Raw genomic sequence first — 72,089 nt, forward strand, 5'->3', positions numbered from 1 at the left:
TAGACTACTTGGTTTGTCTCAACAGAATTATATTACCAAAGTTTTAAAGAGATTTGGTATGGAGAAGTGTGCAGCTGGAGAAGTTCCCATGTCCAAAGGAGATAAGTTAATCAAGAAGCAAAGTCCCAATAGTGATGTTGAAAAGGAAAATATGGAATCAAAGCCTTATGCCAAACTTGTAGGAAGTCTCATGTATGCACAAGACTGCACTAGGCCAGATTTGTCTTTTGCAGTAGGGATTTTGTCAAGATTCCAGTCTAATCCAGGCCATGAGCATTGGGTAGCTGGGAAGAAAGTGTTGAGATACCTGCAGAGAACTAAAAACCACATGCTAGTTTATAGGCAAGTGGAGGATCTGAAACTCATTGGATTCTCAGACTCGGATTTTGCAGGGAATTATCCAGACTCCAAGAAGTCGACTTGTGGATATGTGTTCATGCTTGTAGGAGGTGCTATTGCTTGGAAAACTATGAAGCAAACTCGATCTTGTTTCAACTTCTACTATGCAAGCCGAATTTATTGCAGTATATGAAATTGTGTGTGAAGGACTTTGGATTAGGAATTTTCTCATGTAGACCAAAGTATTGAGTCACATTGTGGCAGACACACTTGTGATTTATTGTGACAATGAGGCTACAGTTTTCGTTAGCAAGAACAATAAAAGGTCAAATAATTCCAAGCATATTGATCTAAAGTATTACAGTGTTAGAGAAAGAGTAAAGCATGGTGAAATAGCTGTTTTGAGTATTAACAAAAATTCACAGCTAGCACATCCTTTCACCAAGGCATTGTCAGTGGTTGCATTCCAGAAGCATACAGCAAGCATTGGAATTTTAGCTAATTTAGATGCTTAGGTTCAGTAGGGAGTTAGTCCAGTTGGAGCATTTAAAATTCCAAGGCTTTTTGAGTTCTTGTATTTTAGTTGTGATCTTTTATTGTTTGTTTATCACAACTTCTTTGTAATGACAGTTTTTATTATCAATAAAATTTTGAGGTATTTCCAGTTATGATTTTGCTGCAGCTTTATTGTTTTGTTTTGGAAATTATCATCTTGTTTTGAATATCATACTTGCTATCAGATGGCTTAAATCATGTATAGCATGATGTTGAGGTTCAAGCAATAATTTTAAGCCATCAGTGTTCAGTAAATTTGCTTGAGTTTCTGGTTTTAGAAACATAAAGTAGGACCTAATATATGTTTACTTGTTGATACACATTAACATATATTGTATCACTTCTGGTTTGACATATGTGGATTGCAGGAGCTTGTGTTTGTGGTTTTGAAACTCTGCATTTTTGTTAAAATGTATACTGTTTCTTGCTCTGCATAAGTAACTGTGATCTGACCATGTTGGAATGGATTTTCGATTTGAGTTTGTCATCTGGCGCGCACTTCAGTAAGTTAAGTAGGTTTTGATGTTCTCTGGTGCAAATCATCGAGTGTGATGTGTGTGAGTCCAAGGGGGAGATTGTTAGATCAAATATGGACTTAACACATATCATCATAAAGCAATTGATGATTAGCTAAATGTCAAACCTAGTTTAACATGGATACAAACTGTAAATCAATACTTGTAACTTAATGGAAGAGTGTATCTATTCATTAAGGTAAGTAATCCTATTGCTTAGTCTACAAGAAAGGCTACAAGATTGTGATACATTAGGAATCTAACAATGAAACCTAAACCAACAAGGAATGCTTTAATGGGAAGCTTCTTGAGGTTTAAGTCTCATATATATATATATATATATATATATATATATATATATATATATATATATATATATATATATATATATACACATACACACACACACAGAGATGAATTGGTCCCTGATTACTACCGAGGTTTTGCATATTGTTCTGTCCATTGAGAAGCAAGTTGGTAAGTAACAGAAGACCATATCCAGTGATCGTGTTTGCAGCTGCAGAGATGGAATCCATGCCTATGATTGCTGAAGGTAAGCCTTGATCCTTTTATGATTATTGTCTAGTTGATGTGCATATGTTGTGAGCATGTATATGGTTTTAACAACTCTTGGACGCATCCAATTTCTGGTTTCTCTATCTTTTTCTATAGTCTTTCCCAATCTCTTCTCAGTTAGGTTTAAAATTATCAAATTCTAGTCCTATTTCGTCTCTTTAACTCTTCGGTTTTGTTTTTTGATTCCAGATCTTTGAGATTGAAGCAGAGCACTGATGTCTGGGCGTGGAAATGGAGGCAAGGTTTTGGGTAAGGGAGGAGCAAAATGACATCGTAAGGTCTTCCGCGATAGCATCAAGGGCACCAAGCTGTCGACAGCGAGGAGAAGGAGATCGGAAAGCAGGGATTGAAGAAAAAACTCCTCAAGGAACGTGAAGGCTGGGATATACGCCGAAGTACGGTGACGAGCTTCACTATGTTTCTTTGTGCTTATTGATTCTCTTGGATTGAGATTGATTGCGATTATGTTTGAATTCAGTACATCACACCGGGAATTTGGTGGGCGGGACACAGTTTCATTCGAGCGGCGATAGGGGGACATGGATAAGTTCACTCAAACAAGGTGTTATATTATTCGGTATCGAATTGTTACTTATGCACACAAGGTGTTCGACAAAGTGATTCTAAATTGCTTTCTTTTGAGTTTAAGACTTGGGTTTAACCTACAGCAGGTTTTGGTCTTTTTGTCTTATGCCACTAGTGCTTGATCTTAATTACCAGTTACTGAAGTATTTGGGTAACTAGACATCACGGGAATGAGTGAGACTAGAGTGGTCAGCTAGTGACTTCCACCAAGGAGGTGCATATTACGTGTAAAGATGCGGTTGTTTCCGGTTTATCAGATGGGGACCAAAGAGGCTATTTCCGTTTACTAGAGGGAGTCATGAAAGGTACTGACTTGTGAGAATGGTCTAGATTGTGAAGTAGGATATTAAGTATTTAGATCTGGTTTGTATTGTAAAGGTTTCTGTAAATCTCTCATCCCAAAGGATAAGTGCAAATAGGAATTCAATAATTTTTTTGCTTGTATAATTACCGTATGGCTTCAAGTTAAGCAGAGAGCACATTGTTCTGTTTCGTTCAAGTTACCCAAAATATTATGTATGGCATACATGCCCTACTTTACATCTCTGAGGAAAATTATCTTCTCATCCCAAGGGACAGTGCAAATAGGCATACTTTTTTCACATTAGATCACGTAGAAAAGCAAAATGAACGGCAAAAAGAAAATAACTGGAGTTTACAAGAGCTCTATCAATGACTAGAACTTCAATTTCACACAATACAACATCAGAATCCCATTTTCTGCAACTCTCCTTGAAAGACAAAATACCGAGTATTTTGAATTGCAACTCCTACACTTAAAACACATTGGATCTTGATTGGCCTGTTACATATCTTAAACCCATAGCATGAGTTCACTTTATTGTACTATACAACTGACATTGTATCTATTTTTGAAAGGAATAAGATTGTTTTAACAAATAGTGTTTAAACTAAGACTTCTGCAAAAACAAATTCAGGAAGGGAGTGGGGTCTTCCAGCAATCAAGATATATATGCAAACTGCCACCTTTTAATCTCCAGCAGTCTTCTCCTTTCCCTGCACAAGTCCTCTGCATCTTTCCTGGAATATCCGAATATGTAACCATTTGAAAAACCAATGAGCAAAGAAAATGCTTGCACTATATTACTTGACGAGCAGTTAGCTTCTAATCTGTTTCTCACCTCTTTCTCCAATCTTTTTAAGTTGTCCTTCAGGTAGCATGAATACAACGTTTAAACTTTATCCATTGCCTGTAAAGAAACTAACAATCTATTCAAACAAAGATTAAAACATAAGGATGGAATAAAATATCAAGAAAAAGGTTTATTAAAAGCTCAATACTAGACGAGTAAAGTTACAGTTCTTCAAGAGACTGCCACAAATAGAGACCAAGAAACTGGAGATTTAACATATTGCCTAATAGTACTAGATATTGGGACACATTGCAATCCCCATATATTAGGACATAAATACGCATAAGAATAGGATTGATAATAATGATAGAAATATTTAAGTACATAAAAAAAAAAAAGTGTGATTAAAGATTTATCAAGCTCCAAATTACATAACTTAAAAACAAGTTATGTTGTTTCAGCATATGCAGACTACTCTAATGGGTCAAAGACCGTATTTTTAAGGGTATAAGTTCTGCACTAAAGAGGATTTAAATGATCAAAAGGCACCTATAGAGATCTAATATGTTTGACACCTTAACGTTCCTTTCAGCATGTAAAATACCCAATGCCTTAAGGATGCTGTTTAGAGGTAGGTAACACACAAATATTTAACTCAAAATTGTGTTTGGAATTGAAAACATGTGTATCTTTTCACAGATTCTAAAACATTTTCAACCATAATGCATGCCTAAAGCCTTGAACATTTTCCAAACAGAGGCTGCATGTCTGTTTTCCAGAGATGAGTGCAAACCATCACTAAATTCTATAGCAAGACGTTATTACATGGAAGCCAATTATACATTTACTATATACTAAAGGAGAGATACTGTTCATTTAACAGTGGTTTTGGCTCGAAATGGTTTGACGCTTTTGCCCTCGCTTCAGATTTTTTTGCAGCCTCTGCCACCGACCTGGATATATCGAGTCTTTCCCGTTGATTTCCTCTTTCTTCTACAGTCGTGTACTCATCTTTATCAAATCAAGAACGATCGAGAAATAGAGAGAGAGAGAGATCAAGAAGTCGGGTGCGTTTCTTTGCTTTGCACGAAGAGATAGAGAGGGAGATCGGGGGCAAATCTCTAAAGCACAGCGTCGTCGCCGAGTCAATCCAATTGGGTTCCAAAGTTTGAACCTTTAATCTGGTAATTCTCTCACTTAATTCTTCTCGGGTCTGATTGCATCCGAATCTGAATACTGTCTCCTTTGTGTTCTTCTGGGCTTGCTTATTCTGTATTTTGTTTAAAGTTGTGGTCTTTGGATGGAAATTGGGGGTTTCTGATTTGTGGGTTTCCCATTGTTTTGTTTTTTTTGGTGAAATTGGGTTTCGGGTTTGCTTTGTTTGATCGTTGATTGTGGAAATTGAGAATTAAGGGTTTGGTTTTTTGCTTCATTGTTCATGGTTTTGGTGATAAGGGTGTTTGTTTGTTTAATTATTTGTTTGTTTGATATGTCAACTTCTGACAAACCAACCAAGGATCTAACAAACAGATGTAATACATGAGTGATCCCCGCTTTGAATTATCAATAGTCTTTACATTTCCTGTGGAATTAATTAAGGCTTTCGTTTGAATATAAAGGACTTATTCTCTCACATGTGGTCTGGGCATCGAACTCCCTCATGGTTACCTATTTAAATATTTTCTAGAGAATCCCGTCGTAAATTGTGCTCCTTTTGTATATCAATCCTTTATTAACTACTAATACTTTGATTTCTCTCAATTGCAACAAGTCATGAGTTACTTTCTCATAGAAAAATTTTAAATGATGGAAGGGTAGGGAGTTTTCCTCTTTGATGGTTTCGTTAGAGAGACTATAATTGTAAATCTAAAATGTAATGTGGAATTTATATGTCAAGTTAATCTTATTTTTAACACTATGTAGTTGATTTTTGATTTTTATGAAAGTTAAGATGATTACATGTTTAAATACAGTGATGGCATCAAAAGGTATTTCGAGAGGAACAAAGAGAATATTAAGAGAGTATGATGTTGAAAGTCGTGATAGTCAAGAAAAGATTCAACAAATTTGTACTACTCAAAACTCTGCTGTGAGAAGAACTGAATCTGATCATTTATGTTTTGGTGGGAATGAGGATCGTCCAGTTAACTCAAAGAGGTGGAAAACATGTACGTGTATCTTATGTATTTAAAAATGTTAATTTATATAAATGGTTTTAGCAAAAATTGTTGTTCCTTCTGCAGATATACACTAATTGATATTGCTTAAATTTTTGTTATAGTGTTCCATGAACAAACTGCTGGTGTTGGAGTTAGTGCAGCATCAAATATTCATAATGTGGTTGCAGAAGGTAAATTTTATAGATACATAATTTTGACAATAGTTTTATCAGTTTTGGTTTTGAAATATTTACACAATAACAAGAAATGGTTCTACCTTACAGCAATGATAAGATACTGCAATTTAAAAGTTTATATCTGTTTCCATTCTTTATAGTTAGTACAGACTATTTATTCACGTGGATGTATATTTGAAAGTTTTATAAACCAAATTAACAGTGCTTTTATCTTAATTTAACCTTTGAGGTACAAGAATCTTTTCTTCAGCTACTGGTATTGTATCATATAAAATTCATCTTTATATATTCTAGCTACCTGTTTTCGACCTAAAGTTTGCTTTTGTTTTCAAGACAACGTATTAACAAATACAGAAGAAATTAAAGCTTTTTGTGGTTTAAACTATTTTGAACAGAGATTGTAAAAAAAAAAAACTCAAATTGTGGTTTGATTCAGACTCTTTTGATCAAACATTATGCCATAGGAATTTATGAATAATGTGACTAATTATATGCAAATTTTCCATATAGGTCAATATTCGCATTCATCTGGTCAAGCATCATATCAAAAGACAAAGCAAGGTTTCATGTTGCAGAATTTTTCCAATTGTTCTAGAAGGAATAATGTTCGGGCAAATTGTTTAACAAGAAATAACATTTTGATTGCAGGATTGATTGTAACATATCAAGATTTGGGTGACAATATTTATATATGCAATTATTGTAATGCATATTTTTGGTCTGAAGAATCTCTTAAACAACAATCTGCAAATGCACAGCCTATTTATACAAATTGTTGCGGAAAAGGAAAAGTCAAACTAGAACGAGCCAAACCTACTCCAAGTTTTCTCAAAAAATTATTGGATCCAAACAATGGTTTAGAGAGCAGATTATTTAGAGAAAATATTCGAGTATATAATTCAATGTTTTCATTTACATCAATGGAGCAACAATTGATCATAAAATAAATGCTGGATCAGGTCCTTATATTTTCAAAATTAGTGGCCAAGTACATCATTTGATGGGTTCTATATTACCTTCTGATGGAGATAGTCCTAAATATGCACAATTATATATATATGATACCAAAAATGAAGTTGTAAATCGTATTAATGCTATTGACCCTACTCATGTTAATGAAAATATTAGATCAGATATTGTTCGAGGACTTATTAAAATGTTCGACGAAATTAATGAATTGGTTAAAAAATTTCGAACCATGAGAGATAAATTTGAAAACCATTCTCTACCTTCATTTAATATGACCATACTTGATTGCTTATCTACATATGGTAAACAATATGAACTACCAATAAGCGAAGAAATCGGTGGTTTGGTTGTAGGTGACATTGGGGAACATAATTCAAATAAAGATATAATTATTGAATCAAATTGTGGACATATACAAAGAATTTCTAAAATACATCCAAAATATATGTCATTACAATATCCAATACTTTTTCCATATGGTGAAGATGGATATACACCAAATTTATCAGTCCAGCAAACCACAGAAAATTATGGACAAAAAAGAGAAAGAATATCAATGCGTAGTTATATTGCATATCAAATTCAAGATAGAAGTAATGAAACAAGTACTTTGTTAAAAGGTGGACGACTTTTTCAACAGTTTTTGGTTGATTCTTATGCAACTGTTGAAGAAGATCGTTTAGATTGGATAAGAAAAAATCAAAAAAATTTTAGAAGTGAAATTTTTAAAGATTTATGTACTGCAGCTTCAACAGGAATCAACAAAGGCTGTGATTTAGGGAAAAAAATCATATTACCAAGTTCTCACACTGGAAGTCCTAGAAATATGATTAATAACTATCAAGATGCTATGGCAATTTGCAGACAGTACGGTAATCCTGATCTATTTATTACTTTTACTTGCAATGTTAAATGGCCAGAAATATTAAGATATTTTAAAAATATACCAAAATATAGAGCTGATGATAGACCTGATATAATTACAAGAATGTTTAAAATGAAATTACAAGACATGATTAGTTATATTAAATCTGGAGAACCTTTCGGAGAAGTTGAAGCAGATGTACATACAATTGAATTTCAAAAAAGAGGACTACCACATGCTCATATGCTATTCTGGTTAAAAAAAGATTACAAATGTTATACAGCGGCAGATGTTGATTCTATTATTTCAGCAGAATTACCAGATAAAAATGTTCATCCAGAACTCTTTAAAATTGTTAGTGAATTTATGATTCATGGACCCTGTGGACAAATAAATCCCAAATCTCCTTGCATTCGAAATGGAAAATGTTCAAAATTTTTTCCAAAACCGTATAATGCAAACACTATATTTGAAACAAATATACCTCCAATATATAGACGTCGTGATGATCAAACAAAATTTGTCATGAAAAATGGAGTACATATAGGAAATAATTTTGTTGTCCCTTATAATTCAAATTTGCTATTAAGATATAATGCTCACATAAATGTTGAATCATGTTCCCAGTCTATGTTAATTAAATATTTATTTAAATATATTAATAAAGGTCCAGATCGAGCCAGAATTTTATTTCAACAAAATTTAAATGATGAAATTCAAACCTATCTCAATTGTCGTTATTTAACTCCACATGAATCCGTATGGAGATTATTTGAATACCCAATTCATTCTCGACATCCTGCTGTTCAACGCTTACAAATTCATTTACCTTCAGAACAAAATGTTGTGTTTCATGAATCCCAATCTCTTCAATCTATAATAAGACATAAAAGCACAGAAGATACTACACTTACTGCTTGGTTTAAAGCAAATGCAACTTATCCAGAAGCACGTGAATTAACTTATACAGAATTTCCAACTAAATTTGTTTGGAATGATCGTGACAATCATTGGACGCCAAGAAAACTAGGTAGAACTATTGGTCGAATAGTACATGTACATCCTACATTAGGCGAATTATATTTCATGAGAATGTTGTTAAATGTTCAAAAAGGCTGTCATAATTTTGATTCAATAAAAACAGTTAATGGCATAACGTATTCTTCTTATCAAGAAGCCTGTCGAGCATTAGGATTATTAGGTGATGATAGAGAATGGATGGAAGCATTAACAAATTCTTCACATGTTGCAACAGCATCTGAAATACGTCAACTTTTTGTTACAATAATTCTATTTTGCGATGTAGCAGATCCTCAAATGTTATTGGATTCATATTGGTTAAATATGTGTGATGATATTTTATATAAAATACGAGCTGAAATTGGAAATCCAAATTTGATTTTGCCTGATTCAGAATTAAAAAATAGATTATTATTTGAATTAGAACAAATATTTAATGCTTCATCAAGTTCATTAAAAAATTATCAATTGCCAATGCCGAATACAGATAGAATGTTGGAATTGAATAATAGATTATTAACAGAAGAATTAGATTATAATTGTGTTGAACTAAAACATCAACATGAAAATTTAGTGAGTCAATTAAATTCAGGTCAAAAGATTGTCTATAATGAAGTTATTAATGCAATTAAAAAAAAAACACATAATACTTTCTTTGTTCACGGACATGGAGGAACTGGTAAAACTTTTTTATGGCACACAATAATAAGCAAATTAAGATCCGAAGGAAAAATTGTTTTGGCTGTTGCTTCATCTGGAATTGCTTCACTATTACTTCCAAAAGGTAGAACTGCTCATTCTAGATTTAAAATACCTCTCATAGTAAATAATTTATCAATATGTCCAATTAAAAAAGGTAGCCATCTTGCAAAATTAATTGAAAATACAGAATTAATTATTTGGGATGAAGCTCCAATGTGTGACAAGCATTGTTTTGAATCATTAGATAAATCTTTACGTGACATTTTGTCATATCCAAATAATACAGAAAGTGACAAACCATTTGGTGGTAAACCTATTTTATTAGGTGGAGATTTTAGACAAATTTTACCTGTTATTACAGGAGGAACTAAAGAACAGATAATTCAAGCCTCATTAAATTATTCATATCTTTGGCAATCATTCAAAATATTTCATTTAACAGAAAATATGAGATTATTAAAAAAAAATTTAACTAATGAAGAGAAACGTGATATTTCAATTTTTGCAAATTGGTTATTAGAAATTGGAGAAGGTCGTACACATTCAATTGATTATGAAAATGATGAAGATACATCTTGGATTGAAATACCGAATGATATACTTATTAATGATTATAGAGACCCAATAGAAGCAATTTTTCTTGCAACTTATACAAATTTTATTAGTAATTACGATAATTTTAACTATCTAAAAGAACGCGCAATAGTTACGCCTCGAAATACTATAGTTAAAGATATAAATGATTATGCTATAAATTTATTGCCAGGTAATACGACCACTTATTTAAGTTCAGACACGATTGTACAAAATTTTGGAAATAATGAAAATATTGATCTTTTATATCCTACAGAATTTTTAAATAAACTAGAATTCACTGGATTACCATCACACAAATTAATTTTGAAAATTGGAATGCCTATCATATTATTAAGAAATTTAAATCAAAGATCTGGTTTATGCAATGGTACTAGATTGATAGTTACAAAATTATTTGATCGACTAATAGAAGCAAAAATACTAACAGGAAATAATATAGGTCACAAGTTCTTTATACCAAGAATTGTGCTTACTGCTGCTGAAAATAAATGGCCATTTATTTTTAAAAGACGTCAATTTCCAATCAGACCATGTTATGCTATGACGATTAACAAAAGTCAAGGTCAATCATTAAATCAAGTAGGTATATATTTACCTGAGCCTGTTTTTACTCATGGACAACTGTATGTTGCGCTATCAAGAGTCACATCAAAAAATAGTTTAAAAATATTAATAAATAACAGCAATGATATACCAAACAAATATACTAAGAACATAGTTTATAAAGATGTTTTACAAAATTTATAAATTAAAATATACATTACATTGATCAAATTACTTTCAAAAACATCCTTGCAATTACAAAAAAAATTCAAAACGTGATAATCCCTTAAAGTTCATTAATAAATTGCCAAGGACATAATTATATCAATAACAAAATGAAGATTGACTAAATCTAAAATGAACATTGACTAAGTACATATGGTATAAAAATTTAAGTAACACCATATACCAATATATATATATATATATATATATTTTTTTTTTTTTTTCCCTTATCACACCTTTCTCTTGCATATAGTTGATTAACATATGTATACTATGACTTCATCCACATGATACAAATTTATGTACATGCAGTCCACATGATGGTAACCATGTATACAATTTATGTACACGAAGTCCACACGCTGGTAACCATGTATACAATTTATGTACATGAAGTCCACATGTGATAATAACCATGTATACAATTACGTAACAACATCCACTTCCCCTCCTTTTTCAAAATCTTATGTCATACTTGGTCAAACTAAAAAGCAACGTTTTCAATTATGTTAAAAAAAAAAAAAACACGATATCAGATGGAACTGGACAAAACCAAGGTGTTGAGGGTGAGATTTCAATCCGTTTGATGTCATTGATAATATCCAAGGCTCTGATACTCACATTGAGATTGAGATTGAGAGCTGCAAGTCTAGGCATCAATTTCAAGATATTGAAAATTCAAACCATCTAGAATCAGCTTGAAGCTTTCCGATCACTTTGTCTTTACTGATTCGGGTCTTGATTACAGCTTTATCCATTTTTTCTGGCAATTTACAATGTTGCCATGTACCCTAAATATATAATCTCAAGAACCAACGCCTATTTTCGGGAAGCATCGGTGAAGACCGACCTCAGCTGCTGCACTGTTGCAACATCTCTGACATCGACATGAATCCAAACAGGTACTCGATCGCTCAAGTTTCACTTTCTATTTGATCAAATGTCATCAACTTCTTTTCGTTTTCCACTACCACTGATCTGATTCTCTCTTTCAAAATCAATCAATTTCAAACTACCCTTTTGTTATTTCCAGTGTTTGATTAATATTGATATGAAATTCACTGTCTCTTTTTCCTGTAATATACCAGTATTGCCTATATTCAATTGTTAAAAACCATTCATTTTCAGAAAATTGCTCTTAAATGCTTCTTTGATTTGCTATTTCGTTTGATTTATAATCCTATTTCATATTGACATTCCTATGCCTCAGTTTTTCATCAAGGCCAATCGAAATTTATGATCATAACTTGGTCTTCAATATATAATTGTGCATAGAGGCTGATGCTGAAGAAAGAAAAAGAAAAGGAAATCTTTTTGTGACAAAATCACAAAACAGTTTATTTTTACTCATTTTGAGATTTTCAAATAAACCTTTTCTTATTCATCGAATAAAGTTTCTACAATTGAAACCAAACAAAATAAAGTTATATGTAGTTTATGAAAACAATTTTTTAAAATTATTATCTAAATATAATATATGCTATTACTTGCAGCTGCCAGAACTACATGGATGTCTTCATTCATGAAATGGAACCTTACAAATCAGAATACAAGATCAGAGTTCGTATATCGAGAGTGTGGAGAGCTAAGAAATATAATACTGACAAGGATGATGGTCTCCACTCTGTCTTGATTGATGAAAAGGTAATTTTCTCACAAACAATTAATTATCAGTCCAATTATTTGCACACTTATACATATTTTTCTCCTATGTAATACAGGGTGACGCTATTCATGCAATTATCAATGAATCTGACTACCCTTTAGTTCACAAAAAAATCCAACAAGGCAAGGTGTATGACATTCACAAGTTCTTCACACGAAAAAACCAGGAAAACTTCAAGATTCTTGATCATCAGAGTCAAGTCCGTTTCAATGCAATGACTATCTTTGAAGCAGTTGAAGGAAATTGCCCAGAAATTCCAGAGCAACGATTCTATTTAGTAGAATTTGATCAACTCAAAGCACGCATGAATGATAATACAATTCTAACAGGTAAATGTACACATTGTAAATAAACAATGCTTCCTCATTATACTTTACCTTATAACTTTGATTAATCGCTTTTTTTTATTTTTTATTTTTGTTAAATGCAAGATCTGTACGGTTGTTTGAAGTCAATTGTACCACCACATGAGACAACTGTCAAGGATAAAGAATCAAAATGTGAAAGACAAGAGTCAAAATGTGAGATCCATTTGCAGAATTTAAGGTAAACTTTTTACACACTATTAAACATTAAGTACAGTATATGATCCAATTGAGATTTAAAACTAACTTCCTAAACATAAAATGCAGAAGAGAGGACTTGAGAATTACACTCTGGGGCAATACTGCTAGACAAGTTGACATGGAAACAATTAGAAAAACTTCTCCACCAGTGCTGATGGCATTAACCAGTTTAAAAATCAAAGAGTACCTGGGTAAGTGTCCTTCAAAAATTCATCAATTATTTCATCATGACTAACAACTATAACTAATTATTTTTGTAACTAGCAGACAAACCTGCTCCATCAAATACAAGCAACACCTGTATTTTCATCAATCCAAATATCCCAGAGACAAACAAGTACAGGCTTCAGTAAGTTCCTTCATTATTAGAAAACCATCATTTTACCAAAAAGGAAAGAAAAAAATATCAACAGTTTCATCACATACCTAAAAATTTGTAGGTTCTCAAAACTGGTTGATAGAGTGCAAATACTTCCAACCCCATTCAAACAGCCAACATCAGAAGAAATCCAGGAAACCGATATGAAAACAGTGACTGAATTGAACATATTGGATCCATTGTCATACAAGGTATAAAATCCAATTTTTGTTTCCAACTACACATTATAAAGTGTAAGTATTTGAAATTTAAATAATTTATTCTGTAAATTGTTTTACTTTGTAAATTATAGATTCATTATGTTACTTTGGCCCTAATTTATAAATAGTGACTCATTATGCTACGTTGTAAATGATTCATGCCCCTTTTTATTTTTCAATTCCAGGAACAAATGGTGTATTGCAATGCTTCAATTTCCAGATTTGCAACACATGACGGTTGGTGGTATAAAGGCTGTCCTCGCTGTTATCGAGAATTAAAAGAACAAGAGCATGACAATCAACTCGGCTGCTCACTTCATGGGAAACAAGAAATTCTTCCTTGGTAAACACTATAAAAAATTATATTTTGAGGACAAATTTTATATTATGTGAAAAAACAAAATAACAACACTAAAGTCTCTTCTTTATATACAGTTTCAGAGTCTACATGACTATCACAGATGATCAAAATGACGCAGAGGTTATCATAATGGGAAAACCAGCAGAGCAACTGTTTGGAAGTAGTTGCAAAGATTTGGTCAGCAAAAGATCATACCCAACAGAAGCAACATTACCAGAAGAGATAGAGAAAACAAGAGGCCAAAAGTTCCTTTTTCAGCTCAAGATAAAGGATGATGGTGAGCTAATAATCAAAGATATCTTCCCACATATGGAGTCCTCTGTAGCACCTTTTGAAAACGACCCAGCAACTATGACACCAGATCCTGTTCCTTTTCAAAAAAGGAGAGTTGCTGGGACAAGTAAAAAAAGATTATTCATATCTGAACCCAACAAGAAATCTAGAAGGTAAATAGTACTGATCTGAATATTTTCTCTCTTTTTAATTTTTTTTTATGTGGAAAATACCATTCTAATTTTTATCACATTCATTAATACATATACTATATAATTCATTTTAATGAATCGATTCTTATCAATATTTAAAACAGTACTATATTTTATTTACTCTACAGTGAAGGAGAAGCAGAGGAACATGAAACCACATCATCGTCATCAGCTGAAAACAAAAAAACTGTTTGATCCAGGATAACTATGGTGTACAGTTTTTTGATGAAGTAATCGATTTTGTGTAGCTGCAATGACAAGTACAGTTGGAACCACAGCTGTTTTTGAACAAGCTCCACAATCTTACAAAATTGCAGCAACGATCTTTTTGCAAAGCTACAACTCTAATAGCTAATCTAACTATGCAGCTACCTTTTTTGTAAAGCTGCATCTGAAATGCCTAACATTGTTGTGCAGCAAGCAATTTTTGGATGAATTTTGGTGTAACAAATGTGGAATAGACGTGTGCTCTTTTATCAAATGAATATAATGTAACAGTTCTTCCTCCATATGTCACTGTTTTCTTCATTACTATGCTTCATGGTTTTGATTAAAATTTTTGTCACAATTAACTTCCAATTCATAAAGATCTCAAACTTCTTTTCTATGTAAACAATTCACTAACAATCTTAACTCCCGCAGCAAAGCGCGGGCAATGATTCCTAGTATATCTAAAGCTCGGTTCACTGTTCATTCGAGCCCCAATTGAATGACGCTTTTACCCTCCTTTTTGTTTTTAATTACGGGTTGGAACCGACTTCTTTCTTTTCCAGAAATCTCTATTGAAGCAACATAGATAACCACAGTTGAAACCGACCTCATGTTTTTCTGGAAGTCTCTATCAAAATCCAGTCTTATAACCAACCGACCTCAGAGATAAAAATCAAAAACAGTGGTGCAAGATATTTTCTTTGCAATTTTCGATTTATAATTCCTTCTGCTATATATAAAGAAGGAAAGTGATCCATCCTTCTCAGGAAGCCTCTATCGAAATCGAGCTCCATAATCAACCGACCTCGGCGAGGGAATCGAAATCTAGAACAGTAAGAATTGGGTAAACCTCTATGAGTATTTATATTAAACTATTAATCATACACTGAAATTGATCTGTTTGTATTTGCAGTCTCTATCAAAGTTGAGCCAAAGAAGAATATAAAAGAAGACACGCCTCTTTGAATCTAAAAAGGTACAGAGTAGATGTATGTATAACTAGCTGGATCTGTTAATTAAGTGTTAATAGTTGTTTCTTCCACATTTTAATTGGATTATATGTGTAAATACAGAGATGGCAGCTAAGAATGCCAAGAGAGGGATAAAGAGGTTCTTAGAACAATCTACAGGTGATCGAGTTGATCAAGGAAAATCTGAATGTAGTCATGTCAGATCAAAGAGATTGAAAGCAAGTGAGTAGAGGTTTTATGCTTTCTTAAGCATTGACGTTTATACGTAGTGTGAAGAAAAAGAATTGTGTCTGCAAGTGTAAATATATTAAGTCATATTGTTTGAATTGTGTCTGCAAGTGTAAATATTGTTTCGTTGTTGGTTACAGTGCTTGATCCAGACAATGCTGGAGGATCTAATGAATGTCAGAATGAGATGCAATTGAGAGATAATGATGAAAATGCTGCTCAAGGTATAAATCAATTTCTGTTTATGGCTGGATATTTGGTTTATTTATTGTGGAAATTGGGTTTTGATTGCCATATTGAAATTTAAGTGAAGATGGAAACTTTTCGGGCAACTTTGTATGTGGGGTGGGTATTTGTTGCTGTGAATTTTTTGAGTTAGTATTGGTGAAGTTATTTGTTGAAATTGGATTGAGCTTAATGGCTGCCACAGAATAAAGTTTTGAAGATTAGCAATGGCGATTTGAAATTTCTATGTGGTTGGTCTTCGTTTTCTCTTCATCTATTAGAGTTTGAAGGCTTTGCTTGATTATTAGGGGCTGTTTGCTTGGTGGAACAAGGGTTCTAAAACCACTATGTATTGTGGTTCTTTAATTTAGAGCATATGTGTTGGTTTGTATTTGTTTCTGTGATGTTTGGTTTAGAAATTAGTGGAGGAAGTTACTTGAGAGTTATAAAATGTGTGAGTGCTGAAATATGAACGAGTTGATTGTGTTTATCTATGACAGGTATGTAATTTGGTGCCCTTATTAAATGTTTCTATTTCTTAGTATTAAACTGCAACCTAGACATGGAATGTTTCATGGTTGTTAAATGACAATGTGTGAGCTACAGAGATTGTTTGATAAAGCTGTTGACAATGGCTAGGTGTTAATGCTTTTTTTTTTTTTTTTTTTTAATTATTATTTTTTATTTCTTCTTTGTATTTCTGTTGTTCTTGGGACTCAAAAAGAGTACATGTGAGTCATTAATTGGCTTTTGTATTTTTGTGGTTTAGTTAGTAGCATAGCTGACATTGGCTTTCCAATCTTTTAAATTTTATAGTGTATCATTTCTGTTTTCTAATTTTCAGTTGATTCAGTGGAGTAAGAACCTGTAGGCCATTGTTTATGATTTTTGACTATCATTAAACTGTTTTGGTTTGTATTGCAGGAGAGTCGGAGCATTTCAAGGAAACCAATTCATGTAAATTTGTACAAACTGATACAGTCACAGGTTTATCTTTTGCAATTAACCATCAACTAAGAATAATGTAACTAATTTTTATGGATAATGTAACTGATTTTTGTGCAATTTTACGTTCAGGTCGATGCTCACATGCATATGGTCAGGCATCATATCAAAAGAATAGAGAAGGTATTTTGTGTTAAACTTCAGTTGTTGTTTTCAGAAAACAATAGTTATAATAATTGTTGATAAAAAATGGAATTATTGTTGCAGGATTGATTGTCCAGTATGAAGATTCAGGCGATAATATTCATGCATGTAATCATTGCAATGCATGTTTTTGGTTTGGAGAAGCCATTAAACAATCATCGTCCAATGCACCGCTTATCTATACAAGCTGTTGTAAAAAGGGACAAATCAAGCTTGAACAATCGAAACCAACGCCATATTTTCTGGAAAAATTATTAGATCCTAATAATGGTTCAGAAAGTAAACATTTTAGAGAGAATATTAGAGTTTACAATTCAATGTTCTCCTTTACATCTATGGGAGCAACAATTGATAAAAAAATCAATACTGGATCAGGTCCTTATGTTTTTAAAATAAGCGGTCAAATACATCATTTAATGGGTTCTATATTACCTTCTAACGGAGAATGTCCTAAATATGCTCAATTATATGTATATGACACAAAAAATGAGGTATCAAATCGTATAAAGGCTATTGATCCTACCCATGCTAATTCACATATTAAGGCAGATATTGTTGAAGGTCTTATTAAGATGTTTGATGAAAATAATGAGTTAGTAAAAGAATTTCGAACAATGAGAGATAAATATGAAAACGATTGTTTACCCTCATTAAGTATGAGCATACTTAATCGTCAACCTACTGATAGTAAACAATATGAACAGCCAATAAGTGATGAAATTAGTGGGTTAGTTGTTGGTGATATTGGAGAATTCAATTCAAATAAAGATGTAATTATCGAATCCAATAGTGGACAAATGCAACGTGTTTCAAGAATACATCCAAAATATATGTCATTACAGTATCCAATACTTTTTCCTTATGGTGAAGATGGTTATAAAATAAATTTATTATTGCAACAAAATGCAAGTGATTCTGAAAAAAAAAGAGAAAGAATGTCAATGCGAGCTTTTATTACTTATCAAATTCAAGATAGAAATAATGAAAATAGTACTTTATTAAAAGGTGGACGGTTATTTCAACAATATTTAGTTGACGCATATGCAACTGTCGAAGAAGATCGTTTAAATTGGATTAGAAAAAACCAAGAAAAATTTCGAACTGAAATATTTAAAGATATTTATACCGCAGCTTCAAAAGGAGTTAAGAGAGGTTATGATTTAGGACAAAGAATAATTTTACCAAGCTCTCATACTGGAAGTCCTAGACATATAATTAATAATTATCAAGATGCTATGGCAATTTGTAGACAATATGGTAATCCTGATTTATTTATAACATTTACTTGCAATGTCAAATGGCCTGAAATAGAAAGATACCTTAAAAAGATACCAAAGTATAAAGCTGAAGATAGACCTGATATAATTTCAAGAATATTTAGAATAAAATTACAAAATATGATCAATTACATCAAATCTGGAGAACCTTTTGGACAGATTGAAGCAGATGTTCATACTATAGAATTTCAAAAGAGAGGACTCCCTCATGCTCATATGCTATTTTGGTTACAAAAAGATTATAAATGTTATACAGCAGTTGATACAGACTCTATTATTTCAGCAGAATTACCAGATAAAAAGGTTAATCCAAGGCTTTTTGATATGGTTAGCGAATTTATGATTCACGGACCTTGCGGAGAAATAAATTCAAAATCTCCTTGCATGAGAAATGGAAAACGTTCAAAATTTTTTCCGAAGCCATATAATACAAATACTATATTTGAAACAAATGGATCCCCAATATATAGACGTCGTGATGATTGTACTAAATTTACAGTAAAAAATAATGTACGTGTTGGAAATAATTTTGTTGTACCTTATAATTCAAATTTATTATTGAGATATAATGCTCATATTAATGTTGAATTATGCTCTCAATCTATGCTAATTAAATATTTGTTTAAATATATCAATAAAGGTCCAGACCGAGCACGACTTCTATTATCTGAAAATGGAAATGATGAAATTGCAACTTATCTTAATTGTCGTTATCTAACTCCTCATGAATCTGTATGGAGATTATTTGAATATCCAATTCATTCTCGACATCCAGCTGTTCAACACTTGCATATTCATCTACCTTTAGAGCAAAAGATCGTTTTTAATGAATATCAATCTGTTCAATCAATTATCAAACAAAAAAGTACAGAAGATACTATGCTTACTGCGTGGTTCAAAGCAAATTCAATTTATCCAGATGCATCTAAATTAACTTATGCAGAATTTCCAAGTAAATTTGTTTGGGATGACCATAAAAAATGTTGGACACCAAGGAAACAATGTCAAACTATTGGTCGAATAGCATATGTACATCCTACATGCGGTGAATTATATTTTATGAGAATGTTATTAAATATACAAAAAGGTTGTCGTAGTTATGATTCAATAAAAACAATTAATGGTATTACATATACTTCTTATCAAGAAGCTTGCCAAGTTTTAGGTTTATTAGGTGATGACAAAGAATGGATTGAAGTATTAACGGACTCTTCACATACAGCTACAGCTTTTGAATTTCGTCAGCTTTTTAGTACAATAATATTGTTCTGCGATGTTGTAAACCCTGAAATATTATTAGATAAATATTGGTCATATATGTGTGATGATATTTTACACAAAGCTCGACTTGAAGTTGGAAATTTAAATCTTACTTTATCAGAATCAGAATTGAAAAATCAATTACTATTTGAATTAGAACAAATATTTAACAAATCATCAAGTTCACTAAAAGATCATCGATTACCAATGCCTGATACAGAAAAAATACTAGAGTTAAATAACAGATTGTTAAAAGAAGAACTCAATTATGATTGTTTTGAATTAAAACGTGAACATACTAATTTAATAGCTCAATTAAACACATGTCAAAAAATTGTTTATGATGAAGTTATCAAAGGAATAGAACAAAAAACATGTAATACATTTTTTGTTCATGGTTATGGAGGAACTGGTAAAACATTTTTATGGCATACGATAATTGCTAAATTAAGATCTGAAGGCAAAATTGTTTTAGCAGTCGCTTCATCTGGAATTGCTTCGTTATTACTTCCGAATGGTAGAACCGCTCATTCCCGATTCAAGATACCTTTGACAATTAATAATTTATCAATATGTCCAATAAAAAAGGGAACTCAACTCGCAAAATTAATTGATAAAACAGAATTAATCATTTGGGATGAAGAGCTCCAATGTGTAATAAATATTGCTTCGAAGCATTAGATAAATCTTTACGTGATATTCTATCAGATAATGCTAATATGAAATCAGAGAAACCATTTGGCGGCAAACCAATATTATTAGGTGGGGATTTTAGACAAATTTTACCAGTTGTTACAGGAGGCAGTAAAGAACAAGTAGTTGAAGTTTCATTGAATAGTTCATACATATGGTCTTCATTTAAAATATTTCATTTAACAGAGAATATGAGATTGTCAAAAAAAATATGACTGACGAAGAAAAGTTAAATATTTTAACATTTTCAAATTGGTTATTGCAAATTGGAGAAGGTAATATATGTTCAATTATCGATGAAAATGATATAGATGCATCTTGGATTGAAATTCCAAATGATTTGCTTATTCATACATATACAAATCCAATACAAGCAGTTTTTCTTGCTACTTATCCAAATTTTTATACTAATTATGATAATTTTAATTATTTACGAGAACGAGCAATTATTACACCACGAAATACCACAGTTCAAGAGATAAATAATTATGTTATAAATTTATTACCAGGTAATAAAAAACTTATTTAAGCGCTGATAGTATTATATTAAATTCTGGAAATAATGAGAACATTAATCCTTTATATCCAATAGAATTTTTGAATAAACTTGAATTCAATGGATTACCATCACATGAATTAATTTTGAAAATTGGAATGCCTATTATGTTGTTAAGAAATTTAAATCAAACATCTGGTTTGTGTAATGGTACAAGATTGATAATAACAAAATTATTTGATAGATTGATAGAAACAAAAATTTTAACAGGAAACAATGCTGGTCAAAAATTTTTTATACCGAGAATTGATCTTACTGCATCTGAAAACAGATGGCCATTTATTTTTAAGAGACGGCAATTTCCAATAAGACCATGTTATGCTATGACTATTAATAAAAGTCAGGGTCAATCATTGAATCAAGTTGGTGTATATCTGCCGGAACCAGTTTTTAGTCATGGACAATTATATGTAGCACTTTCAAGAGTAACATCAAGAAGTGGATTAAAAATTTTAATAAATAATAATAATGATATACCAAATCATTATACTAAAAATATAGTTTATAAAGATGTGCTACGAAATCTATAGACTAAAATATTATCAAACTTAGAAATACTAACAAATTTTTTTTAATTGTTTTATTATTATTGTAAAAAATTTCATAACATATTACACTACATTAATACAGTTTGCAATGCTTTTGTTACACTACGTTATTCACTATGTCTCAATTTACTGATAAGAACAAGAATAAATGTGCTCTGTTTAATGCTGCAATCACAAATGCACTCACCATTAATGTTAATGTTCTCTCAAAATCAATCAAGGTGATATCAGCAAAACAACCATCTGGAAAGACAATGAAAAGAAGATGAGGATTCCCGATATTTCTAGATTTTGCAGTCAGCCAAACAGTAATAAAGAGGGATCCAGTATGAGATTACCGTTTTGCCCTGCAGTCCGACCTATATAAGCAAAAAGGTCGGCATCTAATCAATTCCAGAACGCTCCATGGCTGTCAAAGATTGCTCATAACCGACCTCAGCCTTACGCATCGGAATGAATATCAGAAAAGTCTTGGTAAGGTTTAATCGTTCCTATATCGTTTGATTTCACTTTCAATTCCCTACAACAAACAAATCAATCATAGGTTATATCAAAATACATGGTATAGTTATGTATGAATTTCAGGAATAGGAACTTGATCATTGGCTATTGTAAAAGTATATCCGTGTGTGCGTGTGTTGTTTGAATATCAGAAAAATCTTGGTAAGGTTTAATCGTTCCTATATCATTTGATTTCACTTTCAATTTCCTACAACAAACACACACACGGACAGACTTTCATACGGCTACAAATGATTAAACGGCTAGACTTTCATGCGGCTACAAAATAATCTGCAAGAATTGATGTGGTTTGTAAGGAAATTCGTAAATTTATTTCCGAACTCTTTTTTATTTCAATTTGTATTATCATGAAGATAACTTCTAGCTTCTAATAACTCTTCAAACCAATAACTATCTCAGCAACATGCTTGAATTCAACTTATACAATATAATACCAATAAAAACATAATTTCATTCATAACTATAAATTACTCTTTAGATGGTGTAAGATTATTGCCTTACATGGGTTTCTTCTGTGTAGGTGGTAAAACTGCAATACTGATGGTTCTGTGTGTTGCATTTGGGTCTCCAGCTGAAAAGACTCAAAGAGGGTCTACACTGAAGGATTTTACAAAAAGGGGTTGCAGGTAGAACTCTCCTTTGATGCTCTTAGATATTCATTTAATATGGTAGCTTGCTTACAAGCCTTAGTAGGTTCTCAATCTGTTTTGTTTGACTGCTTACCTTAATCATTTATGTTTCACATAGGTGCAACTGGAAAATGCCAAAAAAAGTATGCGAAACCTGCAGATATAAAAGTAAAATATTTTAGAAAGAAGAATAGCTCATTGGACTATTGATTCTAAAGACGTGTCCAATCTGGGAATGTCGAAGAGGTTATTACTTGGATTTTTTGTAGTTAATGAAAAGTATAATGAGATTCACAAAAAGAAACCCATGTGGTGTGACTCGGATGGCAATCCAATGGGCCTCTTGAAGAAGCTAGCCTAAAATTTGCAAGGAAGGATCGCAGCGCAAGGAGAATGGAGGTGAGTTTTCTTCTGGTCTGATGTTTGGCTTACTTCAACTTGAACATTTGTCATAGTTTAGTTCTTTATAGTTACACAAAATTGATTTGTGACTGAAAAAATTTGGAAACATTGTTGTAACAAATAAAAATAGGAAACTCCACACATTCAATGAAGACTTCAGTTGCCCTCATCTTTTATTGCGTCGCTTAATGTTTTTCTACTTTAGCTTTTGTCTCACAAAAGACAAAAGCTTGACATATCTGTGCACCAATGTCATCTTGGCAAATTCGTGCACATAATCAGAGTATTGTGTGCCCAACTATTTAGTTTCATTCTCTTTCCTTCCATTACCACAACTTATGAAAATCCCGAACTTGAGAAATAAACTACATGGAAAAAACTTGATGTAGTCTTTTGTTTTTACATTCTAACCAACGTTTACAATTGCTTTGTTTTCTGATTTGTTTCCAATAATTCATCTGCCCAAATTCAGACCGTCACTCAATGCGGCTGTTGCCAAAAGCTGAAGAAGCATCAAGTATCATCAGCATCATCCTAAAAACACTCAAGCTACATGGTTTTCAAACAGTTCTCTTGCAAGCAAATTAAATGTTGTCAAACGGGTGTCTTCAGTTGTTTTCCCAGCAAGCATTTCAGCTGGAGCAGAGGTAATATCTGTCTCTCAAAGAGGTTTCAAATCCACAGAAGCAGAATCTGTTTATCAGTAGGTTGAACGTTTGTTGCGAGATCATTGATTCTATCGATCCAGCTAAGCAAGATCGTAAGCGTGAAACATTGATTGAGCTGCAGGTATTCTTTTTTTTTTTTTTTTCCTTTCTTTTTGTAGTCTATTGAATGTGACTTTTTAATCGTGTTCATACCAAGAGTTGACGATTGAGAAGGCGGTGCAGAATTGACTTGCATAGACTCACAAGCTAATTTACCCAATATCTCCTTTTGGTAGATTGAAATCTCAGATACCCTTTGATCTTTGTAGGTCGCACCATATAAGGGAAGGAAGGGCGAGTCAAATTGGGGTCTTAACACATCTAGAGAATTACAAGTACTCAATCGTATCTGGAATCTTGAAGAACAGCATGCATCTAACATATCATTGGTAAAAGCACCAAAACGGATCATTCTAAGGCTATAATTCAAGAGTTGGTGCATGAAAAGCAATGGGATAGGCAATAAATGGACGACCTGACAAAGCAAGTTTTAGACCAAAACCGACTCAAAACTGCTGTTCAGTTGGTCAGGGGATGAGTATAATTTTGAAATCTGGCCAAGTACAACATTGTATAATATAGTTTTACTGTATGTTATATATCTATAACGTAGGTTCGATGTAAATTCACCGATATCAATAGTATACCCGCAGCAACGCGCGGGCCTTTTGCCTAGTTCCCTCTAGTCTTGACACGTAGATAACATCTAAATTTATGACCCGAAGACACTACGGGAATATTTCAGGGAGGTTTTTTTTCTCTTAAATTTTAACACTGTTAATAGAGCAAAAAACGTATCTCCAAAGACAAACTTCAAAGGGAGACAGATGATTAAGTAACCAAAATAAAGGATGACCAATGCATTGATGTCTGGTCCAAGCAAAACATTATTCTCCGTGCTGATTTTGAGTCAATCTATTATATATACCAAATTATAGCAAAGGATAGATAGCCAAATCAGCAGTGACTTGTTACACTACTGGGTCAAATGGTCTGAACATTACAGTTGTATTTACAATGCTTCAATCTAAAAATCGAGCAATTAGAAAAAAAAGGATACGAAGAAGTATCAAATAACTAAAAAGAGAAGTTTGAGTTTATATAGCAAGTTGCAGAGAATGTGATAACATGAATGAATTTCATGGAACATGTGAGTTTGATTTTATATACAGAACCATATAATATGGAACGATGACAATTTACACATGTAGCAGTAAAAATTAAATTTGAGCTCAGACACCTATTTGTAAGCATATCAATATAACCTGGATACTTTTGATGATTAGCCTATCCATGTAAGCATTTTTTAATAGTATTGTGCAGAACACCAAAGAAGTGTCTCATTCCTATCCAGTTTAAAAGTGGGCAATATGGGCATGAAACGTTTGCAGGTACTTCGTGCTTCTTAATTACTATAAGCTCACCTTGTCAAAATCAGTTGCAGGGGGAGGTATCACACCTCCTGCACCTATGACAGGTTCGGCAATGAACGCAGCAATCTGAAGGTAATAAACTGTGTCAGGCACACAAAGTATTCTCTGCACTTGTAGAATGATTTTATCTGTGCAATCTTTAAGAGAATATTATGAATAACTTACAGTCTCTGGTCCTTCTTTGAGGATAAGATTCTCCAAATTATTGGCTAATCTGGTTGAGAATTCCTCCTCCGACTCACCTGTCATATCCATTAGCAAGATAAAGTTTGATAGAACTGGTCGAATATGAATCTGAAAGATTAAACCAGTGAAAAGTAAAAAGACCTGGCTGGTGATAGCGCCAATAATGGGGGCAATCAGTGTGCAATACAAATGGAGCAGGAAGATCAAATTTTTGATGCAGAGCTGGGAGGCTGTGAAAAGAAATTTACAGTTAATGAACTGAAGGGTGATCTTTTCCTGAAATTTCACTAGAATATGTATCATACCCAGAAAGGCTTGCTGCTATCAAAGTTGAACCATGGTACCTGTCATAATACAAAGATAACATCAAAGGACTTGTGTACAATGACCAGAGAAAATAAGGAGAAAACAAATTAATTGAGTAGTGAATATACGATTTATGTCGAGCTATGAATTTCTTTTTATCTGTTCGTCCAAGTGCATTATAATAATACCAAACTAGCTTCACCTACAAAAAAAAAAAAAAAAAAAAAATTCCAGTTATAGAGACATTATCTCAGGATTTTGACAAAGTACTTGAACATGAAAATAAATTAATAATCGACTGATTAGTGTCTCTATATCATCATCTTTGAGCTCTGATAAAACAGAGAATTTGAAGTTGTTAAATGTGGGTGATTTAGGTCGAAGGGTAACTGAGATATCTCCACAATCGTAGCTCACTAAATGAGCTCAACCCAAAATCAAATGCACACACTCAATTCGATTAAAACCTAACATGCAACCACAAAATTATTCTTGTATTCAAGGTTCTAAATATCATCAGTTCATGACAGCTTCAGAAAACCCAATCAGTTAATGCAATCAATAGACCCATTCAAAGAAGGAAGTTGTATGTCAAATCTTATTCACCTCTCAAGAAATCACCTGGATAAAATCAAATCGAATCAAATATAAACCCAAAAGCAAACGACTTACAGGGGAATTTGAGCTCCGTGGGCTGAATGCTAAGAAGAACTCCGGATTCGGTGTTGAATTGGCAACTAGGGTTTCGCAGAATGAAGAATAACCAGAAACGGAGGGACACCCATCTCAACCTAAGAAAAGAATTGGTCTTCGCCTCAGGAACCATCAAGAATTGGTGTTCTTCTAATTCTTCTTGTTTGGAGCGACCCTTCGGAAACTAGAACCGCTCTCTGTCTTCTCTCTTGTTGATCTTTCCTTTGTGTTCTGCATCAAGATCAGTGAACAGTCTCTGCTAGCTGCAATTTCCCCGCAAACAAAAATTGAAAGGTCGGGCATAACAAAGGCCGATCTCAACAACCACGTGCATGCCTGCCATGCCAACTGGTCGGGGTAAATTTTCTTTTTACTGCACTTTGGTTTTTTTGTTCTACGTTTCTGTTTTCTTCACTAACCAACGGATGGCAACGTCTGTTAACGCACGTGACTTGCACACTGCTGGTACAACTGACCCGACGGTGCATGGAATCCTCTCCGGTCTTAAAATGCTTAAAACAATGAATCCCGTATAGATGCCAATCAATCTCTGCCTACTGTAATAAATTCACTTCCTCTTCATTGTCTTCTATGATTATGTCATTTATTTCCTTCCAGATAAATCCATAGATATATAACAAGAATGATCTTCTTATTACCCATCACATAGTCTAAACTTCTATCCAGAATGCATGGTGCTCCAAACACTTGAAGCAACCCAATGTAGACGCCGAAAGTGAAAGGCAATGAAATGTTAGCAGCTTAACCACTGCAAGTGGTCTAGTGGTTCTTGCGTAGTTGGGTGTGCTCCCCAACCTAGGTTCGAATCCCGAAGCTGTCAAAGTGGCCAGGCACTGTGCTGTAATGCACAGTTGGAGCATTTCACATGCGCCGAAGGGGTTTATCTTGGGCCTAGGAAGCCTTTGGGTTCCCCTTGACAAAGTAAAAAAAAAAAAAAAAAATGTTAGCAGCTTGGTAGTTGTGTTGTGTTTTTTTTTATATATATTTTTTTATGATCAATAGTAATGGAGTCTATTACAAAAGGGGTTCAGTGGTGTAACAGACACTTTTGTCTTGACTGCCATTAACTTAGTTGATCATTGTCAATTTTAGTGTCTGTTAAATTATTTTTGTCGTTTCCTACAGTTATTTTATGTGAGCCCCTGAAAATTTTAGTTAATTTCCGAAAGTAATTTTTCGCCAATAAGATTTTTCCGCAAGATAATTTAAGTGAAGGAATTTATGTTGGAAATTATTTTGGTATTGAGACCACCTATTGGGTTGACAATTTAAGTTTGGGCCGAGATTCTTCTATTTGGGCCTAGAAGGTTATCGAAGTTTAGTGAGGCGACCGTTTGTTAAAGTTTCGAAGACGATAAATTGAGTTGTAACAAAGTTTTGGATTTTGGGTTTTTACGAGATCAAGTTTTGGGCCTATGACGAAGTTGAGAAATAGCTTAGAAAGTTTCCGACGAAAGACAAATAAAAGAAACGTCACGAGCCCAAAACCGAAAGCAATCGGCTAGGAGAATTGTGTAATTCGTCGAAGGGGCAAATTTGACATTTCTCGTACGAGAGTATAAATAGAACACTTGGACACCCTAAAAACCATTTCTCTTCCTCTCTCCCTCTCGGCCGCACCTTCCCTCTCTCTCTCTCTCTCCCCGACCTCACTCTCTGCCATCGCCGGAACCATATCGTCCGGCCACCGCCTCACATCACCGCTACCACCAATCGAAGCACCACCTCAATCCGACCTAAACCCATAAGAGATCGAAGCCATGCATCGACCCGGCCTCTCTTCCGCTATCCTTCTCTCTACCACCACCGGAGACTCCATCTCCGGCCACCATCTCCCCACACCGTCTTCACCAATCGATGCAGCATCAAAAACCAACCCAAGCCCGAGCCTTACTGTCGAGATACATCGCCGGCAGCCTCTGCGCGCTACCACCCAAGGCTGCAATGCCACTGCTGCTCGACCCTCGCCGGTTCCCAGCCATCCCTTCACTACACTGCGGCCTCAAGTGAGCTCAGAGAGCGCCGAACATCAAGCCCCAACATCCCATCACTAGAAGACGTCGAACGCACATCGCCAGAAATCGAGCTGTGCATGCCTTCCTTCTCCAACCTCCAGTCCAAATCGAGCTGGACTACCTCCCTGGATGTGATCAGCACCTCACTACCCACCTGTTCCCGAGACGCCGACTTCCGATTCCGACTAGGGCCACCGTACGCGCTACACGGGCCGCCGCTGGCGCGTCAACCACCGTAGCTCCGCCGCTCACGGTCGCTGGATCGTCTCTGTTAGGTAATTTTGCGTCGCCTCTCTTGGTTGAAGCCTCCAATTCGATTTAGATTAAAAACCTAATTTCTGTTGCGAAAATTGGATTGTGTGAGGTTTGGATAATCTGCGTTTTTGGGCTTGACGAGGAGAGCCTGGAGCTGAGGTTTGGATTGAGTCACCCTTGAAGAAGAAATGGTAAGGACATTCTGCAGTTTCTGATTTGGATACAAAGATTGGTGATGGGTTGATTATTGATTGTGTTTTACCTGCTAGGATCTGAAAGGTTAAGGGTGATGAGATGCAGCTACGAGGAATTGGTTTCTATTTGGAAAAGAAGTTGTGGTAAGGGTCTGGGTATCTTGGATATGTATTGCCTTGGTCTGATTGTGTAAATTGAAGATGTGGTTTTATTGAATACGCGAAACGAAACTTGGTTCTGTGCAATATCAGTTATGTCGGAAACTTGGCCTGAATGAACGAGTGTAAATGAGCTCATAGCAATTAGAGGATTGGTTTGGTTTAATTAAAGGAGTGAATCTGTTGTAAATTTTGGAAGTGTAGTAATGGTTAATTCGGTGGGCTCTTTCAAAGAAGTGTTGTTATGAAAAAAAAAAAAAGATATGGATACTGCCATATCAAGGCAGAAATGGGTATCAATAGGGGACTTTATGCCATAAAGTTAAAAGAAGGATTTTCCATTAAAGTTAATGAAATAGTAACAGTTAAAGTACTTTCTTAGTTACCATATCTCGGAATGAACATAATAAGCAAAGTCATTCGGGAATGGTAAATTACTCTTTGTTTTTCTTGTCGGAATACTAAATAAGGAAAGGTCAAATAAGTTGAGCTGAGCTATATTTAATAGACACAAGTGCTAAGTTTGATCACCATATCCGAAATGATTCAAATGCTATGCCATCTGGATTGTTTGGGAATGGGTAAAGATTTTATCTATTAAAGTATAATCCAATGGACTTTAAGGAAATTAAGTAAATGCTTTGGTTGCTCGGTTAGTTGAGTTATAATGAAGTCAAGTTACTTATTGGTTTAATTTTATTATAAAGGGCTCAAGCGTGTGCATTTGGATTTGGACAAATGATCGAAAGTCGGGAACGAACCCGAATGTGGACGAGCACTCCAATTCCAGATAGGGTGAGCTGTCCCTTCCTTGTTAGAGGCTTTTCAGTATATGTAGAATGCTATACTAAGATAGTATGTTGCCTGCAAGAACGTTTTTGGTTGTTCATTAGTCGATGCCTTGTGATACATGTGTTTTCAAAAATGATAATTGCTAAATGCGAAAACCGAGGCTAGGCTTGCATGTTGAGATACTGTACCCTTGTATGTTTATACTTGTGACCTGAAAGTGAATGGGACCTAGACGCTTAGATTCCTAGGGATCCCACGGTGTCGATAACTGTGAACCTCCGGAGGGGCTGTGCTCCTATGTTTGTCGAGGAAAGGTACGTACAGATAGTGAACCAGTCATATGAGACTCAGGGCCAGGAAATGGACACTTTCGCTACTTGTAGTCACACGGACTACAGAGTAGTTGGCCGGTTCTCGAAGGATGACGAACCAGGTCGGTCACCGATTTGTTTGAGTTTGGCCGGCAGGTAAGTATCTCGGAGCTCCAAATTGTGTGATGCATAATGCATATGCTTTATAAAAGAAATAAATGTTTGTGGTTGCCTCTTTTTAAAGTATTTACGATAAACGTGCACAATATTATGTAGTAAATATTTTCAAGTATATTATTATTTCCAAACCTAGCATGGTTGGGTCGGCCCCTACTGGGCATGCGAGGACGAAAGCTCACCCCTATAACAGTGTGCAGGTTTTGAGCATGTGGTCGGGAAGCGTATAGGAGAGGCACATGGCCCGGGTTGGCGTATTCCTCTTTGTCTTTACTAAAGTACGGTTTTGGGTCCATTATCGGATTTCGAAGTAACTTATTTACTTACTTTCTTACTAATTTATTTATTTATTTATTTCTTACTCGCTTACAAAAATTCCGGGAGACCCGTAACCCTGGGGCGCGTCTCCCATGCTTGTAGTTACTTAGTGATTTGTTTTATTTTCCAAATTGGGCTCCGTTTGCAAGCCCAAAACTCTTAGCCCATTTCAAATTCCGCTTTTGAAAATGTGTTGCTTGGTTGCTAGAACGACTTGTCCAAGAAAGTGTTTTGTAAACCAACAGTTTGAACCCAAAAGGCCTTGCGATTTCGGGTTGATGAGTTATCGGGATGTCATTCGTGACATGTCAGTTTCTCATTGGCTCGGGGTCTCGGCGCTGTGGGACCCCTCTCTCGGGTCACCACATTTTATTTATTAATATAATTTTTGTATGGCATTTTACTTGATGCAAGTGTTTATCCTTGGGTTCTTCCAAACTGCAGCTTGAGAAGGAAATTTTGGATTTTTCTAAAGGTCTAAGAGTCGTTGGGGTACAGCCTGAAGAAAAAATTGTACTTTTTGCGGATAACTCATGTCGTTGGCTTGTAGCAGATCAAGGTATTCAGTTTCTTGGCATAATTGCAAACAAATTTTTTTTCATTCAATCAATTATTTATAGCTATCTGTATTACTTTCTCTAGGATGTGGTATGTGATGAAAAACTGGAGAGAGAATTTTCTTAACAGAATAGTAATTTTATTTTCCTTCAAATAATTACAAATACAAGGCACCTATATATATACATGAGGTACAATAATCAAGAGCGGAAGTTTAGCTCGATTCTAACAAATATCTACTGGGTTCTAGAAGGTTTCTGTAACAAATTTGAGAAGGTTATTCTCTAGAATGTGAATCACGTTTTTCTTGCTTGTGCTGGCGTTGATCAGGTGTGGCATCAATGTGATGTTGCTGCAGGTGTTGATTAGCTGTGTGTATTTCTTGCTGTGGATCAATATCCCCCCTCAAGCTGAGGGTGTTGGATCATAATTTATATACATATTTGTCGCCTAACACTACACCAAAAACTGCATCACACAACACTAATCACACAACGGAACAGAAATTGTCTGTTGTGTGTTTAAGTGAACTCTATTGTACAACGGTACTAGTGATCTTCTGTTGTGTGAATGTCAACAAAGTGATAACTTTTTTCTCAGAACTACATTGCACAACACAATTAAGTATTGTCCGTTGTCTGAGTCTTAAAAAATTTGGCGGCAGATTTCCCTCCACTCTCGAGTCATAATTCCCTTCAGATGGTATGAAATTTGGGTTACTAGGTACAACGGTATAGCTATTTCTGTTGTATGATTGAAAGCTGGGCGCCAAAATTTTGAGGAAACTAGCTTGAATGTCTTGGTTGCAAATTCTACTAGGTACACCTAGTGCAAGATGCAGAAATTGCACAACGGATTTTAGTCATTCTATTGTCTGAACTACAAACATAAGCGGTAAATTTTTGAGCCAAAATGAAGCAGCGGCATATTTCCCTCCATGTTTGGCATTTGTTTTCAGTAGTACACTCTTACGATAGTTTATTACGTTTCTGTTGTGGGAGTGACTTTCCGAATTAATTGAGGTTTAATTGCTATTCCACATCGTGTCCAAAAGAAAAAAGAAAGAAAGCAAAACCTAGCTACCCTCTACCCTTTACCCTCTCTCTCATCATCAGTTTCTAGCCTCCACGAAACCTAGTCTCTCTCTCTCTCTCTCGTGAGCAGCTCTCCTTCGCTCCTCTCTTTCCTCCACCACTCGTCTCTTCTTGATCTTCTGATTCTCTCGCTCTTCTTCTTCTGCTCTCAGAACCCATCACCACTGTCCAATTCTCCGACTATGCGGCCACCCCCTCTGCCGCAACAGCCTAATCACTACTCCCTGCCGCTTCCACTGACTTCGCCAAGTGCCTCTCCTCCCTCTCCCCTCACATTGTCGCCACTCCGTTAACCCCCTCGCCGTTAGGTACTCTTCTCTCTCCATCTCAAAACCCTAGATTTTCCCCTTTTTCCTAATGCTTCGTTGTTTTGATTGAGTGGGTCTTCGTCGGCTTACTCTTCTCTGCTATGGAATTGGGGGTTGAGTCTAGCCATTATTGATTCAACTCATTCTCCAGCTCCTTCCGAAGGATCTCGAGCTTTCATCATCGCCGTCGAAGACCTCGACATGCAGAAACAGATTCATTTCGCAGCAACATTTTTGGGTTTTGGCATAGTCGCCATCAAAGACCTCGACTCGTTCTCCAGCTCGTTCCGGGGCTGTTGAAGGCTTTCTCTTTGTCTTTAAGAAGTAATAGTTTCGATTTCTTTGTTCTTGTTTTGGCAGTAACCCTCTATTACATTGTGTCAATTCCAAGGTGGAAGTGATTTCTGCTCTAGATTATGTATTGATTGTTGCCTAAATTGGATGCAGACACCATAGAGATCTTCAAGGGGTAAGCAAACTGTGAATTGCTTTTATTACTTGATGTGATTGATGTTTTCATGTAAATCTCTGTCTTTTTGTAGAGACAAACAAAATTTTTATAACTCTTGGCTTCATAAACCAACCTCAAGGATATAGTTGTTGCTGCCCTTATTGAATCAACCAAAAGTGGGGTTTGTGTAGGTGTGGACTGAATTCTTTGTGTGTCATATTGAATAATCTGTCAAAGTTGACAGAGTTATTTGCCAAAGTTGACACATTCTGGAACCTACATTATTTGCCAAAGTTGTGTGCCTAGATACAGTAACCAACCATGAGAGAATACCAGATTACTCTTCTATACTATATTTTCTAAAACCAAGGATTAATTTTCTCATCTTTACTAACCAAATAGATATATTTTATGATAGGAATCTGATTGATATATGATTTCTTGTTTGAGCAGATGTATGCTTAACTTATGAGAATGAATCTGCTTTGAAGAGGGAAGTACTAATTGGGAAGAAGGATGAGATATATGGTGGCAGGTTAGTAGTACGTAGTACAAACTCCTCTTTCTATAAGCTTTCATGAAAAAGAAACAATTATTTTTTGTTTTCTCTATGAGCTTTTAGTCCCTGACCTCAACTATTTTATCTGATATTCTCATTTTGTTAATTGTGTTTGTTTTTATCTGATATTCTCATTTTGTTAGATGTGAAGCTTTACAGTGTTATCAATGATGAAGTACTATACCACCGGGGAGGTAGAGATATCATGAGGAAAGTGATTGTGATCACCTCCTGCTTGCCTTGAGATATGGACTTTATCATGCAAGAGACTCTCACGGTGAGCCTTTTGTTACTCGTTTTTGATGTTTTGTGTGTCACCTCCCATGTTTGCTTATGCTGCTTACTTGCTTAGTAGTCAAGGAGTTATGTTTGCTTCTCTTTTATGCAGGCTGCGGCGTATAAGTGTGTTTATGTTGAGTTTCTGTTATTTGAGCAAAAATTAGCCCATTTTAGCAATGTCCTTGTTTGAGCTTGGATTCAGTCCTCAAATTATAGCATTGATTATTATGCAGGTTTACAGCTTTTCTTCTGCTAATTAAGTTTACTGGTCATCCTTTTTACTAAGAAAAGATTGCCATCTTTTTAATTTTTATTATTTTTATTTCATAGTCTTATTACATTTTACTGTGTTCAACATATCTGATCCTCAACTTATATATCTTTTATTCCTGCAAAGAAGGGGTTTTCTGTATTGAAGATGTTTGTACTTCTGGGATATTGCAGGGTCAAGCTTGTGATGCTGACAAGTATGTTATTGGTCTATGGTGCAATGGCAATGACGTGGATATGTGATACCATTACACAATCTACATTTGGTATGATACTTGACCTTTTGGTTACTTGTTTGGTAGCAATATAGTCTTGCTCATATTTCCAGGAAATTTCTATACTTGTCATCTTGAGGCCTCATTTTGTTTCTTCAAAAGCAGAATATTAGTTTTCATACTTGACCTTTTGGTAACTTGTCTCACACCCAGCAAGGAATGTTGTCCGCCTTTTTGGTCAAGTTTTAATTGATGTGTGTTTCATTTTGGAGTTTGTGTTATGATTAATGGAGTTGAGAGGAAACGATACTGAAGCTATGTTTTAGTTCATTTAGAATTCAGCAATTTACCCCAAAGGCAGTTTCTTGACACCTCTTGTGGCTTTCTTTTTTTATTTTGTTTTGTCTACTGAGCATGGAAAATCTGATTAGTTTGTCAACGTCAGATTTAAGGAGATATAAGACATCATAGATTTGTATAAATTGCTTGTTAAGAGGATCTCATTTTTGTAGCCTTTACTTTTATGTCATCATAGTATGTATATTAAAATGCAAACTAAGAGAAGAGGTAGAAATCTGTCAAGCACAAATTAGTTATTGCTATTCTAGTACCTTGTACCTCTCTGTCTTATTTGAGATAATTGTTCTGTCCTTACTTTTGTTATACTTACTAATTATTATCGCCGTCTTTGCTATGCGAAGAGGGGAAGGGAGGAGATGGTGAGTACTTAAAGCACTTGGCTTATACAATCGTAAGTCTGACTTATCTATGTTTGTCTTCTTGCAGTAATGGAGAGAGGGCTTCAAATACAAATGCAGTAGAATCTACTGGAAAAGAAAAGAAAAGGAGATATTTGATCTACAAAAAGCACTTTTGGCTGCTCTTTTCAATGCTCCTGAGAGACTCAAGGAGCTGGAGCTACCAAAAAAAAGAACAGTAAGATCAAGCAAGGGTGATTGGGAGATCAAGCATGGACTACCAAGCTATACTTTCTTTCATCATGCAAAACTTAGGAAGCTTAAAAGCTTCTTAGTCTATGATATGTATGAATGCTTTAACAATGTTCCTTAAATTCAATATTTGATGAAAGCTTTTGGTACAAATATTGATCATTTGATGGTTTGCATTCAATTTGTCTTCCAATTGATCACTATTATATCCATTCAGAATTTGGGTATTCACACAATGCATTCATAGATATCACACAATGGATTTTAATAAGTAACATCATCTAGTTTTAAGCTCATACAACAGAAAATACTATAACACAGTTGTCTTAATCTAAATCACACAACAGACAAACTACAAAACCGTTGTATGAAAATCTTAACCCACAACGGCATAAAAGTAAATTCTGTTGTGTGAACTGCTGTGAACAAGTGTTGCGCATGGATGCGTCCAACATCTGTCGAGTTCTGGGACAACGGTGTTAAGGAATATACATTGACTGACTTTATATCATACAACGGTGAATTCACCGTCGTCTGATTTTTCATCAGATAACATCGAGATAGACGAAGGTGAGTCTCCAAATCAGACAACGTTTTTTTGCTGTTATGTGATGCAGTTTTTGGTGTAGTGTAAAACATGGAAATTACTTGTTCTAAAGTCCAAATTTAATGTTGACTAATCAAATTTCATTATTTCCCTAATCTTGTACTTTTTCTTAACCTTTGTGTTTATTTATATATATTTATTATGTTTTCCTTATCATGCTAGGAAATGATGGAGAAGAATAGAAATGCACTAAAAAGTCAACCTTAACACATTTTCTTAATCCGGCTAGGAGAAAGTGAGCTAGACAAGAAAGGAGGGGTAGCCGCTTGACCAAACGAACTCTGAATAGTTGAAACCTTTCAGTTTCATCCTAGACATCCCAAGGATCATTTGTTATGAAGAGTGCCAGAGCTAGTTTGGAGTGGAAAGCCTTCAAACAGTCAGTCCAATTTTCTGCAGAAGCAAAACTGGAAAACTGGACCTGTAAGGAGACCAGCAGCGTTTTCGGCCCAACCACATGGAATCAAGCTCTGAAATTTGACCAGAATTATCTACACTCATAGAGGAATATTTGATATGAAGAAATCAAAGGCCCATTCTGAAGTCTTGGTGGAGAAATAATTGTAGGAATAAAGGGGCAGAAACTGACCTAAAACCAGCTCAACATTCATCATGTTCATGTTTCTTACCCACATGAAGAAAGCTAGATGCTTTTCTCTTTTTCCTTGGATATATTTTTCTACTCCAATCTCTTTAATAGATCATCATCACTTCCATATTTCTGCACCTTCATGCTTTGCTTTCATTTCATCATCACTCCATCTTTTCCATATTTTACAAACCACTTTCATTATTTTTCTTCCTCTCATCATTTCACTCTTCTTTTTCTTCCCTATATAAACACCTTCTCCTCTCACTCTCAATCAATTCCTTCATCCATTACATCTTCTTTCTCTCTTCATCTCCTTCACAAAACCTCCATCTCCACCTCCCAAAATCCAAACTCATACTATCCATACTACTCTATCTCCACCATCACCACCACCATTTCTTATCCTCTATCCATTAACACCACCACTACTACATCATTTCTCCACTCTCTTTTCTATCATGATTTTCTCCATCTACTCCACCTATTCACATAATACATAATACAAGCTTCACTATCTTTTATCATCAAATCTTCAAGAGCAAGAAAGAGAGGGAATCACTACCACCACCATCACCACCAAGACGTGAGCTTGGTGACCATCCGACACACCACTAAGCCAACTCTATCCCTTTTACTCTAGATTATATTTTGGTGTTTACTTTGATTATGAAGTTAGTATATGTAATTATGAGTGAGTAGTACTTTGTTAGGGCTAGGGTTGAAAGCCCTAGCCAATCTTGTATGAATTGATGTTTTAATTTGCATTTGATGTTATTTGTGATTTTCATCTTCATATGCTAATTCAAGAAGTGAATGCATTCATTCAAACTTAACTACTTTGAATGTGTTGTGTTTGTCATCTCATGAAAAAATGTTTAGGGAGTAGTTAACCTTGAGCATTGATAGCATGATAGCATCCTCTATGTGCATGTGAAGGTTGTGAGTTAAAATCACCTAGATCTAGGATTGGTTTGCTTGCATGATTATCTAAACTCAAAACTTTATGCATCTAGGAACAATGAATTGAGACTTAACCGGTAACAGGATTTGTTCTTAGGTAGTTAATTCTAGACTTATCCGGTTGGAATTGATACCATTAAAGGAGTTTAAGCCTTTGTAGTCTTATCCGGATGCAAAGAGGGTAATTGGGAAATTAGAATAGCATCACTTGTATTTGAACTTCAATACTTGCAAGGGAGATTAGTGGTAGACAATCAAACCCCTAACTTCATCCATTATATCACTAGTTTAGTTTAGAGTAATTTAGTTTACATTTGAGCATCTAGTTGTTTTCAATTCAAAACTATCATCAAAAACCAAAATCAAATCACTACTCCATCTTGCACATACTTACCATGAACCTAGATTTCCTTGTGAATTTAGGTTTGTGATTGTACATTTGCATATTCTAGCTCTCCTTAGGTTCACACCCTAGCTAGTGAAAGGAATCCAATCCTTGTGGGTTCGACAACCTTTCTTAAATCTCTATACTATTACTTGTACCCCTTATACTTGAGGGTGGCTATTTGGCTAACAGAGGGGCATGACACGAACAGGCAGCTTGCCTTTTAAGAAATGGAATCGATCTTTGGAGAGTGACTTGGAGAATATGTCAGCAGGTTGCTGAGTAGTGAACATGTATGAAACATGTAGGAACTTGCTAAGAACCATCTCTCGAACATAATGGTAATCCATATCAATGTGATTCGTTCTGTTATGATGAATTGGATTTGAAGCAAGGGCAAGGGAACTGACATTATCGCACCAAATGCAGGGTGCCTTGAGCAAGGGAAAGTGATAATCCCGGAGAAGTTTGCATATCCAAATAACCTCAGCAGTAGTCTGAGCAAAAGCATGATATTCAGATTCAGTGGAGGAACGTGAGATAGTATGTTGCTTCTTGGAAGACCAAGAGATGAGGTTTGGGCCAAGAAATATATAATAGCCACTGATGGAATGACGATCAATAGGGCAACCAGCCCAGTCAGCATTAGAGTAGCCGTGGAGGAGAAGATCTCCTTTGGAGAATTGAAGGCTGTGATGAAGTGTGCCTTTGAGATAGCGTAGAACTCATTTTGCAGCCTATAGGTGAATATCTTGAGGAGAATGCATGAATTGGCATAATTGACCAATAGCAAAGGAAATGTCTGGTCGAGTCCAAGTGAGATATTGAAGGGCCCCCACAAGGGATCTGTATTCAGAAGGATTTACTAGAGGTGTGCCAGAAAGATCAAGTTTGGAGGAAGAAGAGGGAGTAGTGCAGGCTTTGGCGCCAATCATATCATATTTTTGCAAGATATCAAATGTGTACTTGGTCTGTGAGAGAAAAAGCTTGTATGCAGTACGATGAACTTCAAGACCAAGAAAATAATAAACTGGTGTTGGAGGCTTGATTGGAAAACGAGATTTAAGTTGTGAAATGACAAAGTCACAAAAAGAAGATGAGGAAGCAATGATCAAGATGTCATCAATGCAAACAAGCATGAAGGCAATATGATTTGCAGAAGTGAAATAGAATAGTGATGTGTCATTTGGAGAGGGTGTGAAACCAATGTCAAGTAGAGAATTGTATAATTCATCATACCAAGCACGAGGGGCCTGTTTAAGGCCATAGAGAGATCTTAAAGCTTGCAAACTAATGGAGTAGTTGATGATACATTGAAACCAGGGGGTTGTTCCATATAGACCTCCTCCTTTAGATGGCCATGAAGAAAGGCATTATTGACATCAATTTGAAGAATAGGCCAAGAGAATTGAAAGCAAAAGAAAAGAGAAGTCTGATTGTGGTCGGCTTCGCTACCGGAGAGAAAATTTCAAGGTAGTCGATCCCTTCTTGTTGATGATAGCCTTTGGCTACTAAACGAGCTTTATACCTGTCACGCTCCTGATTTTACACACAAGAAAATCGATATATAATCCCATAATTACATATGCGTGAACGTTCAGCCATCAATACAAAATACCTAGAAACTTTTTCCCTTTAAATTACACACATATTGATGCCCTGAACCTACTATATCAATATTGACCTGCTCCACAGAGTCATATATTACATAAGCTTACGAATTAAATTGTCAACAACAAGATAAAACGTAAATGCTCCTCAGAGTTTAACTACAACGGAAAACCTTAACAACGGTAAAGTCATAAAAATGGCTTCTTACCGTAAAGCTGCAAAGGCGCTACCTCAGTTTCAGCCCCGATTATCCTAACCTGCAGGATTAACCCTTACACCGTTTGAATAGTGTACCGGGTTGTCACACAACAAACCCGGTAAGCTTTTGCAAGCCGGTATGAGTAACTCAAAACAGTTAACACAACTCACACCAGAAATAAGGAAAACAACTCACACTTTGATTCCTTAAAACACAAAATAAAGGAGAATAACTCACACTTTAATTTCCTTTCAAATCGAAACATAGAAAACAACTCACTCCTTGGTTCCTATCAATTGTACCAAAATCGTACCATAGAAACAACCCACACTTGAATTCTATCAATAAAACATAGAAAACAACTCACACCTTGAATTCTATCAATTGTACCATAATCGTACCATAGAAAGCAACTCACACCTTGATTTCTATCAGTAAAACATAGAAAACAACTCACACCTTGATTTCTATCAAATCGTTAATAAGGAAAACAACTTGCACCTTGTCCCCTTAAAAACCATTAATAAGGAAGCAACTCACACCTTGTTCCCTAAAAATACGTAATGTCATGAGTTATCAATAACCAATTCCCGTTACCCCATGAATTACCTATATGGCAGACAGATTAGAGCTCTAACTGAAAACGTAACCACTCGTCCAGCCAAAGACGTGATTACCTGATATTCTGCCCAAGGTCATAGACCTTCGTTCCTCGGGTCGCACAGTCCCTTGAAGCAAATTGATTACACGCATTTCTATGCATGTAATTGTATCTAAAACACTAAAAATAAGTTAATCCTTAAGTTAATTATAATGTAATTAATCTATTTTTATTTATTTTGCAGTAAATAAGCAGAGTTGTGGATTTCAGATGAAATCGTGCAAAAATGAAGCTAATTAGGATTACCGACGAAAAGACGAAGTTGTCGACACGATCAACCATGGTCAATGCAAGTTTGAGAGCGAAACCCGACTAGTCACTTGACAATATATATGGAAATATTTGAGATTGTGGATGAAGAGGAGAAGAAGAAAATTGCAGAAAAGAAAGAAAAGGTTGTATTAATTAATCATTAGCTTGATTAATTAATAAGCACGTTGACCTCCAACCATTAGCTTGCAGCACCTTACTTAATTAGACCTTAGTTTAATTAAAGCTTACACTTAATTAAGCTTTGGTTTCAATTAAGCATATCTGCTACCATCATGTGCCCATTTCTTCCTTCCTTCTTGGCCACTCCCATGATGCCACGTGGCCGTCCTATCTCCCTTCTCACTCTCAGCGATCTGCAGCCACAAACCTTAATTAATCCCATCATATATTCTCTCTTCCTCACACTGACCACGACCTAATGATCCATATATATACATCCTCCAACAGTAGCCGACCGACCAAGATATACTCTCTCACCCAACCATCAATTATTGGATTCCCCCTCCCCTTCGACCACCAGGCATCCTCCAGTGCCGCACCATAGATTCCTTCAATTACCCATTATTCTCTCTACCATCACTCCCTCTCCTCTAAACTATTCTTCCTCATCACTCACCCAAAGTTCATCAATTCTTCATAATTCCATATTTATAAGTACAAGAGAGAGTGTAATTCCAAGCTAGTCATGCTCACTCTCTTGTGTTGTTGTGATTAGTGTTGGTCTCTCTCTTTTCTTTACTCTCTTCTTGCTTTAATTTCTTGTAATTGATGAATTTCTTTGTGGGTATGTTGATGGATTGTGAGTAGTTTCCTATTTGGGTCTAGGGCTTGATGCCTTAGCAATTTTTACCATGTAATGACATTAATTTTTGGTGCTTAATGAAAGTGTGTTGTGGTTTTTGTTCATGACTTTGCGTAATTTTCGATGGAATTTGTTATAGAAAGTAGCTAATTTTATGACTAGTTCTTGTCCTCATCATGAAATTCATTTAATTAGTGGCTTAATTTTATGAATGAGCATGTTGTCATGAGCAAATTGTTGGTCTCTAAAAATTGACGTAATGCCATTTCATGCATGTTAAGAGCTCTAGTCCGGTCTTAATGTGTGTGTGATGAGAATGTGAATGCCCTAGCCCGGATCTACATTATTTTTGTACTATGAGAATGTGAATGCCCTAGTCCGGATTTGCATTATCACTCTAAGGCCCTAGTCCGGCTTAGAGTTAGGGATTGCGCCATTTCCCTTTTGTTGTGTGCTAAAATTGTGTTGTTACGGTAAATGATTGCTAGAGTGGATGCCTTAGTACCCAAATTTTGTCCATTGTTTTCCAAACCTTTAAATTTTTAGCACTTTACTTTTTTTGCAAATTTTAATTTCCTAGTTTTTAATTTCCAAAACCAAAAATTAATTCCCCCAAATATTTGCTCACATTTTTCATTGTAAGTACCATAAAGCCTTGAGCCTACCAATTTATTTGGTGAGTTCTTGGCTACTTTTTGGCTTCAGGAGACCTAAGCCGTGCATGTGTGAGACTTGGTGTTTCACTTAGCCATTTTACAATTTTTCTTTTAGTTTAGCAAGTGACTTTTGTGACCCATAAACCATTGGATTTGAGTTAGCTCAAGATCCCCGAGGTACGATATTTCCGGGTTTAAATATTTCCCAATTCTTTGATGACCGTGTCCTTGTTGCGCGTAACTTGCATTTTAGGCATCAAATCACAAATCATTAAGCAGTCGCATTGGACTCAAAATCATTACACAAATCTCAACTCTTTTGAAAACAATCGAAATCAACATTTCCATAATCATTGTTTTCCGAAAAGCCACAAAACAATAAAAAGCATCAATTCATGCATATTGTTTTCATACCCAAATCTCAACACTTTTCCCAAGGTCATAGACCTTCAGTCCTCGGGCCGCACAATCCCTTGGAGCAAAACATAAAAGGAGTTGCACTGGACCCAAAATGTTACACAAATCGCAACGCTTTTGAAAACAATCGAAATCAACATTTCCATAATCATTGTTTTCCAAAAAGCCATAACACAAAACAATAAAGAGCATCAATTCATGCCTATTATTTTCATACACAAATCTCAATGCTTTTCAAAACAAATCGAAATCAATCATTTCCACAATCATTTGTTTTCCAAAAGCCATAACCCAAAACAATAAAAAGCATCATTTCATGCATATTGTTTTCATAAGTCCACAAACCACCAAAACATATATATTTCACGTAAATATATATCTATATGTAGTTATCCGCTTAAAAATGCCTACTAATTAATACCAACTATAGTTTGCAGTTACTAAATAACTCTCAAAACGATATAGTAAGCCCGTTCCTGAATGAACTTCGTGAGATTACTCACCTCGAACTCCCGTTGCTTCTTCAATAAAGCACAAAGCCGCCAATCCACAAAATAACCGTCCAGAATACTTCGTCAAGTACCTAATCACATATGGTTCCAACTTAGTGACGATTCACATTTGATTTAAGTTCGAAACCCCTGTTTTGAACTAAAATCCCCAAAGTGGCGCCAATCGAGGCAAAACCACATCCAAGACCTCCCAAAGTCTCCGGAATACGTCCACGATCGATGTGACCAAACCACAAGTCGATCGGACGCTTGAATCCTCATGGATCGAATAAATCAGTTGGTATGAAACTGCAAAAATCATAACAATTCCATACGAACTCCAAAATTTGCATATTATATATCGAAACGCTCGTATCAACGAGTATAACATATATGATACCAAAAATAGTTCCTTAAGTGGCTGGAACACCGCCGCCGGCCAAAACTTAATATTTCACAAAACTCCCAACATCAAAGTTCTTCATCTAAGCATGCTTGTGAACTTTTATAACTAGCTCGAAGTCAGAAAACAAGCATAAAGGTAGAAAACTACCTCACAAGCCGTGAACAGTAATCCAATCTGAGTTGAACCAAGTTTTACGTGAATCGATCCAAACAACCACCAAGGATCGATCAAGGAGGCTGCTCTGAGCTCCCCAAGCTCAACTTGAAGCCCCGCCGACGTCGGAGATCGGAGAACCGATCGGGTCCGAAAACACTCAACTGCACAGCCTTGCAGCGCCGCTGTGGAGGAGAATCGGCGCTAGAGGACACCAGAGGGACGACCAGACGGAGGAGGCGAACCAGCTGACCAAGTTTCACGGCCAGAGACCGCCGCAGTTAACCGGAAAAGCAGGGTCGGGTCGCCGAGTTCGGGTCGGGTCAGTCGCGGGTGAGGAGAGAGAAAGGAGCGTTTCTGATTTTTCCGGAAATGGTAAATGTGAAATGTAAATAGTAAGTTTCTGAAAATGGAAACTCCTATTTATAGAACTTTCCCAAAACTTCAAATGCTCATAACTTTCACATACGAACTCCGATTGATGCGTTCCGCATGTCCACGAACTCGTATCGACGCGCTCTACAACTTTCATGAAGGAAGTTTTCAGAGAATTCCAACGTATAAAAAGTCAACCTTTGGCAACCCCCCCTAAAACCATATTCTTCAATAAATTATTAGCCCGAAACACTTCCGCTCCATCCACGAGCCACGAAACCGTCCAATACCCACAATTTAGATTCCGAAAAATCCTCGGAAAATAAATACGAATTTCCGGGGCATCACAATACCAATCCACAGATCCATCAGGCTTGTGCTTTATTCTGTAAACCCATTTGCAGCCAACAACATTCATAGAGGGATGATGCCAAGTTTGAGTTTGCGTGAGAGCAGAGAGTTCTTCTTGCATGGCATCATTCCATTCTTTGTATTTTGAGGCTTGGGTATATGAAGTAGGAGTGATAGGGCAGGAAGCAAAGTGAGTAGCTGTAGAAGATATTGGATGCTTGGTGGCTAAGAAAGCTTTTGGTTTGTTGTTTCCAGTTTTAGAACAAGTAAGCATGGGATGTGCATTAGTTGGCATAGTAGATGGTAAAGAAAGGAGTGGAGTTTTAGAACGAGTGACCATGGGATGAGTATTAGTTGGCAGAGAAGATGGTAAAGAAGAGAGTGGAGTTGGGGACTGAGGTGGAAGGACAATTTCAAGATGAGGAGATGTAGCATGTGGAGGTGGAGAAGGAGAAGAAGGTATGGGAGAAGGAGAAGATGGTGATGGAATAGAAGATGAAGTGAAAGAGGGTGAGTATGGTTGTGAGAAAGTGGGAGGGTTTGAGTGCATGGAGGTAGAGTGTTGAGATTGAAGAGAATCAAACGGAAAAGTTCATTCATCAAACTGGACATGACGAGAAGTATAGATTCTGCCAGTAGATGGATCTAAACAGTTGTATCCTTTATGATCATGACTGTAGCCAATAAAGACACAAGGGCTGCTCCGCGGTTTGAACTTGTGAGTTGTGTAAGGCCTAAGCCAAGGGAAGCAGAGACAACCAAAGGGCTTAAAGATATGATAATTTTGAGCTTCGTTAAACAACTTCTCAAATGGAGAAGAAGAGTGCATGGTTGGCAATCTGTTGATAATGAACAAAGCAGTGTGACAAGCATCAAGCTAGTAAGTGTAACGGAGCTTGGATTGAGCAAGAAGAGTACGTGCCATTTCAATAATATGACTATGTTTGCATTCTACAGTACCGTTCTGTTGTGGAGTGTGTGCACAACTAAATTGTTGTGCGATGCCTTATTGAGTAAGATAAATTGGAATCGGGAACTAGTAAACTCGCCACCATTATCACTACGTAAAATCTTAATTGCAGTAGAAAATAGTTTCTCAACTCTCAATTTGAACAAATGAAACGCACTTGGTACATCAGACTTCTGAAACAAGGGAATTATCCAACAAAACTTAGACCAATCATCAACTAGGCTGAGAAAGTACTGATAACCTAATGGTGAAGAATCAGGAGCAGGCCCCCAAATGTCAGCATGTACGTAGAAGATGAAGTGGTCCAGAGGAATAGCTATGTGAAGATGAAAACGGTAGTCTGTGTGCCTTTCCTTGCATACAGAATGAGCAGAGAGAGTGAGTGGATGTAGAGGCAGCTGGAACCTTGATCGACTTGAGTACTTTATTAACAACCTGAAAATTTGCATGACCAAAATGAGCATCAGAGAGTTGAGAGAGATTGGGTGTGACATGCTGACTGGCATCGGAGTCAGCTAACCAACTTGAATTTGCGACCAGAGCAGAGTAGAAGTTGAAGCCAGGGGAGGTTGGAGAGTAAGGAGGATGCAAAGAAGGTGTGTGTGAAGAGGTCAGTGAAGATGGCTGAGCGTTGAAGGCAACTGGAGTGGGCAGAGTGGCGGAGGGTGTAGGAACAGCATCCACGGCGGTGGTAGGGGCGGCAAAGAGAGCTGAGAGCTTCGCCAGAGGAATACGGCCTACAAAAGCATGATTCATGCGATTATAGCAATCAATTGCTGAATGACCTTGACGCTCGCAGATCTGGCATTGGATACGAGGCCTAGAAGATGCAGAGGGGAAAGAACTACCGCAAGCTCCACCTCCACGAAAGTTAGGATTATGGCCACGTCCACGAAAGTTGGAGCCACCACGAGCTCCTCCATGAGAGGCAGTAGGAGTGGCCGCAAAGGCTGAAACCGGAGCAATGGTTTGAAGATTGAGCTGCTTGCAATCTTCAAGAATGATTTCTTCAGATAGAAGAAGGTTGTGGAGTTTAGCAGAAGCAACAAGGAAGACCCCCATCCTGGTGCGCAACGTAGTAGCAAAGGCAGAGTACTCATAGGTGAGGCCTTGTAGGCAATAGGCAACGAGATAGAGTCACTAACCGGAGCACCAAGCACAGCAAGGCTGTCAGCATAGCCTTTGAGGAGTTGAAGATACGCAGTCATAGAAAGAGAACCTTTCTTTCCAGTTTGAAGACGAGCTTTCAGGTGAAGAAGATGAGCCTGAGAGAGACCGGCGAAGCGAGCCTAAAGATTAAGCCAGAGATCACGAGCGTGACTACAGCCGATGACGTAAGGCAGAATAGAGTCTGAGAGTGTGGAATTGATCCAAATCAGAAGTTGCTGATCTCTCTCAAACCAGGATATGAAAGCGTCGTTGAGGATGAGCTCGTCGGAGGGAGAAAGAACCTTCTCCAGAGGACATGGTTCAGATTCGTCGATGATGGAGAGAAGACGATACTTGTGAAGGACTGGAAAAAATATAGACTTCCATAGTAGGTAATTGGTCTCAGTGAGTCGAACAGGTATGACTGGACCGAGATTCTGAACCTGCATCGTCGATGAGGAAGCCAGAGTGAGAGGAAAGATCAGGCTAGGATTTGGAGTAGGCTAAGTAGTAGAAGGTGAAGAAGTAGTGGAGGCCATGGTAGATAGCAAAGTTGCAGGTGAGGTCTAGAGGTTGAAGATGAAGATTCAGAGAGAGAAGGAAGCTGTGAAGCAAAAGGCTCGTGATACCATGATGAAAAACTGGAGAGAGAATTTTCTTAACAGAATAGTAATTTTATTTTCCTTCACATAATTACAAATACAAGGCACCTATATATATATATATATATACACATAAGGTACTGTTAATGCTCAAGTCCGGCGGTAGCCGAATCCTTGTTTAAAGCGGGTCCGGGAGGCGGACCGCTACTCCGAGGATTAGATGATCTCCGCTTACTGCAACACGAGAGACAGGGCGTCAGAGGGAGACCGCGTTGGGCGGTCTTCACTTCTCCGATGCCTAAGTCAGTCACTGTATATGGGCAGCATGATAATAAATGAGTAGTAATTGCGTAATTAATGAGGAGAGAGGAGAGAACCTTTTATAGTTGAGGAAGAGGTTGATCTTCTTCTTGTTTCCGATGTGGGACTGATGTGCTTCGATTCCCAGCGTCTAGAGCTTCTGATGCTATCTTGACGCGGCGCGTGACGACGCTTTAGCGGTGATCTGGGGCGGTCCAGGGCTCAAGCGGTAGCCTGCCTGGTCGTGCCTTTGCAGGTCACCCCTTTGGTGGGAGTCGGTACCTCTAGTGGTACAATGAGCGTGGCTCATTATAGCTAATTATGCTCGTTCTGGCACATGTAGGTACAAGTACAATAATCAAGAGCGGAAGTTAGCTCGATTCTAACAAATATCTACTAGGTTCTAGAAGGTTTCTGTAACAAATTTGTGACGGTTATTCTCTAGAATGTGAATCACGTTTTTCTTGCTTGTGCTGGCATTGATCAGGTGTGGCATCAGTGTGATGTTGCTGCAGGTGTTGATCAACTATGTGTATTTCTTGTTGTAGATAAATAGTATGCTCATTTTCTCTGTGGCCACCATATTGTTCTGAATCTTCTGACAACATCACATTATGCTCGTTAGGTTTGTTGTTTCACATCCTGCTATTGATAACTGCAATATGAACTGAATCCATGCACAGACTAAAAAAAAAATATAAAGTGCATATTTTATTGTTGCAAAATGTATCAGAGCAAACCATACTAAGGTGTTAGGGTTGTGGTAATACCTTCTAAATAATTAGGTGACAAATTGAGACTGAATCATACCTCCCAATTAATTAGGTAACATCCACTGTTTTTGTGGTATGGCTGAAGGGCAACTGCCTTGTTGGTCAGTCTGAGAATGAAAATACAAGGACAGAATGTGATTTCTAGAAAATACATGGGGATTGCAAGGCATGTATCAATCCTCACTGGGCAGAAACCAAATTTAACAAACTGAACACCAGATTTTTGGTTACGCAGTGAAAACCTCGAACCTGAGATTAAAAACACTGCGGGGCTCTTACTCTTGAGAACCCAAAATAAGAATTAACTTATGATGAAGGATATGTTCTTTACAAACTTCAATAGCACTAGTTTGGCTACAATGATTAGACAAAAACTAATCCAAAGTTTGTCTTCCGTCTCGAACTCCTTCACTTGAACGATCACCAAATATTGCTCTCCATTCTTCACAGCCTCTCTACTGATCTCAAGAGAATTTATGCATATGAAAACACGATCAAGAACACTTATACATGGACCAAGTATTTTGACTCTTGTGAAAACTTAATCTTTAAGCAACCAATTAAGCAAGACTCTATCAACATTCTTGCGTTCCCTAAAAAGCAAACCTATGGCTGTATATTTTCTCAATATGTGAATGGATGTCGTGCAAAACCCAATCAAACATATTTTTAACCTAATTCCCCTTCCACAAGGAAACCTTCTTTTGTGTTAAAGACAATTAACAAATAAGGACACCAAAACCTAAAAAACTTAGGGATGCAACTTGACACACCGAAAAATATCTTTAAATAAATAAAAGATATTAAACCCATTAAACCCCAAAGATACTTTCCTAGACCAACACCTAATTTATGCATGTATGCATGGATGCATTTACCTAAGATTCTCTCGGATCAGCTTGTAAGATACTTCAAGGTTTTGTATGGGAATGCCAACACACCATAAATAGTTCTTGTACCTACAGAGAATTTAAAGCTCATTCTTATCACTAGGCCAATAACCTCAATATACAACACTTTTTACACAACGGAAAAAAAAAATGTTGTGTGATGATAGAAAATCAATCATACAACACGATTAAGAACCTTACGTTGTATAAGGCCATAAAAATTTTGAAGTTTTTATGTAGAAGGTGATTGCACAACACTGATAAGAATATTTTGTTGTGTGAATGATAAAAAAAAAGAGCGGCAGATTTCCCTCATAGCTTGACACAAATTTGGGTCCAAATATGGACTACATTGTACAACACCATAGTTATATCTGTTGTGTGATACTAGCTTGCAAATTATCATACAACAGCTTTTGACTTTGTGTTGTATGATCAAATCATATATTATTGGCAATTTTGGATACGCCCCCAAATGCTACTCATTCCCCCCCAAAACCTACAATTTTGGAAAACATATATGTCATGATTTAAGGGATCCTACAACATAAAAACTTTATTTGTGTTGTCTGAATGAAACATGTTTATCCTAGTGCCAAACCATTGCACATAGCGCGGGAACTTTCCCTCTTTGGAACCTAACCTGAAATTTAAGTTTTACATGATCAGACAACATATTGTGATGTGTTTGTTATCTGATGCATTAATTAAAAAAAAAAAAAGACATAAGAGTGTTGGAGTGACAAATTAACTAGGGTTTTGACTTCGTGTACAACCAAAACACTTGGACAAAATAACTTTCTACCTCTCCAGCTTAGAGATAAGCAAAGACCAAAAACCTTACTAGCACCCCGCAACCTCTCACCTTCGGCCTCGTCTTCGACTCCATCCACTATGACGCACTCTCTTATTTCTTAAGATCTCTACATCTCTCTCTCTCTCTCTCTCTCTCTCTCAATTAAACGATTCTGCTTTCAATTTCTTGAAATATTCTTTGAGCTCGAGTCTAGGGTTTCGAGCTTTCTTCACAGATTTAGGTTTTTTTCCTTTCATATTGTGGTTTTCTGTTTTTGGTGAGGACATCTTGAACCCAGATCTAGATCTTGTATCAGTAGCGTTTCATTGCTTATATGGTTTTTGGGTCCAATTGTGGTTTGGGTTTTCAAATTTTGACGTTAGATTTGTGCAAGATTTTAACAAATCTGAAATTAAAAGTTGGTTTCTGTAAAAATTAGGATTATAATTTTGTATTCTAGTTATAATTTGTTTGGGCTCATAATCTTGTAAACTAAGGGTTGTTTAGATTTTTGGCTTCTGAAATTTGAAAAGAATTTTGCAGGATTAACGTCGGGGAAAGATGCAAGGGGCTTTTGGCTTTGAAGACCACAACAGCTAACAAACATAAGGACAAAGATATCTAGAAAGACTTTTCTTCTTGTCCACATAATCAGGTGGTTTGGAGGCTCCTTTGTGCCGAGTTTTGTGACTTCTCTACTTCTCCTTTGGTTGTTTGCTAATGTAAGTGTATGTTTTTTGTTTTATTGCTAATATAGTTGTCATATATGGCTTGTGTCTACAAAAATGTAATTTTTGTTTTCATTAATGCATTTTGTGAATTTGTACCTCTATCTTGATATTTTCGTTCTTGCAAGATTGCATATGTGAATCCATTCAGTGTCATGTAGAGCAGTGTTGATGCTTGCACCTTGCTAGTTACAATACACCTTTCCTTTGGAAATATTTTCATGAATCTTTCTCTTATTCTTCCATGTCTAAAAATGCACCAAATTATTGCTTCACTGAACCCATTCTACACCACAGATTGGGATAGAGTCTTAGTTGCATTGAAATATTACAGATCGATCCTAGTCTTAGTTGTATTGGACCATTACATTAATCTTTTTTATCGGTTTTACAATAGGTCATACTAAGAGGTAGCACCTCTGCAAGTGATAATAATTGTTTCTGACTAAAGCTAGGTGATGATTTTGATCCTAGGTAGGCCAGTTTCGCGTTCATCTCATACCAAAATTCAGGTATTTCACTCTTTTACCTAGTTGTTGGTTTTAGCACATACAAAGTTCTACCACGGTGTGATCTGAAAACTCAAACTGACATTTGACATTTTGGCATCCTAATTTCAAAGCAGATCATAATTAATCATTTCTCAATTGACCTTAAAACTGAAAGCAAATTTCATAAAGCCAAACAGTTTTGTTCTTTCACCTTAACTTTAATTAAAGCCAAGATTTTCCATTCAGTTTTTGTCCTCTGATTTGATGGAAGGATACTAGAAGGTTACACACACACACACTTTGATTCCATAATTATGTTAGATTGGAAGGTTTCTATTACTCAATAAACTAGATTACATTCCAAGCCAAACTTAAATAGCAATGCCTAAGTACTTGCAATGTAGGAAAACTGCTAACTGTATTTTTCAATAACTTTCATAAGAGCAACATTATTCTAGTATATATTTGTGTATAAAAGGAAAGCAGAATCTGGTTTCACAATCCATTTTTTGTCTAATCAGTTTTGCCTTTTCTTTGTGTTATGATTGCATAAAATCCATGTTCTTCCTCAACCCAAAATTTACATCTCAGCATAAATATTTACACACATGAAAGAGTATTCTGTATAGCATGTCTTTTATACATAACTTTTTTGCAATATGTTCATAGTGCTTTCCAATCCAGAAAATCAATTGGCTTTATGTTCATAGTTGTCTTATGAACTCACTGTTCTTGGAACTTGATTGGAATTTTACTTTGCAATTTTCTGGTTGTTCTCAATTTTTATTTGTTTAATTCTAAATTTACTTGGTGTGACTATATATCCAAGTATACTCCTATATCAGGTCCAGATTCCAAGGGATATTTTGACTTATTAATTAAGGTGCTGTCAAGGCATGACTATATTTCATGTTTCTTTCCTTTTATCGAAACTGTATATAGGTGTATCCAGAAGGGAAAATGAGCCAGCATTTTCCAAGCTTAAAACCAGGAGATGTAGTGTAAGTGAAGGGGTAACCTATATTTACCAGTGGCAATGATAGGTAGAGGATACACTCTAAGTTATCTTATAATGAGGTGTATCTTTTCTTGCAGACCCATTGAATAACTGAGATATGTTTCCAACATGAAGAAGCATATTGGCATGGTAAGAGCATCTGTTGATTGTTATTACTACTTGTTGATTTTCATTTGTTGATTGTTATTACTACTTGTGAACATATGGTTTTTGAACCAGATTATGAGAAAGGCATATCCTGCTTTTTAATTGCTATTGTCCAATTATCATTTCCGTTTAAATGACCAAAAGGATATCCATCTCTTGACTACTTATAAAGGTTATGATGATCCAATCTATATGGTCACCTCTCTCAAGTGTAATTTCTTTTCTTTCATCCAGATTGCAAGTGGTTCTAGTATTACTCCAATGCTTCAGGTCATTGACACTACACTAAAAAATCTTGATGACACAACCAAGGTGAGTCTAACTGGTATTTCACTATCTCTTCCTTTTGGTAGTCATTCTTGTGTTCAATCAGACCACTTTTGGTAATTGTGGGGGTCTTGGTGTTTAGGGCCAGCGATAAGTGTCAGAAGGAGAAGAGGAAGCATGCACTTATCCTGCATTTTCAAAGAAGCAAGCGAGCGCACTAGTGTTGCCCACTGCCACATTTGTCAATTCGTCCTAAGAAATGTATTAGTTTCATAAGCTTTTGATGTTCAAGTAGATAGGGCATGTACTAGAATGCTTTTCTTATTTTAATGTTGGCTTGGATGATTGGGAAATGCTCGCTTTTTACATCTGAAGTTTAAAGTATGGGTTGGATTACTCATTTGATGGTTTTGCAATGTTTTCTTTCTAATTGATCACTGTTCATTAGGTCAAAATGGAGCTCTAGTAATGCACAAAATGCAGGCAATGAAGACCTGGTGGTAGCCAAAGTAAATACTTTCTGTTGAACCTAGTTGTGAAGTGTGGTGTTTGTTTGGTTTTTGACTGCTCATTCTGTGGTGTTTACTTCGTTGTGCGTGTTGCAGGGGACTTATGAGAAGGGAACAAGAGATGATATTGAAGAGTTCATATATAAATTGTTGGACATAAACGGCGATGGTGTTTTGGGGAGGTAAATCCTACATAAGGACAATGATAGGATGTTGTTTACGTTTATGGAAGTGCATGCTTATAATGTTTACATTCATATATGTTTTGCACTATAAAAGTAACGGCATTGATTAGTACAATTAATGTTGTTAGATTTTGTTGCTACTGTATTAGTTTCAGAGTGGGATACTTCTACAGTTTAGTGAAGTAGAAATCTCTATATGGTCATTGTGATGATTTAAACTTACAAATTGGCATTCTAAGATATACATTTGGTATTTGCTATTGTGGGCTGCAGAAATAAGGAGCAGTTTGGTGATTGCTTGTTATAATTTGTCAGTCTTAAGAAAGATAAATATATTTTGTTTATCTGTTCAATTTGTTTGTTTCCAATAGGTTACTGGGATATATCGGGCTTTGAGCGTAAGAGTTGGACCAACACAGAGAACTGCAAAATCATTATTCAAGGCATGCTTCTATCTTTTACTCCGTTAAAGGTCAAGCTCTTGTCATTGAGGTGGCTGCCTATAATGCATACAGTGATCTTTTTCTTTTGATTGCAGACTTACATTGATTGTCTACATATAAAAAATTCTAACAAGTCTAGAATGCTGGCAGAGGCGCAGACGGAAGTTGAGAATTCCTTGGGTGGAAATTCAGAAGAGATTCTTTTTGATGAAAAGAGGGTACATACTTTTCTTGTACCAAGGATAGATGAGGTTGTTGGTGTTTATCTGTACTTATCTATTTTGTATCTTAATGGCAGAAATCCTTTGTATCTGCTGGTCATCTTCGTTGGCTTTTTACTCTTTAAAGCACTATAGCTTTAATTAGTTTGAATTATTCCTTCATAACCTTGAATTTTGCTTATTCTGTTTGCAGGTTTGGGAATATCTAGTGAAATGTTGCCTAAAGAGTCACTAAGTGATCAAGCATGGAATACCAAGAAATGAAGCAAAATATATTTTCTTTCATCATGTAAATTCAGCTAGCTAGGAAACATTATAGCAATGACATGTTACTTGGATTCAATATTTGGTGGATATATTGGAATTTTATTGATGTATCACATTGCTTTTTTCGTAAATATTAATCATTATTCATTGGATAATGATTTCAAGCACTAATATAGTAAACTTCACACAATTAGTCACTGTTCATTAGGTAAAATGGAGCATTATTATCAATGCACAAAATCCAGAAAAGATGATTATCACACAACAGAATTTCTAATGTTAATAATGTTGTCTGAAGTAACAATTTGGATGTTCACACAATGAATCCTTATATAACATGCAACGGTTCTAACAAACATACGTTGTCTGATTTACAATCACACAACTGTAATAACTAGAATACGTTATCTAAAACTAACACACAACAATAAAATTTCCAAAAGTGAAGTGTGAGGATAACTCATACAACAGAGAAAATAAAATGCTGTTGTCTGATTCACCTTTCATACAACGGCTCGGAAACAACTTTCGTTGTGTGAATGATGCCAATGACATGTGCAGCATGACTGCGCGGCAACTGTGGCTGCCATTTTCCGAGAGAAGGCACAACGGTTTTAACCAAATAAGTGTTGACTGATTGTGATTCACACAACGGGTTTCCACCGTTGTGCCATTTTTCATCACACAACGCTCCGATACACAACGAAGATTGTCCAAATCACACAACGAATTTGGTCCGTTGTCTGTTCGCTTTTTTGGCCTAGTGTATGTTTCTTTTGCTTCAGGTATAATGGCCACCGGAGCAATCAATGTGTAAGAGGTTCAAGGTCATCAGTCAAAGAGTTACTTCAGATATATCACCACTCAGATAGGTTTGGAGACGATCTCCCTTAAAAGTTTACTTTCCTCTTATTTCGAGTATAAATTTCTTCATTCCAATTTTTGTTTGTTTATAATCTATCTACACATTATCTTTTGCATGCAGTTGAAACTTATTATATTAAGCTGCTTTCACCTTGGATCTCTTATGAGATTCAGTGAGTGAAAACATCTATTCTTGAATGCAATATCCAAATAAAGAATATTAGCAATCTCTTAGAATGAAATAGATCTTATTTCTTTTAATTCGTTATATTGAATAATTACTGTTAGAAAATTTGATTTTCCATTATTCCACAATGTTAATAGTGGGAGCTAAGTTGAGATCATTGAAAACTCTTGGTCCTACAAAAGTATTCATAATTTCATATTATGTTCGTGCATCCTTCTCTTTTACCTTGATGACACCAGGAAATCTTGAGTTTAAGATCATTCCCACTACAGTGTTGCAATTGCTATTGACTATCCTGAACTGTTCAATCGAATTTCAGAAGAATTCTGTTCCAAGGCTGTCATGAAATTTGTTGTTCTTCTTTTGGGGGGAGAAATCAAGCTTGGTCAGTGATGGGAAGATTTCCATTTTCAACTACAAAGAGATTCTAGATTTGGGACGAGAGAGTCATAAGAGTATGCCTGATTCTGATGATGGAAAAGTAGGTCATCCATCTGTATTTATTTAAGGCTTTTTTTTTTTATATAACTACATTTTAAGCCCTTTTCTGAGTTTGGACTCTTAATGTTTTTCAGTGACACTTGGTATCCTTAATCTTTAATTCTGCAATACTAGACTCTGTTATAGCATATAGCTATAGAATATTCTATAGAATTTTCATTTTTAGAATACAAATTGAGAGCCTTAGCAGCTTTGTCCTTCATTTCTGTTTCAGAATTGTGTTAATAAATTTGATTTATATAAATTAAAAGATAAAGCTAGCAGCTAGAAGCAGCTCATGCTATCTTCCCTCAAAATATCATAGAATCTATATGCATATAACTTGTTTTGGACATTACATGTTGTTCCTAATACTTTGTTTATTTAAACAGTTGGTCCTTTCCTATTGTAAATATATATGTCCCTTGATTTTAAATTTATTTATGGGTGAGTGTTTTCTGTGTAGTTAAGTTTGGTTGTTACGACTCATACATATCCTTCAAGCTTCTGAAAGTTGATGCAGCATCTGTTGGGGTTGAGCTATTACTCACCTCCTTTGATCCAAGCTTGCTACCTTGTTATGCAACTGCTCTTCACAACTCCAATCAGGTACGTTGCCTTGATTAGCTTCATAGATCAGTTGATCTTTATCTCTTGCACTCAATCACACACATACACCAATATATATTTGATATACAAGTGATGGTATAAACACAGATGCAAGATGATGATTTCGTTGAAAGAAGAGGCTGCAGCACACTATGTTGCTCAATCCTCTATTCTGATATTTCTTCATTAGATTCTATGTTTTTCTTAGAGTGTTGCAGCTGCCATGTTAGACACACCACCTCTCTAAGTACAAAAGTCAATGAGCATTAAATGTCTTACAACAACTTATATAACTAGAGTTAAAAACTAACAAGCATAAGGTTAAAGTAAACTAATCATTAACTTTAATACTCCCCCTTAATGCTTTGTTTCTTGACTCCCAGTAGCCCTCTGAAATACTAGAACTTGTCTTTTGGCAATGCCTTGGTGAAAATGTCGGCTACTTGATCTTCCTGCAATATACCACATCAATTTCATTGTCTTCAACAACATCTTTGATGAAGTGATGTTTACGAGCTATGTGCTTGGTTCGGTTATGAAACACCGGATTCTTAGCCATCGCAATTGCAGATTTGTTGTCACAAAGCATTGGAGTAGGTTCTCCTTGCTTTTCACCAACATCTTCCATGATACTTCTCAGCCATATTGCTTGAGAAGTTGCCAATGATGTTGATACATACTCAGCTTCAGCAGTAGACAAAGCAACTGTCTTTTGCTTCTTGGACTACCATGAGAACACACCTGTTCCAATAGTGAAAGCATAGCCAAAAGTACTCTTTGAATCATCAACACTGCCTCCCCAATCACTATCACAAAATCCATATAGTTTTGGCACCACATTTCTTTCAAACATAATACCAAAATGTATTGAACCTTGAATATACCTTAGTACCCTCTTTGCTGTCCCAAAATGAATTTGAGTAGGCTTGTGCATGAATCTTGATAGTAAACTTGCAGCATACATGATGTCCGGCCTTGTTGCAGTCAAATATAACAAGCTCCCAACTAAGCTTCTATAAATTGATGCATCCACTTCTTTGCTTCCATCTTCTTTTTGAAGTTTTTCATTAACCACCAATGGTGTACGTAGTTTTTCAGGATAGTTTTAGCTTCTATAAATTGATGCATCCTTCCATCCCAAACTTTTTCAGGACAGTTTTTGCATACTTCTTTTGAGATATGAATATGCCATCTTGATTCTAACAAATCTCAATTCCAAGAAAATAATGCAGCAGACCCAAATCACTCATTTCATATTTTTTCATCATCTCTTCTTTGAACTTCTTAATCAAACTCTCATCACTTCCAGTAAAAACTAAATCATCAACATATAATGAAACAATGAGGATGTTAGTTTTACCTTCAATCTTGATGTGGAGAGTAGGTTCATTGTGGCTTCTTTGAAAGCCTTTCCCAATGAAATAAGAGTCAATCTCCCCATACCATGCTCTAGGTGCTTGTTTCAAGCCACAAAGAGCTTTCTTCAACCTGTACACTTTTATCTCTTCTCCTTTAACAAGAAAGCCCTCCGGTTGATCAACATAGACCTCTTCCTTTAGGACTCCATTTAGGAATGCAGATTTCACATCAAGTTGGTGTAGAGACCAACCTTTTTGAGCTACTAAGGAGATCACACTCCTAATTGTATCAAGTCTTGCTACCGGTGAAAATGTTTCATTGTAATCAATTCCGGGTTGTTGTGCATACCTTTTTGCAACCAGCCTTGTTTTGTTCCTTTGAATGGAACCATCTGGATTCAATTTTGATTTGTAAATCCACTTCACTCCAATGACTTCTTTGTCACTTGGTCTGTCCACAAGCTCCCATGTGTTGTTCTTCTCAATCACATTTATCTCTTCCACCATTGCTTTCTTCCAAGCTTTATCTTGCAATGCTTCTTCAAAGTTTTCTGGTTCTGTGACACAGAAATTGCAGCTTGCATAGACATCATTCAAATCCCTCATTCTTATAGGATTTGAACTAGGTGATGAAGATCCGGATGATTATGATTGTGGACTGTCCATTGGAGTCACTTGTTGTGGAGTTCCTCCAATAACTTCAACTTCATTCTCTTGATTATCTACTTCTTCTTCCATTTTAATGTTGGGACTTTGGACTGCATTTTGCTTCCAATCCCAAGAGGCTTTTTCATTGAAGATAACATCTCTACAGATTATCACCTTCTTTTTCTTCAAATTGTAGAGTCTATAGCCTTTGCTTTGTGTGCTATAACCACAAAAATGCGCTTCTCACTTGTATCATCAAGGTTTTACCTTGTTTCTTTTGAAACATAAGCAAAACAAACAGAACCAAACACCTTGAAGTGATTCACTGATGGTTATCTGCCACTCCATGCTTCAAATGATGTTTTATCTTCCACTACTTTAGTAGGAGACCTATTCATTAGGTAAACAGCAATATACATCGCTTCATCCCAAAATTCATGTGTCATCCCTTTCTCATGTAGCATAGACTTAGCCATTTTGACTATGTGTTCTATTCTTCCTTTCTGCTACTCCATTTTGTTGTGGAGTGTAGGCCACTGTGAGTTGCCTTTGGAACCCAATGTCTCCACAAAATTTATCAAACTCCTTTGAGTTATATTCACCACCTCTATCACTTCTCAAGACCTTGATAAGATGCCCACTTTGCCTTTCCACCATCACTTGGAACTTTTTTAACATAGTGAACACTTCTGATATATATATATATATATATATATATATATATATTGGGTACAATGGGGGTCAAAGACCTAGAAAGAAAGCAAAAAACAGAAAGAACTAAGAAATAGCTGTGGCAACAGCTCTAGGCCTTACAAGGCCATTAGTATCATCAAGGACATCTTGGACAATGAAGTTAGGCATTAGAGGCAGCCTACATAACCCCCGATCTTGATCAATGCTTTTCTTTGCCAACCCATCTGCAACCATATTTCTCTCACGGTGGATGTGAGTGAATAAACAGCTGGAGAAAGATTCCATAAGCTTCCTGCAATTAGCGAGTAAAGTACCAAGAGGATGTAACCCTGTGTCAGAACTCTTAAGAAGGTTGATAAGGATAGCTGAATCCTATTCAACCTTAAGATTATCTATATGGAGCTCGATAGCAATACGAAGACCAGTAATAAGACCCCACGCTTCTGCCTGTAAAACCTCGCCATGACCAATATTGAGCATAAAACCATAACACCATTGACCATTGCTATCTCTAATTACTCCACCAGAGCCAAGAACACCCTCCCTAGACCTTGACCCATCCACATTCAATTTATAATACCCAGCGGTAGGTTTAATCCAACTCAACAACTCAATCCTAGAATTAGGAGGACTGGAAATGGCAATAGAGTTCTTGTGCCATTCAAGAAAATATTGCAAAATAGATTCTCTGGCATTATAAGGACCGTGGAAATTATTATAAAAAATGTTCTTATTGCGCCACTTCCATATAAACCAACAAGTAAAGATGAAGGCATGAGACCAATCAGTATGCATAAACTTACTTCCTTTCTGAAGGACATTTGCAGCAATCCAAGCTTCCCAGTCCAGAATAAAGGTTCTTCGCATAGATATAGGAACAACGATAACATTCCAGGTTGCAGCAGTGTTAACGTTAGCGATCCGTGGGATCTCTAGTTAGCATAAAGAATGAGAGAGAGAGAGAGAGAGAGAGATTGACACAAGATGTATAGTGGTTTGCTTCCCGCCTTAGCGGGAAACTACATCCACTTGAATGTTTAACTAGTGTGTTGAGCCTTGCGGCCCAAGGGGATTACCAAAGATGTAATGGGATCGTGTTTAAGTGGGTGGAGGCATTCCTTTTATAGGTGAAGGAAGCCCCCTCATTTACATTTTCTTAGATGTGGGACTCAAAGTTACTATTCTAATCTAAAGAAGCATATTGTGGAGGCAACTTGGCAAGGCCGGGAAGGTGGCTTCCCGGCGACGGATTTGCGACTTCCGGATATCGTAGCGTAGCTTGAACATAGGGCTACAAGATGCATGTCTCGGTTGGGCCTCACCATGGCTTGTGGGTGTCCCAAAGAGGGTGTTACTTATGCTTGGTGAGATAGCAAACTAGTGTCACTAGTAGAGGTATCTACAAGTCCCCGAAGTCCCTAAGTAAGAGGAGTTTCTTGGTTGGGGAGTTATAATCATGAAGTCATCAAGCATAAGTAACCGGGCGGCACGGAGCCCCTCCAAGTCCCCGAACTCCATAAGCAAGAAGGGACTCGTTAACCTGCAAAACAAAGACAAAAAAAACAGGCATATGTAGGATGATCGTTGCATTGGGCAACAAATGTGAGTTGCACTTATATGCGTTGGCATATATGAACATACGGGGTGCGTGATACATGTTGATGTATACACTAGAATGGCGTTGAGTACGATCGCTTATGACGTACAAACTCGAGAACGCGTATGGTCGTGTGAGCATATGGATTGCATATGATAAATGTAAGTTGCATGAGCACTGCGGAGGTAAGCGTTTGTAATTCGTGAATGATGAATGCGTGAACGCTTGTGTTTGTTTGGTTGTTGCACGTATTAATGGAACGCGAAAAGAATTCAATTTGTCACAGGCGACAAATGGAAGAAGAATTCAATGTTCCATTAACGTGTGGTGTGTCGAGTAGACGTGAGTGTAAAGCTCGAGGATTGCTGGGCAGGCATGAGCTGAAAACTCGAGGTTGCCGGGAAGGCATGAGCGGAAGCTCGGGGGTTGCCGGGAAGGCATGAGCGGGAAGCTCGGGGGTGTCGGGAAGGCATGAGCGGAAGCTCGGGGGTTGCCGGGAAGGCATGAGCGGAAGCTCGGGGGTTGCCGGGAAGGCATGAGCGGAAGCTCGGGGGTTGCCGGGAAGGCATGAGCGGAAGCTCGGGGGTTGCGGGGAAGACATGAGTGGGAAGCTCGGGGGTGCCGGGAAGGCATGAGCGGAAGCTCGGGGGTTGCCGGGAAGGCATGAGCGGGAGCTCGTGGGTTGCCGGGAAGGCATGAGTGGGAAGCTCGGGGGTGCCGGGAAGGCATGAGCGGTAATCTCGTGAGCGGAAGCTCGTGGGTGCAGCGAAGGCATGAGCGGTAAGCTCGTTAGCGGAAGCTCGTGGGTGCCGCGAAGGCGTGAGAGGAAAGCTCGTGAGCAGAAAGCTCAAGGGTGCCGCGAAGGCGTGAGCGTAAGCTCGCGAGCGGAAAGCTCGTGAGCGGAAGCTCAAGGGTGCCACGAAGGCGTGAGCGGTAAGCTCGCGAGTAGAAAGCTCATGGGTGCCGCGAAGGCATAAGCGGTAAGCTCGCGAGCGAAAAGCTCGTGAGCGGAAGCTCAAGGGTGCCACGAAGGCGTGAGCGGTAAGCTCGTGAGCGGAAGCTCAAGGGTGCCGCGAAGGCGTGAGCGGTAAGCTCCTGAGCGGGAGCTCGGCGGTGCCGGGAATGCACGAGGGAGAAAGTCGGCGGTGCCATTGAGGCACGAGCGCGAGAGCTCGAGGATGCCGCTGAGGCTTTAACGGGTAGCTCGAAAGTGATACCCTGAGGCATGAGCGTGACCGTTGCTAATTATGCTGGGCTGTATGTACAAGTCCCCGAAGTCCTCAGTCAAGGAGGGTGTTCTCGCGGGTTGATACCAAAGCGTAGCTTTGTGCCGTATATCAAGCATAATTAGTGCGAGTGAGTCGTCCATCTAGAATTGGTTGGAGCGAACGCTTTTGCCCTTTCGGGTGGGCCCCTGCTAGGCCTGCCAGGGAGTCCCCCACTCCCCAGCCACGATGGACCTCCGGATGGTCGGTAAATTGTTTGTTGAGGGGGAGCTGCACGGAGCAAAGGGTGTTGGGTAGCGAGCCCAATCTTTGGTACCCAAGCGTCGGGGTTAACTGCCGGATCAATGGCTGCCGTGGGCTGTGTTAACTAGTCCCTTTACTATTTCTCAGAGGAGAAACTTGACTGCAATGCCGCGTAGCAGTCATTGTCATTATGAGTCGTTGCCTTACCGCCTGGCGGTGACCACAGACTCGTAAAGTTTGTACTTGTATGAAACATGACAAACAAATAGAGCAAGTAAAAAAATTTTGTTTGAGTGACCCATATTTATTTAATTGAGTTGCAATTAAAATAGAAGCATGGTATATGTGTATAGCATGTACTTGTAGTAAAGTTGCTAATAACATTTTTTGCATTGTTGTAGACATGCTTAGAGATCATGAAGACATGTAAATGCATATCAAGTGTGATATATTTGTAGGCATGCTTAAAGTAGGAAAAGCATGGCAATGACTCTAATTGTAAGAGCGTAAAAGATAAGATATAGTTACTTATCTTATGTCGAGCATGACGGTTCATTGCATCGGCGAAGCACCATCGTAGAAGGATAATGATTTTGCTAATTAGAGGGGTGATCGGTGATTATGCTTCTCTAATACAAGATAAAGTAGATGATTAACATATAATCTCGTACACATGTCTGAATCACGTTGCATCGCAAATATGTATGGTACTACTTGACATGAGAGACCAAAATTTCATGAGCATGTACAGATGCAAGCTTGTATCATGTTTGAATTTGAGTGAAGCAGAAAGATGAAAATTGATCTAATGTGTGATTTTGGCATAAGGAGCTTAGATAAGAGCATGGGTATATAGCACATATTTGCTGCACGTGTGATTGTTCAACCGCTAGTTTATGAACCAAGAAGGTCACACTTGAAGAAGCAAAATAACTGAAATCTATGCTGATAAGCTAGTCTTACTGTGATACGGTTGATTAAGAGCACATATGGCCAATTTATATGCTCGTATAGAGAAGGCACGTGTATACAGGCATGCATATATTAATTGGGATATAATACTAAAAGGTGAGCTGAGTGCTATTTGTATGTGCCAATGATAAAACCCACTTGGATATATGGACGCATTAGCCTATATATATATGTGTGTGTACACAAGTTGGTGGCTATAAAGTATCTGGTCAAAAGCATGAGCCCTTGTCAGCTTTTTAATTATCCAACACCAAATGTGCAGATAACAAGTTTATTTAATAGCCATGTGGTTGCCAAAAACCAAATGTAAGCACGAGTGTGAATACAATGGAATATAATTGAATATGTGTTTGTCATGGTCTCATGGACTTGTCAGGGCATTAGCATGCTTAACAGATGGCATGGGCTTATATTATGTGTACATATATAGGGATATGCATGTATACCATAAAGCTGCAGATTTTAAATGCATGGCATGTGCAAGAGACATTCATATGTGTTGCACATAGTGATCTGCCAACCTTTGCAAGTAAAATATTATATATGCTTGGTCAATGATAATTGAATGTGCAAGCAAATGCATCACGTGCTGGGCCATGAAATAAGGACAACCGGACACGTTGTGTACACGTTAGCCACTTAATTGTGCAGGTGCCTTTAGATGATTATATATGTATATGCATTAGCTTTTTATCACCGAAAGAAGCTTATCTGTTTTCCATTTTTTGTCAGAAGGTTTATAGCTGCATCGAAGGCACTGATCAATCCTTGGGTGATGAGCTCCGCTAGGAAAATTGAAGTTCCGGTGCATGTTCAGCTGAACATGGCTAGCGGTAGCTTTGCCCAGCGGTAGCAGTTGGCGGTTGACGGAGCCTTGGCTAGCGGGAGTGGAGCTCGGCGGAGCTGCTGCACATCGAAGGCGCTGGGTATCGGTCCCGCTGATGGATGGCTATCGGGGCATTGATGGATGTTAGCGGTGCTGGGGTGCCGCTGATGCTTTCTTGCTGAAGAAACTTGGCGGTGCAACAAGAGGAAGCAAAGTTGCAGTTCTTGTTGGCGGTGTGACAAGGCAAGAAGCGGAGCTGGACAAATCGTGTGGAGTTCGGCGGTGATGGGTGAAGCTTGTGAAAGTCCAGCGGAGGATCGCAGTGATGGGTCCCGGCGGTGATGGATACTGGTGTTACCGCTGACGGATATGGGCAGAAGAATGTGCCGCCGACGAAGCTCCGCCGCTACCGCAGACCGAAGCTCAGAAGCTTGCTTTTCCGCTGAGGGTGATGAGCGGATAAAGTGCCGCTGGCCATAGTTTGGCGGTGCACAGTTAGGCGGATACGGCCATGACTTTGGCGGTGCCTAGCGGAGGTTTATCCGCTGGTTGTGGTCGGCGGTGATGAAAATTTGTACTAGTGAAGTTGGAATGGCTAGCGACAGTGATAGATTGAAGCGTCAAGAATGGACGCTGGAGTTTTGCTGCTGTTGCTTGCTCGGCGGAGACTCCCCAGCGGAGGTCGCCTCATGAGTGTTTTATGTTGCTCCTGGCGGAACACCTGCCTGGTAGTGGCTCATGGCGGAGTAATAGAACCATGGAGAAGGTCGTTATTGATCATTGAGGTCTAATTATCGTAAGAGAAAGAGAGAGTTCGCCGGTGCCGCTGGTGGAGCTTAGCGGAGGATTTCGACGCTGATGATTGATTGAAGATGGAATGGGTGTCCAGAGCAGATGCGAATTTCTGCTCTGGTTGTACCGCTGGAGTGATGTTGATCATGCTTTGGCAAAAGTTACCGCCAAGAAGCATAACTTCAAACATAAACTCACTGGGAACCAATGAAGACTCAAGAATGACTAAAGAGAAACGGGTGACCAATGAATTTGAAATGGCTCAAAGAAGGAGGAAAGAATTTCTTTGAGTTCCGCTAAGCAGGCTTAGCTCATGGTAGGTGACGAAGCTAATTGTTGGCTTCCCATAGACGGCGCCAATGTTAACGTTAGCGATCCGTGGGATCTCTAGTTAGCATAAAGAATGAGAGAGAGAGAGAGAGAGAGAGAGATTGACACAAGATGTATAGTGGTTCGCTTCCCGCCTTAGCGGGAAACTACATCCACTTGAATGTTTAACTAGTGTGTTGAGCCTTGCGGCCCAAGGGGATTACCAAAGATGTAATGGGATCGTGTTTAAGTGGGAGGAGGCATTCCTTTTATAGGTGAAGGAAGCCCCCTCATTTACATTTTCTTAGATGTGGGACTCAAAGTTACTATTCTAGTCTAAAGAAGCATATTGTGGAGGCAACTTAGCAAGGCCGGGAAGGTGGCTTCCCGGCGACAGATTTGCGACTTCCGGATACCGTAGCGTAGCTTGAACATAGGGCTACAAGATGCATGTCTCGGTTGGGCCTCACCATGGCTTGTGGGTGTCCCAAAGAGGGTGTTACTTATGCTTGGTGAGATAGCAAACTAGTGTCACTAGTAGAGGTATCTACAAGCAGCTTTAGGACAATCTCTAAAGAGATGGGTCATAGTTTCTTGTATTCCAGGGCAATGCTTGCAATGAGGATCATGAGTGAGAAATCATCAATAAAGGTGATCGGTTATTATTATGCCAACAATTTTCCTACTACCGATTTGAATGTCAATTGTAGAATAAGGAAGTAGGGTATCCCGCAGAGGACTTATGGAACTAATTGTAAGACTTTCCGAGTTTAGGAGTTGATTGTGAAGTTTGTAAAGACAATTGAAAGTAAGTAACAAATAATGAATTTGCTTAAGATTGAGAATCAATAGAGAAGCAGAAGTCAGGGAATGTATCCACCACCAAACAATCAAGTATGCAAACCATGTTCAACCTAGACTTATTTACCTAAGGATGAAGATGCTCAAGTTAACCCAACGCTTGAATCAACCTATTATTTTTCCTTACTTGTATGCTAGGTAAGAGATGCTCCACACCTAACCTATTTCCTAAAATGCAACCTAGGTTGACGCAACTCTAGATTTAACACATAGAAATCATTAAGATTACGAAAAACGAGACATCACAAGACATCATGAGTACGACTCGTCTCAATTAATCTAGAAACCTAATCACTCGCCTTATAGACGATTTACTACTCTAGAACTTTCAACGGAACCGTCTTAAAAGGAACAGGCAATGATCATTCATAGCAATAGAATCCTAAACATGCAATCTAAGTTGGCCACCAAAGAAAGCACATAAAGAAATCATCAATGTAAAAATAGTGATTAAGTTCTCATCCATTGAATAAACAAAAACTAATTAAATGTCATAGCATGGCATACAATCATGATTGGGGCTTCAACATGCCCTAACTAATTAGAATTTAGTTGCACATGGTTTGAATTGGAAGCACAAAAGAATTCATAAGCAAAGTAAAACAGAAAAACCCTAAAAATCAAGTTGGAAAAGTCGTCTGCTGACTGGTCGGTGGATGGCTGATCTGCTTTCTTCTGCTCGGGTTTCTTGCTTGATTCTCGCGCATAAAAGTCTTTTCGTTAGCTTTTCTAGCCTTTTTATAGTGCTCTTGAGTCCTCCTTCATTCCTTTTTAGTTTGAGAGTCCTTAAAGTGTAGAGAAAATCAACTTCTTAATTCTCTGATTGAATTAGGATTTCTCCACATCACTTTGTCCAATGAGAATTCGACATGTTATCATCAATATCTCTGCGAATATCTCCATAATTTGCTGCAATATATCCATGGATTGGGCTTCTCGTTCCGTCAAGGTCTTCTGCTTGGGCTAGGATTTCAAGCTTTTCCTTATTTGCGCATCTTTCCTCAATATTATCTTCTTTTTGTCTATTTGCTCCAAAAAACCTAATAAACACAAAAGTAAATAAATAAAGAGAAAATAGAATAAACTAACAAAGATTAATATAGGGATTAACCATATACACGTCGCATAAAATGCTCCTATCAAAAGGTTATGAAGTACCTGTTGCCGCCATGAGTTTTTGTCTTCATTGGACCACACACATCAGTATGGACAAGCTCTAATGGTGTAGATGCTCTCCAAGCTTTCCCTTTAGGAAATGATTCTCAATGATGCTTCCCAATGGCACAACCTTCACACACTTCATTGGCTTCTTGAATTGTTGGTAAACCATGCACCATATTCCTCTATTGTAGTTGCTTCAAACTCTGAAAATTTAGATGCCCAAATCTCCTATGCCAAAGCCAAGAGTCATCTAGAACATCAACCTTCAAAGCCATGTTACTTGGATATTTGAAAGAGATAGGAAAACTTTTGTTCTTCTCCTTTTTGATGGTTGCCACAACCTGCATTTTCTTTTTCTTTTCATAGATTGTGCACAAATTATCATAAAAAAGTACTGGGTAACGATTCTCTTGCAGCTGCCCAACACTTAGAAGGTTTTGATCCAATTCTGAAACCAACAACACTTCTCTTATGAATCTTCTTCCTTTCTTTGTTTCAACAACAAGTGTTCCTCTTCCTCTTGCTTGTACTAGATCACCATTGCCCATCTTTACTCTTGTGATCACAGATTTATCAATATCCACAAGAAAGGACTGATTTGCTGTCATATGATTGCTGCAGCCACTATCAACAAACCAAACATTTTCATTTTTCGGTATAGTTTCTTCTTGACAAGCAATAAAGAACATGTTGCCATCATTGTCTTGCTCTTCGGTGAAGTGTGCTTGATGATTGTTTAGATTGCAATCCTTTTGCACATGTCCAAACCTGTTACAGTTTTGACATTTTGGCTTTCCTTTAAACCAACAAACGCCAATGTGAAACTTTCCACAAGTTTTGCATTTCACCATAGCACTATAACTTGGACTACCCTTTTCTTTATTGCTGCTCTTCTTTTCCCACTTCTTGTTTTTGCCTTTCCAATTCTTCTTAGACACATTGCTTTTTCCTTGAGAAGAACTAGGTTGATCAGAATTCTTTGAACTAAGGCTAAGTGTTTGAAAGGCACTCTCCATTGCACTTTTAGCACGCTTATTCAACCTTTGATCATAGGCTTTTAGAGAACCAATGACATTTTGAACCCCTAAGGTTTCAATATCTTTTGTCATATCAATAACAGAAACTATGGAATCAAACTTCCCCAATAAGTTAATAAGTATTTTCTGACCTACTCTCTTATCATCTACAGTTTCTCCATAAGCTTTCATTTGGTTCACTATATCTGTTAGCCTAGTGAGATAATCTTCAAGAGATTCACCATCTTTCATTTTTGTATATTCAAAATCTCTACATAAAGATTGAAGTTTCACAACTCTAACCTCAGTAGTACCTCTATACTCTTCGTCTAGAACATCCCACGCAGATTTTGAAGTCTCCTCATTTGAGATTCTGGGGAAGATTTCATCTGAGACTGCTCCATGGATTATTGCAAGAGCTTTAGCATCCTTCTTCATGTTTGATTTCAGCTCCATCTTCTGAGCTTCTGTCAAACCTTCTGTATTTGCAGGAGTATTAAAATCATCTTCAACTAGATACCAAATATCATAGGATTTGAGGATTATCCTAATCTTGATTCTCCAGAAATTGAAATTTTCTCCAACAAATATTGGAGTTCAAAGATCACCACTTGAGCTTGAACTTGCCATGGTTGATTCTTCAAGAAATTTGATTAATTTCTCTTTCTTCTTTTTTCAGATATCACAACACCCAACTTAGCCTTGATCAGACTAAGCTCTGGTACCAAATGTTGGGGTTGAGCTATTGCTCGCCTCCTTTGATCCAAGCTTGCTGCCTTGTTATGCAGCTGCTCTTCACAACTTCAATTAGGTACATTGCCTTGATTAGCTTCTTAGATCAGTTGATCTTTATCTCCTGCACTCAATCACACACATACACCAATATATATTTGATATAGAAGTGAAGGTATAAACACAGATGCAAGAAGATGATTTTGTTGAAAGAAGAGGCTGCAGCACACTCTGTTGCTCAGTCCTCTATTCTGATATTTCTTCATTAGATTCTATGTTTTTCTTAGAGTGTTGCAGCTGCCATGTTCGACACACCACCTCTCTAAGTACAAAAGTCAATGAGCATTAAATGTCTTACAACAACTTATTTAACTAGAGTTAAAAACTAACTAGCATAAGGTTAAAGTAAACTAAGCATTAACTTTAACAGCATCCATTGTAACTATTCTGATTGCAGGACAATACTCTATGTATGAAGCCATCAACTCAGATGATATTGCTACAGTTGTATATACAAGCAGAACAAGTGGTAACCCAAAAGGTGTCATGCTCACTCATTGAAATTTTTTGCATCAGGTTTGTCATCTTTGTATCTTTTTGACAAAGCTCTGGGATCTAGATATTTAAAAAGAACAAAAAAAATGTGTAGTGATAAGAGGTGTCATTTTGTAATTTGAATGTACAGAAGAGTACCATATAAAGGAGACAAAAACGGAAGATTATTCAAGTGAAATGATCATTAAGTACAACATCATAAGCTAAAGACATCAATGGTAACTCCAAAACTACATGAGTAATGCTAGGTGAATCACCTTTTTGGGCACAACCTACATCCCACCTTAGCTTATGTGATAGGCTGAAAGCTGATGTGGCAGAAAGTCCAACCTATCACAAAATTTCCTTAAATGACATGGCTATGCCACATTAGCTGCCACATAAGATGGGATGCAGGTGGTACCCAAATTGGTGTTCTACAATTGCACATAGCATTATTCAAACTACATTACATTTTTTCAATGAACCTACAAATGTATAACTATGGACAAGAAGTTTACATAAGAAAAGAATATGCAAGTGCTAAAAAAGTAAAAGGCAAGTTTCTCCGGCGGAACCCACACCATTTTAGCTTCCCTAAAAAGACTGGAACAGAGCTATTGAGAAACTTCACATAAGAACATCACTCATCTTCAATATCCAACTGCTGGCTCTTAATCTTTAGTCAACCTATTGTCGTGATCCTTTCAGTTTATACATGTGAAGCATAATGGAACCACTCTTGAATCTATTTCATACCTTCCTCATGCTTTATTGCAGAGAGACAGGGACCAAATCTGTGTGTGTAATTATAATATATATATATATATATATATATATATATATATATCTGAGCCTGAAAATTAAAAGGGTCCCAGGCCTACTCAGAGTTTATAGATTTTCTGTATCTATCATATCAAAACTTATTAGGTAAATAGGCAATCTATATATTTCCTATTATCTGTCAAGAGTTTAATCAAGAGTTATTTACTTAAGTTATAGATAGTGATAAGTCCATCAATTTTCTTACATTCTCCCACTTGCACTATTACTGTCTATATATACAAGTTGAACCAAAAACATTCTAAAAAATTGTTGAAGTGTGCGCTGAAATATATAGGTACTCAACATCCATTCCATTAGGCCAAAACAAAATAACTAATATAGAATCAAGAAATAAGTATGCTCATACAAACACACCTGCTCAAGACCATATATATCAATTTCTGCATTCCACATAAACTACAATACTAATAAGATCAACATCAGGTGATAGTGTTTTACAATTTGTAATAATAATCACTTGGTAACCTCATTACCATCACTATCAATGTTTTGGAGCCAAACAACTATCACCACTCTTACCACTTTCATTATCTTCCTTCTCCCCATGTTTATACCATACTGTATAGCTTTGCAGAATATTGTCAGACCCGCTCTCGGATTCCACGGTGGAATCTGAGCTGGATCTGTATAGACCAAATTAGAGAAAGATTTTTATCGAAAATTCGACATAACCTTCCCTAAAAATGGACTACCCAAGAACCTGTAAATCCAATAATATACTTCTAATATCATAAATCCCCAATAACTTCAAAATAGGACCTCCTGTCCATCACAAAACATCCACCACCAACCAAAGCAAGGGGTTCTAACCCAACAATTATATCTTAGGAATCCAATAGTCAATTTATGGTTACATTAGAGCATAAGTTACATAGTCTAATTAAGTAAGAAATATAAAAGTACGAAAGGAAACAAATCCTACAAGTCGAGATGGATGACGGTGGATAAGGAGAATGCCTCAATGTGGTGCGGTCCAACCTCAACGAAATCTACTACCTGGGCAAAACGGAAATCCAAAGAGCCCTGAGAAAAACATAGAAAATGTGAGACAAGCTCAGTGAGAGGACAAAAATAATTTAATATTTAAAACCACTTTGATAATTCTTATTTTGTTAAAGTCCTTTCTCTTTCGTAAACTTTTGGCATGCAATTAACCACTTACAGTAAAAAGACAAGTTCAAAGATTATAAATCACGAATACTTTCACATACCAAGTTATAAAGTAAATTTGTAACAAAATAAGCACTTTGCTTTAAAAAGGTCCCATAAGAAAACTAAACGTATAACTAGAGAATAAACTCGATACTTGCTTGCAAAGGTGACTCAGTCTAAAGGCATATTGCATAACTTTCAAAACTAAAAGGCATTACCAAACTTGTACCCAAAAACTGTTCATACACCTACAATGATCTAAATCAAAATAGGCAGAGCGTGGCGGACAACTGGTCATGCACCCATGTTGAGCGAACTCAACATGAGCAGATCGGGGGAGGAGGAAGAATTGGTCGTACACCTGTGCGCATCAGGCAAAGCGGGGGAGCTGGTCATACACTTGTGCGTCCTCCAGTACACAAGCAGAGCGTGAGGGTATACATGCACGTAACTGGAAAACTGATGAAGTATCGCTGTATCTTGCTGGGGTTTGTTATTCGTAAGGTAAGTTCAAATCCAATTTACTTTGCCAAAATAGAATGTTTTTTCCTTTCGTACACGTAACAACATTTAAAACTTCATATCTAAAAGACCATTTGAAAAGGTTTTTACTTTCCCAAAAATAAGCAACTTACTTCAAACATAAATTATAAGATTGCATCATGACCACAACAATTAATTTACGAAAAATCACAATAAACTTCTTGAATATTAAATAGATAATTAAAGAAATCAAATATCAAGAATCGAAGTAATTAAGCTCAATCCC

At 36.8% G+C, this 72,089-nt stretch overlaps 3 protein-coding genes and 3 long non-coding RNA genes across 7 annotated transcripts; 5 read left to right on the top strand and 1 right to left on the bottom strand.

Annotated features, from left to right (window-relative positions):
* Positions 1–2,033: 2,033 nt before the first annotated feature.
* LOC121052930 lies at positions 2,034–2,716 on the top strand. Its single transcript, XR_005810283.1, has 3 exons — positions 2,034–2,059; positions 2,175–2,380; positions 2,464–2,716. It is a non-coding gene; the product is annotated as an uncharacterized LOC121052930 (long non-coding RNA).
* A 1,841-nt stretch (positions 2,717–4,557) lies between these two features.
* Positions 4,558–6,975, top strand: LOC112197016. 2 transcript variants are annotated; one of them, XM_024337540.2, is made up of 5 exons: positions 4,558–4,848; positions 5,638–5,832; positions 5,946–6,014; positions 6,531–6,581; positions 6,669–6,975. In XM_024337540.2, exons 2-5 carry the CDS (start codon positions 5,640–5,642, stop codon positions 6,965–6,967), a joined length of 612 nt encoding a protein of 203 aa, XP_024193308.1. In that variant the 5' UTR covers positions 4,558–4,848; positions 5,638–5,639; the 3' UTR covers positions 6,968–6,975. The 2 variants fall into 2 exon arrangements, with proteins under 2 accessions (XP_024193308.1, XP_024193307.1); XM_024337539.2 differs by having other exon boundaries at positions 6,531–6,975.
* A 4,547-nt stretch (positions 6,976–11,522) lies between these two features.
* Positions 11,523–15,079, top strand: LOC112197015. The gene is made up of 10 exons (XM_040519171.1): positions 11,523–11,843; positions 12,435–12,585; positions 12,663–12,936; positions 13,039–13,153; positions 13,240–13,364; positions 13,441–13,522; positions 13,614–13,743; positions 13,938–14,095; positions 14,188–14,559; positions 14,727–15,079. Exons 1-10 carry the CDS (start codon positions 11,830–11,832, stop codon positions 14,791–14,793), a joined length of 1,488 nt encoding a protein of 495 aa, XP_040375105.1. The 5' UTR covers positions 11,523–11,829; the 3' UTR covers positions 14,794–15,079.
* A 273-nt stretch (positions 15,080–15,352) lies between these two features.
* LOC112199219 lies at positions 15,353–17,515 on the top strand. Its single transcript, XM_040519172.1, has 5 exons — positions 15,353–16,001; positions 16,148–16,231; positions 17,157–17,212; positions 17,310–17,360; positions 17,445–17,515. The coding sequence occupies exons 1-5, from the start codon at positions 15,884–15,886 to the stop codon at positions 17,448–17,450; spliced, it is 315 nt and encodes a 104-aa protein (XP_040375106.1). The 5' UTR covers positions 15,353–15,883; the 3' UTR covers positions 17,451–17,515.
* Positions 17,516–19,127: 1,612 nt separating this feature from the next.
* Positions 19,128–22,272, bottom strand: LOC121052963. The gene is made up of 3 exons (XR_005810402.1): positions 22,054–22,272; positions 21,903–21,958; positions 19,128–19,460 (listed from the first exon to the last, which is right to left on the bottom strand). It is a non-coding gene; the product is annotated as an uncharacterized LOC121052963 (long non-coding RNA).
* LOC112197017 lies at positions 22,068–24,652 on the top strand. The gene is made up of 5 exons (XR_002935520.2): positions 22,068–22,189; positions 22,758–22,863; positions 22,985–23,265; positions 23,741–24,057; positions 24,245–24,652. It is a non-coding gene; the product is annotated as an uncharacterized LOC112197017 (long non-coding RNA).
* The last annotated feature ends 47,437 nt before the right edge of the window (positions 24,653–72,089 follow it).

This window comes from Rosa chinensis, chromosome 4 (assembly GCF_002994745.2).
Source record: "Rosa chinensis cultivar Old Blush chromosome 4, RchiOBHm-V2, whole genome shotgun sequence".
NCBI classification, from domain to species: Eukaryota; Viridiplantae; Streptophyta; class Magnoliopsida; order Rosales; family Rosaceae; genus Rosa; species Rosa chinensis.

Excerpts from the sequence above, each read along its gene's own strand:
- LOC112197016 (XM_024337539.2), top strand. The coding sequence starts at position 5,640 with ATGGCATCAAAAGGTATTTCGAGAGGAACAAAGAGAATATTAAGAGAG. Across the intron at positions 5,833-5,945 it reads CTCAAAGAGGTGGAAAACAT|TGTTCCATGAACAAACTGCT; the intron begins GTACGTGTATCT and ends TTTTTGTTATAG. Across the intron at positions 6,015-6,530 it reads TCATAATGTGGTTGCAGAAG|GTCAATATTCGCATTCATCT; the intron begins GTAAATTTTATA and ends TTTTCCATATAG.
- LOC112197015 (XM_040519171.1), top strand. Across the intron at positions 13,365-13,440 it reads AAAAATCAAAGAGTACCTGG|ACAAACCTGCTCCATCAAAT; the intron begins GTAAGTGTCCTT and ends TGTAACTAGCAG. Across the intron at positions 14,096-14,187 it reads AAACAAGAAATTCTTCCTTG|TTTCAGAGTCTACATGACTA; the intron begins GTAAACACTATA and ends CTTTATATACAG.
- LOC112199219 (XM_040519172.1), top strand. The coding sequence starts at position 15,884 with ATGGCAGCTAAGAATGCCAAGAGAGGGATAAAGAGGTTCTTAGAACAA. Across the intron at positions 16,002-16,147 it reads ATCAAAGAGATTGAAAGCAA|TGCTTGATCCAGACAATGCT; the intron begins GTGAGTAGAGGT and ends TGTTGGTTACAG. Across the intron at positions 16,232-17,156 it reads TGATGAAAATGCTGCTCAAG|GAGAGTCGGAGCATTTCAAG; the intron begins GTATAAATCAAT and ends TTTGTATTGCAG.